Genomic DNA, 72089 nt, shown 5'->3' with positions numbered 1-72089 from the left:
GGGACATTCTCGGACGGTGGAAGGAATACTTCGAGGATCTCCTCAACCCCACCGACATGTCTTCCACTGAGGAAGCAGAGTGCGGGGGCTCAGTTGTGGACTCGTCAATTCCCCAAGCTGAGGTCACTGAGGTAGTTGAGAAGCTCCTCAGTGGCAAGGCACCGGGGGTAGATGAGATCCGCCCTGAGTACCTCAAGTCTCTGGATGTTGTGGGGCTGTCTTGGTTGACACGCCTCTGCAACATTGCATGGAGGTTGGGGACAGTGCCTCTGGACTGGCAGACTGGGGTGGTGGTCCCTCTGTTTAAGAAGGGGGACCGGAGGGTGTGTTCCAACTATAGGGGGATCACACTCCTCAGCCTCCCCGGAAAAGTCTATGCCAGGGTACTGGAGAGGAGAATTCGGCCGATAGTCAAACCTCGGATTCAGGAGGAACAATGCGGGTTTCGTCCCGGTCGTGGACCACTGGACCATCTCTATACCCTCGCCAGGTTGCTGGTGGGTTCATGGGAGTTTGCCCAACCAGTTCACATGTGTTTTGTGGATTTGGAGAAGGCTTTCGACTGTGTCCCTCGTGGTGACCTGTGGGGGGTGCTCTGGGAGTATGGGGTCCGGGGCCCTCTGTTAAGGGCTGTCCGGTCCCTATATGACCGGAGCAGGAGTTTGGTTCGCATTGCCAGCAGTAAGTCAGACTTATTCCCGGTGCATGTTGGACGCCGGCAGGGCTGCCCTTTGTCACCGGTCCTGTTCATTACTTATATGGACAGGATTTCTAGGCGCAGTATGGGCCCGGAGGGGGTCCGCTTTGGGGACCACAGGATTTCGTCTCTGCTTTCTGCAGATGATGTTGTCCTGTTGGCTTCCTCAAACCAGGACCTTCAGCGTGCACTGGGACGTTTTGCAGCCGAGTGTGAAGCGGCGGGGATGAGAATCAGCACCTCCAAGTCCGAGGCCATGGTTCTCAGTCGGAAAAGGGTGGCTTGACCCCTTCAGGTTGGTGGAGAGCTCCTGCCTCAAGTGGAGGAGTTTAAGTATCTTGGGGTCTCGTTTACGAGTGAGGGAAGGATGGAGCGGGAGATCGACAGGCGGATTGGTGTATCTTCTGCAGTGATGCGGTCGATATACCGATCTGTTGTGGTGAAGAAAGAGCTGAGCCACAAGGCGAAGCTCTCTATTTACCGGTCGATCTATGTTCCTACCCTCACCTATGGTCATGAGCTTTGGGTCATGACCGAAAGGACGAGATCCCGGATACAGGCGGCCGAAATGAGTTTCCTCCGCAGGGTGGCTGGGCGCTCCCTTAGAGATAGGGTGAGGAGCTCGGTCACTCGAGAGGAGCTCAGAGTAGAGCCGCTGCTCCTCCACATCGAGAGGAGTCAGCTGAGGTGGCTCGGGCATCTGTTTCGGATGCCTCCTGGACGCCTCCCTGGAGAGGTATTCCGTTCATGTCCAACCGGGAGGAGGCCCCGGGGAAGACCTAGGACACGCTGGAGGGACTATGTCTCTCGGCTGGCCTGGGAACGCCTCGGTATTCCCCCGAAAGAGCTGGAGGAAGTGTCTGGGGAGAGGGAAGTCTGGGCATCCCTGCTTAGACTGCTGCCCCCGCGACCCGGCCCCGGATAAGCGGTAGAAGAAGAAGAAGAAGAAGAAGAAGATTTTTCATGAGCTAGGCTTCCTTGGATAGTAGTGGCAGCACATGAACCACCCACTTGGATTCCAGCCAGCCCCACACATAAGCCTCACACTCAATAGCTCCAAGAACTCCCCTGGAGGCTGACGTGGGGCATGGCCACCAGGGTTGTCAATGGAGTACCCCCTTGGTGCACCAATCTCCAGAGCAGATGCCAGTCTTCCACCTGGGCTTGGAAAGTGACTGATGTTGAGTTTGGTGGATGCTAGTCAGGGTTTTTACAATTCTGCTTAGTGTCAAATACAGTGTATCTCTTCTCATTCCTGGGTTTCAGGAATGAAGGAAGAGGAAACTAGGAGACAGGCTTGGAACAACACCAAAATGTGCTTTTATTCTACACTTTTGCTTTTTGGTGGTTTTATTTTAAACACACACACGGAACTGTAAGAACATTCATTAATACAAATCGGCAGAGGTGTGTGATCCTTAACACTTATTTCCCTCACCTCTGCAATTCATCCACAAACTGGTGCTTTACCACAACCTATTTAGTGCCTGCCTGTTCTTCTGTCACAATTTTACTTGTGGCATCTAGTTGTTCTTCCAATGCTGTCAAAGCACTATTAGTATAATTAATGAACCTCTGCTAAATATAATAAGTATAATTAATTCCACTCAGTTTTCATTAGGCATTATCCAAGTTAAAATAGACACAGATCTTAACTTCATTTTTAGCCTTAAAATTTATTAAATATGCCTCTTATGTATACATCTACATACACATTAGAACCATATGACCCTATTTTATATTTTTTATTTTATTTGGTAGAGCACTTTCTGATCTTTGGAATCTGCTACTGCTATTCATATAGAGATATTTGGTGTTTGTGAAATGTTTGGTTTACATTACAAGTTTGGAACACTCAAGACTGTGAGCCCCACAGGGAACGGTGCTGGCTAAGTTCCTCTTCACTGTCTACACTGCAACCTGTCACCTTTCGACATTCTCTGATGACTCTTCCATCACCGGCCTGATCATGGAAGATGATGACAGGGAGTACAGAGGACCGATCCAGAACTTTGTTGACTGAGATAAATGTGAGCAAGACTATAGAACTTCTGGTGGATTTATGCAGGCACAAACACACTTCACTATCACCAGTGAACATTCAGGGAAAGGATATTGAGAGAGTAGACTCATAAGTCACTGGGTGTTCATCTAAACAACAAACTGGACTGGACAGACAATAGAGATGCAATTTAAAAGAAAGGCCAGCTCAGAATCTTTCTGCTGAGAAGACTAACGTCTTTTGGAGTGCAGGAAGCACTACTAAAGACCTTTTTTCATTCTTTGGTGCCCCCAGCCATCTTCTATAGAGTGGTCTGTTGGTGCAGCTGCATCTCTACTACAGACAGGAAGAGACTGGACAAGCTAATACGGAAGGCCTGCTCAGTGCTGGGGATTCCCCTGGACATTGTGCAGGAGATGGAAGAAAGGAGGATGGTAGCCAAGCTATCATTATTGATGAAGAATGAATTTCACCCCCTGTACTCTCAATTGTTTCTTGCTTACCTGTATTTCACCTCTATGACTTCTCCATCTGGATTGTGTTACAATTTGCTTAACTGCATTTGCATCCACAAATCATTAGTGACAGAATACTTAGACTGGAAACATGAATACAACAGGGAGACTGACTGCCAGCCAATACCCACCACACATGGTCAGGTGATGGGAGAGCAATAAACAAAAAACTTGGATAGTCAGGATCTCAAAAATTTTAGGCCGATTTCGAAACTCCCCTTTATGAGAAGTTGTCCACACTCAACTTATAGATTTTTTTAACTGACAATAATATAATGGACATTTTCCAATCAGTAGTAGTACTGAAACAGCATTGATAAGAGTCGTAAATGACATTTTAATGGGAAGAGATCCTGTTAAATGTGTTGCTTTGATGATGCTGGATTTGAATGCAGCTTTTGATACTGTTGATCACGGCATATTATTAGCATGTCTTAGAGAAGATGTTGGTAATAATGATGTGGCCTTGAAGTGGTTTGGTTCCTACCTAAGGGACAGAAAATGTTCAGTTAAGATTGGAGATTGTCTTTCTGACACTGTGGATTTTTTTGGGAGTCCCTCAGGGATCTATTCTTGGACCTACCTTGTTTTCTCTGTATTTGTTGCCTCTGGGGTCTATTCACAGATGCCACAATATTAATTACCACATCTATGCAGTCGATTTGCAATTATATTTTTCTTTGGACAAGTGTGTGGCATGGGACAGCTTCAACATATGCTTAAATGAAATGAAGGTATGGTTTGCGAGTAATTTTCTGCAATTAAATGAAAATAAAACTGAGATTATGGTTTTTAGAAACAGTCTATGGGAAATCTGTTTGTGAGTGAGGATTTTGATCCCACTGTAAATGGTTATGTTAAGAACCTGGGTGTCATTTTTGACACAGAACTTTGTTTTGACCGACAAGTAAATGGTCGTGAAATCATCCTTTTATCAATTTAGGAAGTTGTCCAAGGAAGCTTTCCAGAAAAGATTTGGAATCTGTTGTTCATGCTTTTATTTCTACAAGGTTGGACTATTGTAATGCCCTATACCTTGGTTTGAATGCATCTCTTATAGCTCGCCTTCAGTATGTTCAAAATGCTGCTGCTAGGCTTTTAACTGGCACTAAGAAGAGGGATCACATAACACCTGTGTTAATTTCTTTACAATGGCTTCCGGTGTTATATAGAATAGAATATAAGGTCCTGATCACTGTGTATAAGGCCTTGCATCGACAGGCTCCTGACTACATCAAAGCTATGTTGAGCCCATACAAAACTTCTCACTCTTTGAGAGCAGATGATCAAATGTTGTTGACTGTTCCGCGAACACGGTTGAGGAGGAGTAGAGTTTGTGCATTCTCTGTGGCAGCTCCTGTGTTATGGAACAGGCTACCGTTGTCTTTGAAATTGGCTGCCACTTTGGGTAGTTTTAAAAGACAATTAAAGGACAATTAAAGACAATTAAAGGTTTTTGCTGTATGATTGGTATGTTTTTCCCAAGATACTGTGAATGGTATTTTTGTATTTTTATTTTATTGTTAGTTTGATGTGTTTTATGATTATACTTTTTATTACTTATATATGATTTTTACTATGTAAAGCACTTTGGTCCATTGTTATGGTGTTGAAAGTGCTATACAAATAAATTTTGATTGATTGATTGATTGATTGATTGATTGATTGATTGATAAACATTCAGCTGAATTTGATCTTGATATTTGTCAAAACATTTGTGATAATTTATTCACATTCTTATCTGTTCTTTATTTTGCTCTTCCACTAGCCAACACAGGGGAAAGGAGCCTGTCAGCGGCTGTGTGTATCTGAAGGGGTGACTGACCTGTGAGCTACAGTGACCAGAGGTATTGCAGTGCTCCTCTGGCCTCTGTTGCTCTTGATGCTGAAATACACCAGCTATGTCCTGGAAGACGTCCTGGTAGGCAGGGCAAACTTCAGTAAAGCTATATTGATTCGGTGTAATCTGCTAAACTCAAAATTGAGGGGACTACCCCAAACTCTGAGTAGGAATTCCAAATTGAGGTGTCTTTATTCTTGTTTGTTTTTCCTGGCTTAAAGTAAGGAAATATGATTTGTGACCTATAGTCCAATACAGCAATACATGCACTTGATATCACAACAATATGTGCACAGAATACATTTGGCTAAATGCACACCATAAGTAATCACCATAATAATCTTATTATTTATTGAATGCAGGAAATTGCATTGCATTGATTATGGATTCCCAGTTGCTTATGGCTCATTGAAACCTGGGGAAGTAGGACCACCTCAGTCCAGATGGGCATATCAGAATTGAATTTGACAGAGTATACTACACGTTATGCACATTTGGGAAAAGGTGGCCCTCAACCAGCACCTCCCGATCACTTACTTCCAGGTATGTGGATGCCTCCTGTATCAGCACACATAGCTCAGAGCTATGCAGCCTACAAGCAAGAAAAAGGTTTGTGTCTTTCTGGGGCTGGTGGGATAATATTGAAGCTAAATTCTCTTCTCTAGAACACCATTTAGCTTCAATATTATCCCACCAGCCTACCAGCAAGAAAAAGGTTTGTGTCTTTCTGGGGCTGGTGGGATAATATTGAAGCTAAATTCTCTTCTCTAGAACACCCCACCCCTGCCCAGGACTTAGCAAGAAGGGCCAGTGCAGTGGACCAGTGAAAGCACATTGGGGAATGGGTGGCTGCATGGGCATGACATCTTGGATCAGCCTTTAGTAATAGTCTACATTTTAATATGTAACAATTCAGTGAGAACATTCTAACTCATAACAAATGTGGTTGTCTGTTTATATGGAGCTATAAGAGCTACACTTTGCTTATACAATGAAACAGAATTATCTATCTAAAATATCAGGACTGCCTTCCTTTTTTATGTAATACACATGATTATTTTGTTTCCGGGTGACTTTATAAAAAAGTAACGTTTCCGACCAGTTGAATGGTTATATATTCAAAGTGGAACCTGCTAGGGGCTTTCTGATCTCTTTTGACCAGCAGGTGCTACCAGCACACACTGTGTTGAAAGAATCATTTTTTCCCCTGATACTTTTAGGAGGAATAGTTTTAATAAAATTCTGATTAATAATAATAATAATAATAATAATAATAATAATAATAATAATAATAATAATAATAATAATAATAATAAACTTTATTTTGTATAGTTCCTTTAAAATTAGCTTCTCAAAGCGCTTGACATAAAAGATTAAATTAAAAGATACACATAATATTACAGACACTAAAACTAACCATACAAAAAATACAAAGGTAATATATAAACAAAGAAGTCACATAAAAGCTAATCTAAAAAATTACGTTTTAAGATGGGATTTAAAAACACCCAGGGATTCTGCATTCCTAATCTCTGAGGACAGGGAATTCCACAATTTGGTAGCCAAGGAAGAAAAAGCCCGATCACCCACGTGTAGGTGTGTAGGGGGTTAATAGCTCACACAAATAGCGGGGGGCCAAATTGTTCAAGGCCTTATAAGTAAGCATAAGAATTTTAAAATCAATACAGAAACTAACAGGAAGCCAGTGCAATTTTTTCAAGTTAGGTGTAATGTGCTCCCTTGCACTGGTTCTAATCATAATTCTAGCAGCAGAATTCTTTACCAACTGTAATTTACTTAGGGTAGCTTTAGGAACTCCAGCCAGCAAAGCATTACAGTAGTCAAGAAGTGGAAATACAAAAGTGTTGATGAACTTTCCAGCCACAGAGAAAGTCAACATGGGACATAATTTGGCAATGTTTCTGAGATGAAAAAAATGAATCTTTGACAGTGTTACGAACATGATGGGCAAATGTTAAATTGGCGTCAAATATCACCCCCAATTTTTTCAGTTGCACCACATTAACTTAATTGCACCACACCGACCTTAGACGCAATCACCCATCACAACAAACTGCTTACGGTCAGAAAGGTAGGACTTAAACCACTTTAATGCAGATTCCGAAACCCCAAAGATAATCTCTAAGTGGGTGATCAAAATTGCGTGATCTATAGTGTCAAAAGCGGCACTAAGATTAAGAAGAATCAATATAGAGAGACTGCCGGAATCCGAAGCCATTAACAAGTCATTAGTGACCTTAACTAATGCCGTTTCAGTGCTGTGGAGTTTACGGAATCCAGACTGAAGTGGTTCAAAGAGATCATTAGTGGAAAGATGAGAAAGTAATTAATAAGCCACTGTTTGTTCGAAAATTTTGGCAAGGAATGGAAGACTAGAGATGGTACAAAAGTTATTCGGATTATCAAGTTATTATTGTTATTGATAATTCTCAAAAGAACAGGAGAGAGGGAATCAAAAGAAGATTTAAAAAGACAAGATGGTATCGGATCAACTCTGGAAGTTGAGGCTTTATTACATAATGTTTATATTGTAATATTACATAAACCATGACTGGGAGTCATGAACAGCAAAGTTAGAAAGACAAATACCAGAAAATGCAGACATAGTTAAAGATGAGGTAGCAGAAGTATAAGTGGTAACAATGTGATTACGTATATTATCAATTTTGGTGCAAAAAAACTTACATAGGTGAGTTTAAGCTGGGACATTAAAGAGCCTGTGATTTTTTAGCAGCTTATTGAGTGAGTGAAACAGTTGTTCAGGGTTTCTCTGATTATTGACAATTAACTGAGAAAAATAAACAGATCTGGCTGACAACATTTCAGCCTTATATTCGAGTAAGCTGTCTTTCCGGGCCTGGTGATGAAAAGTTAAACCTGAAATGCGCCATCTATGCTCCATTTTCAAAAGGAACAGATCGAGATTTCAAGGGAGCCCGTGTGTCCATGCCAGACAGGAGAACGGAGTTCAGCACAGAAACGTTATCATCCAGATCAACAGATAGAGAGTCACAACTTAAAAAAGAGTCAATAAAGTTTGAAAAATCAGTGGGCTCAATAGATCTTCACTTTAGTGTTCATGACAGGTAACACCATTTGAAAAAAGGCAGGTGATCAAACAGACCTAAATCAGTAGTTGACAATTGAGTCACAAATGAACCGTTGGAAAACACAAGGTCTAAAGTGGGCCTTTGTCATGCGTAGGACAGTCCACAAGTCTAATTCAAAGCACTCTAGTATAGACAAAAAGTTGTTGTGGAGTCTTTTATGTCCATATGGATGTTGAAATAATGCAGGCGAAGAATTCTTTCAAATCTGAGGCAGAGAAAAGACAACATATCTGATAATTCAGATAAAGTCTTTATGTGACATAGGAGGCCTGTATACTGTAGCCACTGCAGTAGAAAGGGGGGCAGAAACACTCAAAACAAGGCACTCAAATGAGTCAAATTTGGGGGCAGCCACAAGATGCATGTTGACCTGTTGATTGTGTAACACAATGATACCCCCACCTCTGCCAGAAAAACACAAAAGGTCAAATAATCCATAGCCAGTAGGAGTTAGTTCATTAAAAAGAAGACCGTCAGATTCTTTGTGCTACGTCTCACTTAAACAGACAAGGTCCAGCTTTTGTTATAAGGTCAGATAAAATTATAGCTTTGTTGTTGACAGAGCACGCGTTAAACAGTGCTGATTTCAGCAGACACGGGGAGGAGATGAATCCGATGCAACCTCCCCATGCATGAGTGCTGATAAATTATTCAAATTAACCCCTGTAGGTCTAAACAGCAGTCTATGAAGTTTGCGTAAAAATCTCGGATAAGCGACAGGTTTAGATTTTGAGCATAAAAAGCTCCGCCTTAAAGAGCGATGTATGTAACACTTAGGTCGCAATATTCCAACATGACCGCAGAGAGCAGTGTACCTGAGAGCCATTCGGGGAGGGTCCACACCAACAGCAGCCTCACAGTGGTGTAAACAGTGTACGTCCTGGGCCAGGCAACAAAACAGTAAAGTCCAGTAAACAGCACTAAAAAAAGCAGTAATCCAACATGCGAAACATGAATCCACATCACGAAAAAAGATGCAAATTGTCTTCACTGGCTCATAGCCAAAAAAACTACTAAAATAAAAATAAACGGGAGAGAGGTGCGGCAGCCAAACATGCCAGCGTGCCCTTTTAACTGGAAGTTTATTTTGCAGATTTGGGCTTGATGGCGATGGAACACAGTTTAATATTGTTTAATTGTTTAATTTTTTGTTTAGTAAATATTTTCAAAACACACCGAAAATGTAAATAATATACTGTAGTTTGCCCACATATAGTTTACTGGTGTACTGACCAGTAGCACTCACTCCAAATCATGAAGTGTTTTGAGAGAGTGGTGCTGGCCCATATTCATAGCAGCATACTGGACTCATTGAACACCCTGCAGTTTGCATACCAGACCAACAGTTCCACCTTAGATGACATTGCTGCTTCCCTCCATATTTCCCTTTCTCCTCTGAATGATAAGGACACCTACATCAGGATTCTCTTTATTGTCTACAGTTCTGCCTTCAATCCTCATAAACTCACCCAAACTGTCTGCACAAGGACCACACCCCCTCACTCTGAGACTGGCTTCTGGACTTCCTGACTGGAAGACCGCAGTCCATCAGGATTGGAAATAGAACCTCAGCCACCAAACAAACATTGGCACTCCACATTGATGTGTTCTCAGTCCAATCCTCTACACATTATTCAAGCATGACTGCCTTGCATCTCACAAGGACAACATCATCCTGAAGTTTGCGGATGACACTGCAGTGATAGGAAGCGGCCTTCAGAAGTGAGGTGGCCAGTCTTGTGACATGGTGTGAGGACAATAACCCCACCCTTAACACAGACAAGACAAAGGAGATGATAGTGGACATAAGGAAGGACGATCCCAAACATAGATTGTTCACACTCCTACCTTCAGGACGGACCTCCAGACTAAGGGACTCCTTCTTTTCCTCAGCAATTAGACTCTTGAACAGGTAGCCAGAAGACATACTCTAGTTTCATCTATCACATAGATCAGCTGAACAAAATTGCTCCTCTTCGTTTTGCACATTTGGAAATATTACTGCTGTTATATCAAGTAGTTGCATCTCACTGCATACCCTGCTAAAAAAACAGCATTGCTGGTCACTAGCATAAGGTATGTTTTGTATACTGGGACCAACTTGGGAAGGTGGTATGCTGGTCCAGCATTAGGTGCTGGTTGCTGGTGTGCTGGCCAATCAGCCTGGGATGCTGGTGTGCTGGCCGACCAGCAAGGGATGCTGGTATGCTGGTCCAGCTTTAGGTGCTGGTTGCTGGTGTGCTGGCCAACCAGCCTGGGATGGTGGTATGCTGTTTCACTGACTCTGCAAGATGGTGGGCCATTCTAAAGTGACTGAAAGCCTCAGGCAGCAGGTTGTCCAGATGAAGGCCAAAGGGATGACCCTATCAGCCATAGCAAGACAAGTTGGCCGTTCCAAATCTGTGATTTCGAGAATATTGAATCTTTACAACATCACAAACTCATTCAAGTCCCCCAAGAAGGCTGGTCATCCACGGAAGACAAATACAAGAGAGGACAGGATACTGCGGTGGATCTCAATGAGCAATCGTTTCCACACTGCAGCTGGAATTGCTCACCAGTTCAGCGCTGAACAGGGTAAGGATCTGTCTCGTCATACAGTGTCTCGACGTTTAAGAACATTTGGACTGAAAGCCCACTCTGCAGTGACCAAACCTCACATTAGCAAAAAGAATCAAAAGGCTAGACAGCTTTGCTGAGGAGCATGTTGTGTGGACAGAGGAGAACTGGTACAAAGTTCACTTCAGTGATGAAAGCAAGTTTAACTTATTTGGGTCTGATGGGAAACATTACGTCCGGCGACAAACTGGAGAAAAACTGAACCCAAAGTGTGTAAAGAAGTCAGTGAAAAGTGGAGGAGGAAGTGTCATGGTTTGAGGCATGTTTTCTGCAGCAGGAGTTGGGCCACTTATACAGCTACAGTCACCGAACTGTGGAGGAGACTGGAAGAAGAGTGGACCAAAATCACACCAGAGCAGTGTGTTAGACTAGTGTTGTCCTGTGGCCGCAGATGTGCTGAAGTCATTCAGAGCCGAGGCCTGTACAATTCCTACTAATTGCTGACTGTTGTAACTTCAGAAAATTTTGTTGTAATCTTTTTCCATGCTACAGTCATTGTTGTTCTCTAATTTTGATCAGTGTGTTTTCTGCAAAATAATGGTTTTTGTTGAAATGCCTTAGTTATTTTGTGGAAAAGGTGTTCTGGTAGCATGGTATAGACAGTACAAAAACTCCTTCAACTGTTGAGCAGTGAAGATGACATTATTTCCGAATTGTTCAATTGTTTATAAATTGTTCTCTAATTTTTATCTCCAGTGTATATGTATATAAATGTCAACATTGTACACTTGTACATACAGATAAGTCTATATTTCTATATTTGCATAATCTTTCTGCTGCATAGTTTTTTTTAAACTATGTTTGTATTTATGTTTGTGCTTGATTTTTTTTTACTTTTTTACTCTTTGTTTTTTTGTAGGGGAGAGTGGGGTAAGATGACCCAGTGGGTAAGTTGACCCACCCCCTGTTTCTGGGCAACTATGCAAATTTGGTGTAATGTGACCATACATTCTGAAGGACTCCATCATTTGTAATTTTCTGTGAAGAGGAGAAGCACATGGGACAAAAGATTTTCCACAAAAACACTTATTTGCTTGTTAAAGTTGATTTTCTGCATTTCAGGTATACTCGCTGTTGTGCCAAAGCAAATTTATCTAGGTCTAAAGTTGTGTATGGTACATTTTGGTGATTTGTCAACATATAAAACCATGTGAATCATCAAGCTAAAAGTTAGCCTGAATTGCTAAGCTAGGCCATTTTTCCAAAATGGTGGCTATGGGGCAAAGTGAGCCAGATGATGTGGGGTAAATTGAACCAGTGGTTGGATCAATGAAGACACCTTTGCAGAGTTCTTGGAACATCTGGTTCAGCATACCAAGTGCTCCTCTGACCATCTCATAGTGCTACTACTTGATTTACGCAAAGAGAAAGGGGATTGTTATGCTCACAATTCCACCTCACACATCTCATCGCCTGCAGCTTCTGGACAAGAGTGTCTAATGGTCCATTCAAGACCAATTACAGCCAGCATACTGTACCACATCCCTGTATGTGTGAACGAGGCTTTAATGTCAGCAATGACACCATGGAATATCTGTTCTGGATTCAGGTCCACAGGGATTTTTCCTTACAACAGAGATATTTTCTCTGATGCAGAGTTTGAACCATCCATGGTGTCAGACAGACCAAACCCTGATGTGCTGTCTACTTCTGTAGAAGATCAACCCATGGCTTCAACCTCCACCTCTATGTAGGATCTGTCCCACTGAATGATGTGCTGAAGAAGCTTTCTAAACCTTGAAAGGCTGGACTTCAACTTTAACTGGTTTGTTTTGTGTTGTTTGAGGTAGCTTTAATAAATGACATTGTTTGGAAAGGTAAGTGTATTGTTAAATATCTTTTTTAAAAGTTTTTTTTTTGTGTATTATACTTGCATAAAATAGGACGGTCAATTTACCCCCAAATGGCTCAATTTACCCACTGACTGGGATCAACTTTCCCCTAGCCTGGGGTAAATTGAGTCACATGAACACTTTTTTTTCTGAGGATATATATTTTCAAGGATCTATGTCATAGGTGCATTCTTATATTTTCAGTTGATAGGCAACATCCCAAATTAACAGTAGATGTCTTCGTTTTACTTCTGTCTAAATTTCCCTTGCCTGGAGATCCACATAATTAAAATCTGGCTCATCTTACCCCACTCTCCCCTACTTGTTCATAGAGAAAGCGGTGCGAACAGATACATTTTGGGCGCTGCGGCATATTAAATATATGATAATTAGTCAAAGATTTTCTGCGTGAGAAATACGATGTGTGGCGGGAGAGCGTGACAAAAGACCAAAATGCGTGACTGTCACTCTCAATGCGTGACACTTGACAGCTCTGCCTTTTGTTTCTGGTTCCTACAATAAAACATGAACATTATATTTGTCAATTCTGGTGTGGTTTATGTTATACTGCTCCCTACAGGACACGCTCACGTATGCGTGTAAGCACGTGAAGACGTGACTGTGCGTGATGAGCACAAGTATTTTCAGCAATACGTGTGAGTTAGAGAACACGTTATTTAATGTAAACACAAATATGCAAAAACAAACGGAACCAGAAGTCAAATCAGCTCAAGAGGATCCACATATATACCACATTATGGCCTGGGCATGAAACTGCCCTTAAATGAACTGAATGGATATGGTTTTAATACAGTATGTGTTTGTAAAGCAATGTTAAGGTTCAGCACAGACGCATTGACGTCACTGACATCGAGAAAGAGGAGAAACTCCGCAGCAGGAGAAATAAACACCGGACTCTCTCCATCCAACGTGTTATACCAAACCAGAGAGCTCCTTGCCATCTCCTGTATTAAACGGTAAGAGAAACGAGATTATTCATCGTGAAGCATTTGATTACGTTTGTATTAAGGTTCGTAATCTTTCCGCAGAATAGGAAGAATCCAATTATCCCTGTGCAGTCAGGGTCTTAGTAGGAAGTAGAATGGAGAATGAAAACGGAAAATACTGACAGAATGTGGTGTATATAAACCCATGGTGGTGTTTATATAATTAACCCCTTATTAATAGACGGTTATCTCGATCTGGCAGTTTTAAGATTTTATCTTAATGAGTAACGGGAATGAAATGACATTTAGAAAAGTCCGGGTGGCTGTTATGTCTTATATGAGTGATTTATATATCTAAAATGAACGTTTTTAAAAACGCCAGGGAACGATTTCTCCTTTTTGTACACACACACACACACCCACCCACCCACCCACCCACACACACACACACACACACCCACCCACCCACCCACACACACACACACACACACACACACACACACACACACACACACACATATATATATATATATATATATATATATATATATATATATATATATATATATATATACATATAAAGTATTTATATATATGTATGTATATATATATATATATATATATATATATATATACATACATATATATATAAATACTTTATATATATATGTATATATATATATATAAAATAGATGTGAATCCACTGCGTTAATAATATTTTAGTAGTTTAGTTGCCACCTGCACACATAAAACCCCAAAAGGCATCTGTTGATTTAATATCTGTTGGTTCTGCTCTGCTGGAGATGATACTGAACATCAGGTTGAACATGTTCATTACTGACCCATTCTGTTTTCCCCTGTTCAGTTCTCTCTGAAGCAGTGCTAAGATGGCCACATCCTCCCCCAATCTTGAAGAAGATGAGAGTTTGAGGGGCTGTGAAGTTTTTGTGCAGAAACATAACATCCAACAGATTCTCAAAGAGTGCATTGTCAATTTATGCATCGCCAAACCCGAGCGTCCTATGAGGTTCCTACGGGAACACTTTGAAAAGCTGGAGAAGGTGCGTTCCTGAGACTCATTTCCTTTTGCAATATCCTGCCATTGATAAGAAATCAAACATGGTAAGCCAAAAAAGAACAGTGTGCTAACTTGCAAGTAATACTTCTCTTAATCCACTTTTACTCAAGATTTACATTATATATATATATATATATATATATATACACGTATATATACGTATATATACGTGTATATATATATATATATATATATATATATATATATATATATATATATATATATATATATATATATATATATAAACAAAATAATCAAGTTTAAAATCTTTACACTATATACTTTGGGCAATTAATGATGTGACAATGGTTAGTGGAACCAAAAATCATCAATCCACTCAAAGCTCGATTCCAAATCACACTTAAATCAAAGTAAAAAGTGACATTATAGGCGGTGGATGGTATCTTGGGGATCTCCTCCATGAGCTGAATCAGGTCATCAGTAAATCCCTATATAGCCTTTGGCACTACTTGGTGGCTTCAGATGCTCTGATAAATAATGCCCCCAAGGTTCTCAATTTAGGTCTGGGGAATGTGAGGGCCATTCATTCTTAATCATACAGAAACTGCACACTAAGGCCACATGAGGTCACATGCTCCAGGATGAACCCATGGTCCACTGCAAAAGCATAAGGACTGCCAAGATGTCATCCCGGTACCTAACAGTAGTGAGCAGTACCATTGACTAGTATATGGAGGTCTGTGCGACCATCCAAGGGTCTGACTAACACACCAGTAGCCTGCTGGAGGTAATTCTGTAGGTCTCTGTCAGTGCTCCTTTTGTTCTTCCTCAAGGAGCAGATACCAGTCCTGCTGCTTATTTGTTGCCTTTCTATGGCCCTGTCTGGCTTTCCTCATGTAACAGCCCATTTCCTGGTGCATGCAACATGCTCTTGAAACTGTGCTGGGAGACACACCAATCCTCCTTGTATGGATGTGCCATCCTGGATTAAAGGTACAACCTCATGCTACAGGTAGTGACATGTGACAGGTAGTGACATGAACAAACCACAAATCATTTAGCAAGGAAAAGGAGAGAGCAATATTTTGTGGCGACAACCTGCAAAAAACATTCCCATTTGGGGGGGTTGTCTTGCTGTGGCCTATAGTTTTGCAATCACTTCTACTTCCTGACTGGGATTTTTAAATTTTAGGATCTCTAACATTGTGAAGGTGATTGAAATATAATGCACATCAATTTAACAGGGATTTTTGATAATGGTAAAAGTATGCATTTAATGAGATCATGTAAACAGCATGTGCTGCATTCTGGATGTTTTACCTCTGTGGGCAGATTGAGACCTCTGTTCAAACAGTGCAGTTACATGTACATAAGATGCTTAACTAATACAATGATGGTATTGCACCATCATTTTGTGTTGTGCTGCATTGGTATATGCTTAATAATAAATATAAATATAAACATTAGGCAAGTTGTTATTGTGTTTGGGGACAGTATTCCCATGACTAACCTGAAAGTATACTGAGTAGAATCATCAATCACTGAGTAGCAGACGTCATCCCAAAGTTGGCTTTGTGCAGTCCAGTGAAGTTTTTCTACACCAATCTCTGTAAATATATTTTTTAAAGTGGCATTATGGTGTGAAACAAGAAATTCCACAAACTATTGCAATAAGGATAGAAGCATGCACTTCCTTAATATGGCACAGTAGCCTAAATTCTGTATCCTGTTGGTTGTAAAGTGGGTAGTAGAGAAAGGGTATTAAATAGTATTAAAGCAATATTACATTTGGAATGTCAGCATGCATGCTGGTAAATTCAGATTTATAAATATAAATTTATAAGCCCTTTACCATTGGAGAAAGTGTACTGCATATACAGTATGCTGGCATACTATTGGGTTTTGTTTTGTTGATAAATACATTTGCGTCACATTTTTGTTACATCATAACTTAATTTATTTTAATTGCTTTATTTAAGGAATAGAAAGAGGTATTTCTATTAAGAACCTGCATCAAATTGTGATTGTGATGACAGGTAAACCACATGGCACTCCTTTGGCCAGACATTGAATCATGGCTATTATAAAGAAAACTATCACGTGCTATTGAAGAATCTGTGTGAAACTTGTTTGTTTAATGGGTAAAGATAGCTTTCCCAATCTCATAGCCCACAAATGTGCTTCTTGGCAAAACCATATGAATGGAAGTTGACTTGGACCTGAGAAACATCCTTTGAAATAATGTGTATACAAGTTGATGTGTCTTATTTTTTGAGTATAGGTAGCTAAGTATACAGTAAAAATATATTGCAGATTAATATAGCCTGTGTACACCTAAAAGATTATGATATTAAAGTAAAGTGCATGGAATCCAGTATTCCAGTAGCTCCAGAGACACTAAAATCTTGGGCATCTCTCATTTAATGTTTCAAACATACTTTTGGTATAATACTTCAGGTGGATGGCAATGGTGTTTCTAGTTGATTGCTCAGGTGGTTGCTATAATGTTGCTACATGGTTGCTGTAGTATCCCAGATGGCTTCTAGGGTGTTGATAGCAGGTGTCTGTGGTATCCCACGTAGTTGAAGGTGTGTATAATCATGGGGAACAGAAAGTATTTTAGCTGTCTCTTTTTATTATCAGGGCCTGAATAACAATGATCTGGTCTTCACAAACTTCTAAAAGCTAAAATATAACCAAAAATAAACAAAACACAAAATATTTCAAGCCGTAATAATTAAAAAAAGTTATCCAACAATCAGCAATCAGGTCATTAAGAGAATAATTAGCAGCTGGGTATAAATCAAACGAAACATCACTTAACAACACATACAAAAACCACCCAGCAAACCACCCTAAACATCTCCATCAGTACAATTGGTACTCATTATAATTTAATAGATTATGGAAGTAAACGATTTATCCCAGGACAGATGAACCTTGCAAAATTCCTAAATTCAGTGTGAGATTAGCTGCTGTTGATATTCTATAACATCATGTGTAAACTTTGTATTAGGTGAAAATCCCATTTTTTGACACCAGCAATCATGCAACAGACAAAGGAACTAAATTTTTGACTCTACTGTATGTAATCTCTTTATATCTCTTTCTCTTTGTTCTCTGTTTCTCCATAGGAGGAAAGCAAGCAAATCTTAGCGCGACAGAAGTCTAACTCTCAATCCGATTCACATGATGATGAAGTTTCTCCTCCTCCAATAAATCCTGTGGTGAAGGCCCGCCGCAGGAGAGGGGGAGTCAGTGCAGAGGTGTACACAGAGGAGGATGCAGTGAGCTATGTTAGGAAGGTAAGACACGCACATTAGCACAAATTAAACAATTGGGTAGTTGATCGATTACTCACAATACTTTGCAAAACATTGATTGATTATCCCTGTGCCCATTGGCTTTGTTTTCTGTGCAGTTGCAAATGTAACTTCCTGCTAAGATAAAATTCCAGCAACAGATGCAAATGCAAAGGCTTCAGGCCTGTCCATTCTTTACAACATGGTTTCGCGGATGGACAATATGTAGCAACATATTTACTAAATAAAATGAAATAAAATAAAATGCAAGAAAATGCAGAAAGGATGTTATTTTGATGAGGAATTGAGGAAACTGAAAACGGTGGACATGAAAATGGAGAAAAACGATCGACACTGTACAAAGGTGATTGCGTAGACCAAGCACATCATACAGGGAAACTGCTTGTTTAAAATTTTGTCTAAGGTGTTACACAGCCACAAGATGGCATGGCCAAGCTAATACACTTTTAGCTGTTTTTCATCCTCTTTCATAAAATTCATACGAGTTATTAAAGATCTCATAAGTTAAAATTACCTGTACCAAATCATCAGACATTTACAGGTACATCTCAATAAACTAGAATGTTGTGGTAAAGTTTGTTTGTTTCAATAATTCAATTCAAATAGTAAAACTCATATATTATGTAAATTCCGTACACACAGACTGAAAAAGTTTAAGTCTTTTGTACTTTTAATTTTGATGATTTTGGCTCACATTTAACAAAAACACACCAATTCATCTAAAAAAAAAAATAGAATATGGTGACATGCCAATAAGCTAATCAACTCAAAACACCTGCAAAGGTTTCCTGAGACATCAAAATGGTCTCTCAATTTGGTTCACTAGGCTACACAATCAACCGAGAGCCACAGCTTTGAGAGTCTTGTCAAGCAAAATCGATTCAAGAATTTGGGTGAACTTCACAAGGAATAGACTGAGGCTGGGGTCAAGAGCCACCACAGACATGTCAAGGAATTTGGCTACAGATGTCGTATTCCTCTTGTTAAGCCACTCCTGAACCACAGCTTTTTAAAGATGATGATTTCATTTTCCAGCAGGATTTGCCACCTGCCTACACTGCCAAAAGCCCCAGAGGTTGGTTAAATGACCATGGTGTTGGTGTGCTTGACTGGCCAACAAACTCACCAGACCTGAACCCCATAGAGAATCTATGGTGTATTGTCAAGAGGAAAATGAGAAACAAGAGACCAAAAAATGCAAATGAGCTGAAGGCCACTGTAAAAGAAACCTGGGCTTTCATACCACCTCAGCAGTGATACAGACTGATCACCTCCATGCCACACCGAATTGAGGCAGTGATGAAACCAAATGGAGCCCCTACCAAGTATTGAGTACATATACAGTAAATGAACATACTTTCCAGAAGGCCAACAATTCAGTAAAAAAAATGTTTTTATTGGTCTTATGAAGTACTCTAAATTATTGAAAAAGTGAATTGGTGGGTTTTTAATAAATGTGAGCCAAAATCATCACAATTAAAAGAATTAAAGACTTCATGCAGTTTCAGAGTCTCTATGTTTTCAGCAATTTACTCACATGAAAGAAAATATATACCTGTGCATTTCAGAAAATTTGAATGTCAGGTAAACATTATTTTTTTTTCCTGCAATTTAATTCAAACATTAAAACATTCACATATTTTAGATTTATTACACATGCACTGAAATATTTCAAGTTTCTCATTTAATTTAGATAATTTTGGCTCACAACTCATGAAAATAAAAAAAATCCAGTATCAAAATATTAGAATATTTTATAAGATAATCAAATAATTATTTATAAAATAGAAAAGTCTAACTTCTCAAAGTCTATTAATTTATGCATTTACTATCTTTTGCAAAAATTACTGCGTCAATGCAGCAAGAATGGATGGAGGTGATAAGCCTGTGGCACTCCTGTAGTGTGCAGTGGAAGCCCAGGCTGCTTTGATAGCGGCTTTCAGCTCATCTGTATTGCGGTGTCTGCTGTCTCTCATCTTCCTCTTGGCAATTCCCCATAGGTTCTCTATAGTGTTCAGGTTAGTTCAAGCACAGTAATACCACAGTCAGCAACCCAGTTCCGAGTAGGTTTGGCACTGTCGGCAGGGGCCGAGTCCTGCTGGAAAAGGAAACCAGCATCTCCATAAAGCCTGTCAGCAGATGGAAGCATGAAGTGCTGTAAAATCTCCTAGACTACTAAGATGTCTGCACTGGCTTTGGACTTAATAAAACACAGTGTACCAAGACCTTCAGATGACATGGCACCCCAAATCATCACCATCTTTGGATAATTCACACTGGACTTCAAGCATGTTGGATTATGTGGCTCTCCTGATTGTGGAACCTTGATTTTCTGATCAAAAATTTACTTTCATCTGAAAAGAGTACTTTGGACTACTGAGTATTACTCCAGTTATTCTTCTTAGCCCAAGTAAGACCCTTCTGATATTGTCTCTGGTTCAGGAGTGGCTTGATGCTTGGAATGCTACACTAGCCCATTTCCTGGACATGTCTGTGTGTGGTGGCTCTCAATGCACTGACTCCAGCCTCAAGCAACTCCTTGTTAAGCTCCCCCATGTTCTTGATTCTGCTCTCTTCTTCTCAATCTTCTCAAGGCTATGGTCATCCCTGTTGTTTGTGCACCTTTTCCTAAAGCACTTTCCCCTACCAGTCAACTTTCCATGAATGTGCTTTGATACAGCACAATGACAGACTTGGTAAGATCTGTGAAGTCCATGGCAATGTGGACTTGTATGGTAGAAGCTGATGGGTTGATTTATGCCTAGATCTCCAGTAGTTTTGGAGGAGTGTTCTCTCATGAGGAACTTTTTGGCACATGTTTTCTGATGTTTGCACATTGAGAGGTCATTGAATCTTGTTGAGGTTTCAGGCTTTTAACAGTTTTCTTTATATATTTCTTGAAAAGACTGCCACTTGATAGAGTTTTGGTTCTCTCTAAACCTCTTTGACAGCACAGTGGTTAACTATTACGTAGGCGGCACCTACCTTAATGATGAATTGCTTCGATTGGTCAGGAAGTTTTCAAATGGGGCTGTGGTGAACTCTGAGCTGGTTGTGCTCTTGGATTGTGGCTGCATTTCTTACTGTTGCTTGCTCAGTGAGGTGAATAAGGCTGTGGTAGAGTTTAAACCCCAGCAGATGATTTAATTTTACAGACCGCAGGAATTACAGAAGTTTCTTGACAGTAGTTGGAACTGTTCACTCCTTGAGATCTATGATATTACCTTTTTTATAACCCCCAGGGCCGATTATGTACCCCAGAAACAAGACTTTAAAGATATGAAATTTACACTTTTCCTGTTTGACAAAAAGCTGGTTGTTCATGAGAGGGAAGATAGATCTCAATGGACATGATTGTCCTTGTATAGTGAATAAACTACAATGTCTTTAGTGTAAGCGATTACAAACATTAAAGTGACCAGAAGTAGTGCTAAAGGATGCCTTATGGATAAAGTCATAAGCAGTCCAGTTTCATGAAAATCCTAGCATTGAGAAGCTATTCCTGTGCTAATGGAAACAGGGTAGTGGGTCTCAATACCTGACTATGAATTAAGCCCACAGTTTTTCTCCAAGAAGTAGAATCCACAAGTGATGACCACCCCTTTTTTCCATTAAGAAGAAGCAAGGTGAAATGATAAATGACACAGAGCAGAAGTCATTGAATCTGAGGGAGGGAAGGAGAATATAAACCGAGTGTCATCAACATAGCAGTGGTAAGAGAAGCCATGTGGGGTAATAACCAAGGGAGAACATACAGTTCTGGCCAAAAGTTTTCAGAATGACACAAATATAAATTTTCAAAAAGTCTACTGATAAGCTGCATAGAACAGCATTTTCCTACGATTCTGACAATTGGGTCATCTATTCCTTAGTTTTAGTGTTCTACTTCACTTGATATAACCTATTCTTGATGATATATTATAATTGCAATTTCTGGGACTTATTATTTTATCTTTGAATACTCTCCAAAGGTCACTGAAGGGAATCAGAGTAGTTAGGGGAGGCAGAGCCCTCCCCCACTTACAAGTAATCATGATGTGGCACAGACAGCTCTGGTACTGCCTTTCTGAACATAGCACTTCTCATACCTCTCTATGCTGCTTCAGGACACAATCACAATTTTAATTTCCTAAAACTAGGAAACATCCAATTTGTCCCCAAAATGAGTGCCAGCAGGTATAATGAATAATAATGGGGATGTGGTAGCCTAGTGGTTAAGGTGTTGGGCTACCAATCGGAAGGTTGTGAGTTTGATTCCTATGTCCACCCAGTTGCTACTGCTGGGCCCCTGAGCAAGGCCCTTAACCCTCTGGAGTCGATAAACGCGGATACGTGTTTTGTAGCATAATCTCTTGATAAGGCCAAACTTAAATTACACTTTCAGTTTTGATCGTACAGATAAGAGCAATATGTCAATCAAATCTGTAAAGGGTCTACTTTTATTTGTATACACACATAATAACAACAAAACACTGTGCTTTTGTAGAATAAAGAAAATAAACAGAGTGCGTTCTCTGCCATCTCGGTCTCGATCACCACTCTTCACAGACACATAAATAAAAAACCCGAATCTCAGCGAATACCTGCCTCAAAGACAAGATAAATGTATGCATAGAAAGCTTGAAATGTCTACTTTTAAATAAACAAATTCAAGTCAAAAACAAATAATCTATTTTTATTTAATCTGTAAGAAAGTAAGGAGTGGTCCGGTGTCTCCAGTTTCACCTAATTATAGCTAATGTGTTCCCGCCTCCCTCTGAGTACGCTGTTCATATGGAAATGAACTGAGGTGATTCAGGTAACCATGTACACGCCCCCGAGAAATGGCATAAAAGGTCAATCTTCATCATAGAATTACTTACTATTTTATATCTAAATTTGGATGTTTCCCAACAGGCAGACTAAAATCAGCTTTTCAATATAAAGTAAAGTTGGTAATATGAAATATATCCTTATCGGCCAATTATATTTTTGAACGTTGTACAAAGCGCATATTTAACTATAAATAATGATATATAATGATGATATATATAGCCTATATAATGATATAATGAATATCTATAATGCTATAGGCCGAAATTGTTCACCAAGCTATTTCTACACTTCTTGGACATTGCTGCCACCAATGCTTTTATTGTACACAAAGAGCTTTATGGCACCATGAGCCACAAGGAGTTTATGGAAGAACTAATTGCAGAAGTGTTCAATTCTACAGTATGTGACGGTAGGTTAGTAGGTTAGTGGGTTTCTACAAACCTTACACCCTTTTTTATCTTGTACTCTTCCTGTTGACACTTTTTTACACAGTTTTTCCCTGATTGTGTCTTCTGTGTTAAAACTAACTTCTAAAGTTAGTTTGTGTGATAGTTAAATATTCTAAATAAACTACAAACAAAAAATATACACATTTATTTTATCCTCACATTCTTTCTTGTAACTCCTCTCTCAGTCAAACACCTGCCTGAAAAGCTCATTATGCAGCTCATTAATGAATCACACCAATATTCATGATAGTTGACGCCTACTCGTATATGCCCTTTACAAACAAAAAGTGTCTTAGAAAATTTTAATCAATATATTGTTTTCTGTGAGCAAGTAAACAAGATGATTTCACATAATTTTGAAGCAAAACTCTAGCCTACAAGTTCCAGTTCTCAAAAGTCCTGTGAACCAATGTTCTGTATGTGTTTTATGGCCTTATTCAAGTGATTTAAAATGTTCCATTTTTCACTAACCAAGCATAAACATTGTTTTCTCAAAAACACAATCTTGTACATACATGCTGCTCACATATTATTGTAGTCCAGTTTGTGCTGATTACAGCAATATTAGACTTTAGCCATTTATATCTGTATAAGCAACTGAAAAAAGCACAAATGTCAGGGTATGACAAAACTTCTCCAGGCCCTAAAAATACCCTTAGACCTCATAGGGTTAACCCTCAATTGCTCAGTTTTATAAAAGTGAGATAAAATGTAAATCGCTCTGGATAAGGACATCTGCTAAATGCTGTAAATGTAATAAAAGTGAAAGGTCAGATCATTAGAAAAGCACAAGGAACCTAAATGGATATAAATTATGGGTTCACAAATGGATAATGTGTGAAAATATTTTTTTTTTACCCAGATTGATGGATCTAAAGAAAATAACAATGAATAAGTTGATTGGAACAGCAATAACCATACCTCATTCATTGACATCATAGAGCCTGAATCAGCAGCTCTACAATGTTGACTTGCATTGTGTATTTTCTTATGAATCTTATTTTGAAACCCAATTGGCATTGAGACATTATCTCAAAGCAGCTTTACAGAACATAGAAAGAACAAAATAAAATAAAAAAGAACAAAAAAGAACAAATTAAAGATTAATATAATCCAAAGTTCAAGATCAATATTAGATATATGTAAGTGTGTTTGTATTTATCCCTAGTAAGCAAATCTGAGGTGACTCAGGAAGCAGTGGCAAGAAGAAACTCCCTTGAATTGAAGGAAGAGATCTTAAGAGGAAGCAGACTCAAAGGGAAACCCATCCTCATATGGGTGACATTGGAGGGTATGATTATAAATATACAGTCTGACAAATGTTGTAATAAAGCAAAAGACCACATGCAGTTGGCATGTCCTCTTTAGTATAGCAGAGTCTAACTGGAGCTGGTGGATCTCTAGATGCCTCAGGATTCTCACAGATTCGACCTCTTTTCAGTGGAGGTCCAAAATCTTCATTGACCGGAAGACAATTTTAGCTGGTACAATTTCTGGATGCCTCGGGATGGGTAGAAAGAGAAAAGCAGTGGAGAGGGATTAACATAGCTGCTGTTCATAATATTATCAAGTACTAGATGATAATGTTCATTTTGTCTGATGTAATAGAGCACAGTATTATGGGATGTATTATGTGTACACCTGACTAAAGAGATGAGTTTTTAATCTACATTTAAACTGGGAAAGTGTTTGAGCCCAGAACACTATCAGGAAGACTATTCCAAAGTTTGGGAGCTAAATACGAAAACACTCTACCACCTTTAGTAGATTTAGATATTCTGGGAACTACCAGAAGTCCTGAGTTTTGTGATGTCAGAAAGCGTGATAGATTGTAGCGTGTTAGAAGACTAGTTAGATACATGGGAGCTAAACCATTAAGAGCCTTGTACATACAGTAAGTAGCAGCAGTTTGTAATCAATTTTAAGCTTAACAGGTAGCCAGTGTAGAAATGATAAAATTGGGGTTATATAAATATGTAAATGTTTTAAACAAAGCACATTTTGTATATAAATAAAAGGCTATGAACTAATTTTGAGTTTAGTTGAAAAGTCTGCATTTGCTGTTAAGAATGATAAACCAGCACATTCAATTCAATTCAAGTTTATTTGTATAGCGCTTTTTACAATGGGCTTCGTCTCAAAGCAGCTTTACAGAACATAAACATAGAACAGAAGTTAAACATAAGGATAAAAATGAATTAATATAGTAAAAAATTAAGATATATATAGTTCACAGTGTGTATGTATGTATGTATGTATGTATGTATTATAACCTCTCTGATCAAACTTAACTCAAAGCTAGCTATATATCTGAATTGGGGGGGGGGGGGGGGGTTTCACAGTGATGATCCAGACCACTCATTAAAATAAGGCAGCCAGAAAACGATCTCTTTGCTTATAGTTATTTATATGAACTCTCATTTACTTTTCCCTCATTGCATATGATACCACAGTACACATTACAATGTGACACAAGTCATTGAACAACATATCTTAGAAATTCCAACTGTAAAACAAAACCAGTCTTATCTAGGGTAGATGTCCAGTTTTAAAGAGGCTCACAACACTGAAGACAAAAGCAAAAGGGTTCTTGCAAGGAATTGTTAAGCTTATCCGTATTGTGTTGTCTTCTGAGTGCTTTACGGCATATCTATCACCACCTCCTCAAATAAGGTAGCTGCATTCTCCAGTCACCGTTTTAATCCATTGTCCATGTTAAACTTTTAAGTATGCAATGGGGGTGACACAAGAGGCCCTTCTATAAATACAAAATTAACTCAATTACAAGTTTGCATTCATTAAGAGTACACTACAAACAGTGCCAGAGATATAACAGTCATTCATATAAAGTCAAAACATTGCAGTAAATATACTCACAATGGCAATAGAAACAACTGTTTCCCATTAAGAGGCCTTTCACTGAAGCCAACACAAACCCTGATAAACCTAGACTCGGGTGGAAGCCATTTTCTTTTCCTTTACTAGTCTATCCCCTTATAAACATTCAACATCAAGGTTGCCCCCTATAGGAAAGGAATAGAACAACTAGTAATAGGCTAGACCTGTTACATACCCCTCCCGTCAGAAAAAGTTGGGATATACCCATGGTAGCTTTTCAAATTCTGTACGTGATAAGTGTCCCTATTTTCAGGATCATCAAGAAATGATACTGCGTAATTTACAGGGCCCAAACACTTCTCAATTTTGGCTGGACCTTTCCATTTAGCAGAAAGTTTTGCCATAAAACCTTCCTCTGACTTGGACGATGGGTGAGCACGGACCCAAACTACATCACCTACTTGGAAGTGTGTCGATTTTCTTTTCTGATTGTAATAATGTTTTTGTTTAGTCTGAGCTTTTCCTACATTCTCCCTTACCAATTGGATCAAGTTTTGCTGTCTTTCTAATACTTCATAGGTAGAGCTGCTTGGGTCAGGTGGATAACGGATGGCCCTTTCCAGAGGCCCCTTTAGTTTCCTTCCTAGGGCCACCTCGGCAGGTGTAAACCCAGTACTTTCATGCCATGCCGTGTTAATTGCAAATCTGAACTCCGTCAACCATCTGTCCCATTGTCTGTGGTGCTCTTCCACATAAGAAGCGATCATAGTTTTAATGGTATGATTAATCCTTTCAGTGAGGTTGGTTTGTGGGTGGTATGCAGTTGTTAATTTTTGGACCACTCCCCATTGTTTGCACACTAGGTTTATTAGTTGCGATGTAAACTGTGCTCCACGGTCGGATACAAGGTAAGCCAGAGTTCCCCATCTAGTAAAAATTTCTTCAACTAAGATACGAACTATTGATGGTGCTTTAGCTGTACGTAAGGGAAATAACTCAACCCACTTTGAACAGTAGTCTACCACTACTACCATTACTAGTTGTTCTATTCCTTTACTAGAGGGGGCAACCTTGATGTTGAATGTTTATAAGGGGATAGACTAGTAAAGGAATAGAACAACTAGTAAAAGGCTAGGCCTGTTACAGTATGTGTTTATTTATTTATCCTCAATGAGCAAGTCTGAGGTGACTCAGGCAGCAGTGGCAAGGAAAAACTCCCTTAAATTGGTAAGGAAGAAACCTTGAGAGGAACCGGACTCAAAGTGGAACTCATCCTCATATGGGTGGAACTGGGGGTGAGATTACAAATATACAGTCAAACAAATGTTGAATTGGTGTAAAGATCACATGGAGTTCAGATCTCCTATTGGTATCATAGAGTACAACTGGAGCTGGTAGATCTGTAGATGTCTGACTAAAGAGGTGAGTTTTTAATCTGCCTTTGAACCGGGAAAGTGTGTCTGAGCCCCAAACACTATCAAGAAGATTATTCCAGTTTGGGAGCTAAATAAGAAAATGCTCTACCACCTTTAGTAGACTTAGATATTCTGGGAACTACCAGAAGCCCTGAGTTTTGTGATCTCAGAGGGCGTGAAGGATTGTAACGTGTTAGAAGGCTAGTTAGATACATGGGAGCTAAACCATTAAGAGCCTTGTACGTAAGTAGCAGCAGTTTGTAATCAATTCTAAACTTAACAGGTAGCCAGTGTAGAGATGATAAAATTGGGGTTATATGGTCATACTTTCTTGTCCTAGTGAGAACTCTGGCAGCTGCATTTTGGACTAACTGTATTAGTAACCCCAATCCTAACCCTAGCCTATTTATTAAAGATGCAGGGCAACCACCTAGTAATGCATTACAATAGTCCAGTCTAGAGGTCATGAAGGCATGAACTAGCGTCTCAGCATCAGATACAGACAGGATGTTTCTCAGCTTTGCAATATTTCTAAGGTGGAAGAAGGCTGTTTTTGTAGTATGGGCGATATGATTTTCAAAAGACAGGCTGCTGTCTAGTATAACACCCAGGTCTTTTACTGTTTAGTGAAAGTTAAACAACAGACAATTACAACTCATCCAGTCTTTTATCTCTCTAAGCCAGTGGTCCCCAACCCCCGGGCCGCGGACCGGTACTGGTCCGTGGACCAAATGGTACCGGGCCGCCCATGGAACATTAAATTATTTCCATTTTATTTACTGTGGTGTATTTCTCTCAGGTTTGTGCGACTTTCCATGGATGAGAGGTTAACCGGGAGCTGAGAGACGTCACCTAAAGCCACACCAATACCGCGCATGCGTAAAATATCATGCTATCGGGCCGGGTTTAGGTGACGTCTGGAACTGAGCGGCTGCAAGCGGCAGTGGCGTTGTAGCTTTGGTGGTGTGTATCGCTCTTCTCTCTGTTCACCGGTACTTTGTCATGTTTAACAGTGCTTGGTGTACGTGTATATTGTGTTTGCTCAAAATTAACCCACAAATTATCAAAAATGAGTATGAAACAGACGTCGTTAGAAAGTTAGAAATAATGCCGGTGTTCTGGATTAAAGTCATGGTGGAATACCCTGAGATTGTCACCACAGCACTAAAATCCCTATTGCCAATTCCGACATGCTACATTCTGACAAAACAACGGAATAAACTGGACATAAGCAACACACTTCGGGTGTCATTGTCTCCTATTACCCCAGATGGAACCGTCTCGTTGCAAAGAAACAAGCTCATGGTTCTCATTGATTTAGCGTTGTAGTGAGTTAAAAAGCAGCGGGCCCCAGTAAAATGATCAAACATTGACCGGTCCGCGGCGAAAAAAAGGTTGGGGACCACTGCTCTAAGGCATTTAGTTAATTTGGACACTTTTGCTATTTCATCTGGTTTTGATGATATATATAACGGTGTATCGTCAGCATAGCAGTGGAAACTAATCCCATGTCTTCTAATGATGTTCCCTAATGGAAGCATGTATATCGAGAAAAGCAGAGGTCCTAGAACTGATCCTTGAGGGACCCCTTGATTAACTGATAATAAACTGGAGGATTCACCATTTAATTCTACAAAGTGGTATCGGTCTGACAGATAGGATCTAAACCAACTTAAAGCCTGTCCATGAATACCTGTGTAATTTTGTAAGCGATCTAGAAGCATGTTGTGGTATATAGTGGCACTAAGGTCAAGTAAAACTAATAGTGACATACAGTCTTGGTCCGAAGCTAAGAACAAGTCATTTGTAACTTTAACAAGTGCTGTTTCTGTGCTATGATGGGGCCTGAAACCTGACTGAAACTCTTCGAGGATATTGTTCTCCTGTAAGAAGGAGCTCAGTTGAACAGACACAACCTTTTCTAATATTTTAGACATAAATGGAAGATGTGAAATAGGTCTGTAATTTGATAGTACATTTGGATCTAAATTAGGTTTCTTAATGAGTGGCCTAATGACTGCCAACTTGAAAGACTTAGGGACACAACCTAAAGATAATGAGGAGTTAATGATATTAAGAAGAGGCTCACCAGCTTTATGTAACACTTCTTTCAGTAATTTAGTTGGAATGGGGTGTAGTGAGCAAGTTGTTGATTTAGATGTGGTAACAGGTTTGTCTAACTCTTCCTGTCCTCTACTTGTAAAGCACTGTAGTTGTGTGTCTAGAGCCTTAAGTGAGACTGGGTCACTAGTTGCCCTCATATGTTGAGCGTCACCTATTTTATTCCTGATACTTTCGATTTTATTAGTGAAGAATCTCATAAAGTCCTCACTACTGAAATGTGATGGAATAGTGTGTTCAGATTTCTGTTTTTTTTTTGTTAAACTAGACACTGTGCTAAAAAAAACCCTGGGATTGTTCTGGTTATTTTCTATGAGTTTGCTCAGGTGCTCAGCCCTGGCAGCTTTTAGAGCCTGTCTATAGCTGGACATACTGTCCTTATACGCAATTCTAAAAAATTCTAATTTAGTTTTTCTCCATTTCTGCTCGAGGTTACGGGTCTCCCTCTTGAGGGTGTGAGTATGACTATTATACCACGGTGCAAGCGTTTTATCTCTAACCTTCTTTAATCGGATTGGGGCAAAAGTGTCTAATCTGCTAGTGAATATAGCGCCTATGTTGTTAGTCATTACATCTAGGTCGTTTGTGTTTAAGGGTACAGTTAGAAGTCCAGACAGTTCAGGCAGGTTATTTGTGATTCTGTCTTTGGTGGTCGAAATAATAGTTCTACCGAGTCGATAACGTGGGGAGGCATAGTTAGTCTGTTCTAAAGGTAGTGTGTACATTATGAGATAATGGTCTGTGATGTCATCACTTTGAGATATGATATCTATATCAGTGACATCTATTCTGTGTGATATTATTAAATTTAGTGTGTGATTACGACGATGAGTTGCTTTAGTGATGTTTTGTTTGAGCCCAAGTGAGTTTAGTAAGTCCATAAATGTGAGTCCTAAAGTGTCGTTTGTATCGTTAACGTGAATGTTAAAGTCTCCTACAATTAGTGCTTTATCAGAGTTAACCAATAAGTCTGAAAGAAAATCTGTAAATTCTCTAAGAAAATCGGTGTAGGGCCCTGGGGGTCTGTACACGGTCGCTAGAGCAAGAGACATCAGGGATCTCTTCGTGTGCATGTGCGATAGTGTAACCTTAAGGACAAGCACTTCAAAAGAATTAAATCTATACTGTGATCTCTGGGTAACAGTAAGGTAATCACTAAAGATAGTGGCGACACCACCTCCACGACCAGTCTGACGAGGCTCATGCTTATAAATATATCCTGATGGCGTAGACTCATTTAGGCCGATGTATTCATTTGGTTTAATCCAAGTTTCGGTAAGGCAGAGTGCAGTAAGGCTATTTTCTGAGATGATTTCATTTACAATAAGTGCTTTGGGTGTAAGCGATCTAATGTTCAGAAGCCCAAACTTTAGGAACTGTTTTTGTTTGTTTCTATGGCATTTTTCTGGTCTAATTACAGTAAGGTTATTTCGAGAACTTCTCACGTATTTACTTTTTGATCTCACTGCTCGGGTAACAGACACAGTTTCTATAGGGTGAACTATGTGTGCATTTGTGTCAATGTGTTGAGGTGAAGGATGACTATTGAAATTTAATTTTAAGGAGTAGTTTACCAGTCAGAAGGTGTGCAGCGCCCTGGATATGTGGTCTGAGAGGATCTCCGCTCCAACTCTGCTGGGGTGCAGGCCGTCAGCACGGAACAGCCTAGGACGCTCCCAGAAAACATTCCAGTTATCAATAAAGACTAGATTCTGAGTCTGACACCATGACTGAAGCCATTCATTTAAAGCAAAAAGTCTACTGAACCTTTCAATTCCTCACTGGTATGTTGGAAGCGGTCCGGACACAATGATCCTCGCCGTGGGCGCTGTGGTGCGAACCGTCTCCACCAGGGTGTTGAAGTCCCTCTTCAGGATCTCCGACTGCCTCAGGCTGGTGTCGTTCGAGCCAGCATGAAGAACCACAGCTCCGGTGTTTCTGCTCACGACCTTAGGTACCTGTGCAGTGACATCAAGAACACGAGCACCAGGCAAGTAGTGAGTCCGAGCCTTACCTTTCGACATAGTAGCATGGACATGGCAGACGATGGAGTCTCCGATGATCACGGTGTCGCGGTCCGTCTCGTGAAGGGGGGCGAAGTGGTTCTGAGTGGGGATCTCAAAGACTGGCGGTGGTGGAGGGGGAGAGGTCCTCGATCGGGGCCCGGTACGCGTCCTTCGCTGCTGCACCCAGGATCCGCGGTGCCCCGGCGCTGGAGTGAACAGCGCCTGGCTAGGCCATTTCTTGGGTGCGTTGGGCCTGGATAGAGAAACACACGGAGTAGAGGTGGAGGGAGTGGTAATTACATCCCGGGAGTTTACCTGAGACAGGTGAGCAACCGGCCGGGGAGCTTCCAGCGCGGCTTTCCGCTCCTGCAGCTCGGCCTGCTTCACCTGTAGGTCGCGGATATGCTTCTTCATGGCCTCCAGCTCCAGTTCCACCGATTGTAGCTCGAAGGTGTCCTCACCTGCACTCGAAGGCAGAGACGTAACTGACATGATGTTGTAGAGTAAGAACAGAGATAATTGGTGTGAAAGGGTATACTAGTGGTAGCCGGGCTAACAGGCCGGTTATGCGTGATGCTAACCAGCTAGCAGCGGGCGCTGGGAGAGCAAATAAATAAAGAGATCAAAGGTAAGTAATTAAAGTACATGCACGAGATAAATCTACTTTTAAGATTCTATTGCCAGGATAAATAACAACTCAGGATAGATTGAGATTGAATGAAGATACTCAGGCAGGCAAACAAATGCAACGCGGCAAATAATTCAAACACTGCATTTATATGACGCTACAATCTAACCGCAACATGACCATACGTGCCTACCCGGTGGCTAAGGCTATCGTCGAGCCCCCACTGTCATCGTTAATGCAGGTTCAGTGGCCCCCAGTTCAGTATGGCATAACACAAAACCAGCAATCTAACCGCAACACGACCATACGCGCCTACCCGGTGGCTAAGGCTATCGGCAAGCCCCCACTGTTGTCGTTAATGCAGGTTCAGTGGCCCCGGTTCAGTATGGCATAACACAAAACCAGCAATCTAACCGCAACACAACCATACGTGCCTACCCGGTGGCTAAGGCTATCGGCGAGCCCCCACTATCGTCGTTAATGCAGGTTCAGTGGCCCCCGGTTCCGTATGGCATAACACAAAACCAGCAATCTAACCGCAACACAACCATACGTGCCTACCCGGTGGCTAAGGCTATCGGCGAGCCCCCACTGTCGTCGTTAATGCAGGTTCAGTGGCCCCTGGTTCAGTATGGCATAACACAAAACCAGCAATTGGCATAGTGCTGCCGACACTCTGGAGCTACAGTTCATTGAGGGAAACATGAATGCCAACATTTACTGTGACATACTGAAGCAGAACATGATCCCCTCATTTTGGAGACTGCCCTGCAGGCAGTATTCCAACATGATAACGACCCCAAAACACACCTCCAAGATGACCACTGCCTTGTTAAAGAAGCTGAGGGTAAAGGTAATGGACTGGCCAAGCATGTCTCCAGACCTAAACCCTATTGAGCATCTGTGGGGCATCATCAAAGGGAATGTGGAGAAGTGCAAGATCTCTAACATCCACCATCTCTGTGATGTCATCATGGAGAAGTGGAATAGGACTCCAGTTGGCAACCTGTGATGCTCTGAGTTCCAAAAGAGTAATTAAATCCAAAAGGGAAATCCAGAAATGTTACTGTAGAGAAAAGGAGAGATTAATGGAGACCAGGTGATTCAGAATGTAATAAAGTATTTAGCATTTGCAACACAAAGTGAATCACAAGGGAGACAAGGAGGTATATCAGCAGAGTAATCAGAGAGCTGAACAGGTATAACAAGAAAGATTAGGCAAGGTAAACAACAGTAAGAGTTTTTGTTGTCCTCTGGTGGTCAAAAACTGACAGATAGTACTGTCAGGTCCCATGGCTCTCTGGAGGAGGGCTTGGTGGAAGAGAAGGTTAGATCTGCAGAGTTGGGGTGGCAGGCACCACTGGAGGGATTCCTCCTACCTTATCTTGAATCAGCAGCAGCATATGACTATTACCTTTATGCAGATTGTACAAGCAAGTCTCCTTAATCTCCCAGCAGCAGCACCAGCAGCACCATGGCAGATCTATCTGGCATGACCAAAACAACCTACATTCCATTCCTATTAATAAAATCTCTTTAACTTTACTACAACAGTTACCATAACTGAAATTAATTTGGCAGCAACTACAAAACAAGAGAAACCATATCTTGATCATGGCTTGATTGAGCAACAAATTTCTCAAACTTGAGAATACTGATTAAGATGGCGCCCATAGAAGCTCCAAAAATGTTCATGCCATTTGAGCATTAGGAGGCGGGTTTGGTGATGTAACAACATTTACTTCTGAGTTGGCAGCCATATTGGAGGTAGCACTTCAAGGGTATCAGCCATTTTGTTTGCTTATCTGTGCTATTTAAGCATGCTGCTGACACGCTCTCCCTTCTCATTAGTCATCCTACCTTTGTTAACATTCCTGTTTTGCCTGGTTTCTACTTTGCTTGTTCCTGGTTTTCTGACTATGCCCATCCTGTGATATTTCTGTATGGTTTGGCCCTGCCTGTTCTCCTGTTGCTGATTCAGCCTGCTTTCTCTCTGCTTGCTTGGTTTACTCCTGCATGTTCCTGTTATTGTGTCTGGCGGCCCTGCATTTCTCTGTTTCCATATAATTTGGATTATTGGACTGTTTTTGACATTGTTTACTGCTTATCCTTCATTGCCCTGTTTACTCATGATTTGGAACATTGGACTGTCGGATATGTTGACCTCTGCCTACCCTGCATCTTGCCTGTATTCATTAAAGACTCCTAATTTTAACTTGTGTCTACGTTTTGAATTGGGTACTCCCCTGTCACCCCTGCCAGTACGATCTGCCCGGGAATGGACCCAGGAGAGCATCCATGCCCTCCTCGAGACCCTGTCTTAAACCTCTGCCGAACATGAGCGTAGCCTCCAAGACCTCGCCATGGTAACACAGGAACTAGTATGGCATCTCAGTCTGCCCTATTCTGCCCCAGCCCCACAGACCTAAGTGCACTGGATGTCAAGCATGGTGGAGGAGAGGTGATAATTTGGGCTTGCTTTGTTTAAGTTATAGAAACAACAATGAACTCCAGAAATCCATTGTGTTGTTGTCACCTGAAGGTATTAGTTTGTTATAGCATTTGGTCCTAATTAGAAACAGAATTAAAGTAGGGTATTTTTGAGCTTGATTCTAAAATCTTTCTGCTCAATCTTTATGCAGTCATCATTTTAAATTGTGTTGCTTGTGAAAATTGCTTGCTCATTCATATATTATATTGTTTTGAGCTTTCTCTTATGGTTTAAATATGTTTTGTTGCATTTATATGTTATGTAGTAGTAATTTGTCTAGATGGGTATACAATTTAAATTTGGTTTCTTTGTACCCAGGTTATCCCAAAGGACTACAAGACAATGACAGCGTTGGCTAAGGCCATTTCTAAAAATGTGCTGTTTGTCCATTTGGATGACAATGAGCGGAGGTAAGATCTTATAATTTTATGAAATTGTATCTATTAATGTGTATAATAGCTCAACCTGCACATCATCCTTCCCCTTGCCAGAGGAAACCCTTACCCAATTTCTGAACACTTTAGGTATGATCAGCTACTTCCTGGTTCAAGAACATTTAAACCACACTCACTCATTAGTGCGAAGTAATATCATTTGAGCTGCATACTGAGCCTTTGTATTCCTAAGTCAATTTCATTTCAATTTAACTTATTTGTATATTGCTTTTAACAGTTGCAACTCAAAGCAGCTTTACATAAGCATAATGTAACATTTACAGACAGATAGGCTTGCCTCCCCCGGTCCAAAGACATGCATGGTAGGTTGATTGGCATCTCTGGAAAAATTGTCCGTAGTGTGTGATTGCGTGAGTGAATGAGAGTGTGTGTGTGCCCTGCGATGGGTTGGCACTCCGTCCAGGGTGTATCCTGCCTTGATGCCCGATGACGCCTGAGATAGGCACAGGCTCCCCGTGACCCGAGGTAGTTCGGATAAAGCGGTAGAAAATGAATGAATGAATGAATGAATGAATGAATAATAATAATACATTTTAAGCCTTTCAAGTCACTCAAGGTCAAATAAAATAAATAAATTATAAATAACAGTATATAACAGTAAACAACAATTAACAAGAAACAGTTACCTAACATTAAGCATGTATGAGATTCAAGTGCATCCTAAGATAAGCGCTACTGAACAAATGGGTTTTGAGTCGTGTTTTGAATGTGATGATAGAGCCTGTGTTATGGATGTTTTCCGGGAGTGAATTCCACAGACAAGGAGCAGTACGACTAAAGGCTCTACCACCCATAGTACTTAAATGGGCAGGAGATGTAGCCTAGATGAGGAAGAACGGAGAGTACAGGAGAGAGTGTGGACCTGTATGAGATCTGAGATGTAAGGTGGAGCAAGATTATGAAGAGCTTTGAAGGTGAAGAGAACAACCTTAAAATCAATAGGGAGCCAGTGGAGTTGTTGAAGGGAGAGAATAATGTGATGCATGATGGGAGTTTGTGATATGATAGAGGAACCATCAATGTAAAGTGAGAGATAATATCACTTTGCATTGATGGACAGGGTACTTGGACAGAGTAGATTTTGAACCTATAAGGAGAACCTCAGTTTGTTACTGTTAAGCTTGAGAAAGTTGGGGGAAACCCAAGCGTTAATTTCATTTAAGCGGTTGGTTAGACAGGAGGCCGGGAAAGCAGAGTCACGTTTTGTGGACATATAAAGTTGTGTATTTACTGCATTCCAATGCATTTCCTAAAAAGATGACCTAAGGGGATAAGAAAGATTAAGAATAAAAGAGGGCCCAAGACAGAACCTTGGGGACACCACTATTGACAGGGAATGGCTGAAAATTTAATTGAACAAACTGAGTACATATGGAATAAAAACACTGTCAATAATAATCTTACGTAATTCAAAGCATTTGTGTGTAAATTTTAATTTAGTTGTGCGTAATTTAAAACTATTGTACGTAATTATGTTTTTTGTGGAGTTGGATCCCAAAATCTACGGCCACAACAGTTTACAGATACGAGATTTTGTGTGTTTGTTCAAATTCAACTCCAAAATGTACTTCTATGACAGTTACACACACAACGCTTGTTTTCACAACACCTCTTTTTCACACACGAAAATGGTCTGCGAAGATACGAGTTAACTAACGGGTTAATACGATAGTGTGAGGAACCGTATCAAAGGCTGCACTCAAATCTAAGAGGACAAGAATTGTTAAGAGTCCAGCATCAGCAGCCATCAGTTTCCATACTGTGTTACAGTCAAAAATATTCAAACAGATTATTGTTCCTAAGGTGAGCATGAATCTGTGTGGCAACTGATTTTTCCAGAATTTTGGCAATAAAAGGGAGATTTGATATTGGACGGAAATTACTAAGATTACTGGGATCAGCACCATTTTTTTTAAAGAATTGGAGTTATTGCAGCTGTTTTTAAAAGAAGATGGAACAAGGCCAGAAATGAGAGAGAGGTGAATAATGTGAGTGATAAGAGAAGAGAGACCAGGTAGACAGGCTTTTACCAGGTGAGATGGTAAAGGATCATGCTGACATGTGGAGGATTTAGATTTACGGACAAGATTTAAAGATTTCAGATTCATTGGGAAGCCTAAAGGAAAAGAAAACAGTGAGAGGAGAAACAACAGGCACAATGTGAAAATGGCTGTAAGAGATATTAGATGGAGAAGCTAACTGCTGATAAATAATATTAATTTTGTCACTGAATGAAGTCATTTAAGCATTACATTGACAGTGCAATACATTTGATGGGTAAATGTATCTGAGGATTTTAGAATATTGTTAATTGTGAAAAATAAGGATTTTGTGCCACCTTCAACAGACTTAATTAGTTTATTCTAGTGAACAGATCTAGCTGTAGTCAGAGCATCCTTATACAGATTGATATTTTCATTATGCATGTTTTTGTGTACAGTTAGCCCAGTTCTTTTAGAAAGGTGCTCCAGATGGTGGCCCCTTGCTTTGATCTGACAGAACTCAGGTGTACACAAACATGCAGAGTGGGTAAAAGTGACGGTGCAGGATTTTAAATGTGCAAAACTGTCCAAGAGGTTATGTAACTCATAGTTCTAAGATCATTATTAGTGGCTAAATGATCAGGGCACAGGAGATTACTGATTTCAGCGTTGGAGATGAGAGAATTTATGTTTTTTAAATTTCTGAAGGACATGGTACATTGATGAGAGGATTTAGAAAATGGAATATTAACAGAAAAGGACATTAATATGTGGTCTGAGATAGGTAACTCTCATAATATTCGAGCAACAATCAAGGTCCAGAGTGTGTCTTTATGAGTGTTGGGAATCCAAAACTATCTAGGCAAGATATAAAGTCCCTTGTGAACATATCTCACAGTGAGTACACCCCTAACATTTTTGTAAATATTTTATTATATCTTTTCATGTGACATCACTGAAGAAATAAAACTTTGCTACAATGTAGTGACTGTACAGCTTGTATAACAGTGTACATTTGCTGTCCCCTCAAAATAACTCAACACATAGCCATTAATGTCTAAATCGCTAGGCACAAAACTGAGTACACCCCTATGTGAAAATGTGTATATTGGGCCCTCTTGGGCAAGGAGTTCACCAGAGCATTACAGGTTGCCACTGGAGTCCTCTACCACTCCTCCATGATGACATCACAGAGCTGGTGGATGTTAGAGACCTTGCATTCCTTCACCATCTGTTTGAGTTTGCCTCACAGATGCTCAATAGATTTTAGGTCTGGAGACCTGCTTGATCAGTCCATCACCTTTACCCACAGCTTCCTCAACAAGGTAGAGGTCATCTTGGAGGTGTGTTTGGGGTCATTATCATGTTGGAATACTGACCTGCAGCTCAGTCTCCGAAGGGAAGGGATCATGTTCTGCTTCAGTATGTCACAGTACATGTTGGCATTCATGGTTCCATCAATGAACTGTAGCTCCCCAGTGCTGGCAGCACTCATGCAGCTCCAGACCATGACACTCCCACCACATTGCTTGACTGTAGGCAGAACACTTGTCTTTGTAATTCTCACCTGGTTGCCGCCACACACGCTTGACACCATCTGAACCAAATAAGTTTATCTTGATCTCATCAGACCACAGGACATGTTTCCAATAATCCATGTCCTTAGTCTGCTTGTCTTTAGCAAACTGTTTGTGGGCTTACTTCTGCATCATCTTTAGAAGATGCTTCCTTCTGGGATGACAGCCATGCAGACAAATTTGATGCAATGTGCGGCGTATGGTCTGAGCACTAACAGGCTGACCCCACACCCCTTCAACCTCTGCAGCAATACTGGCAGCACTCATAAGTCTTTTTCCCAAATACAAGCTCTGGATATGACGCTGACCATATGCAATCAACTTCTTTGGTCCACTATGGCGAGGTCTGTTCTGATTGTAAAACCTGTCCTGTTATGTCGCTGTATGGTTTTGACCACCGTGCTGCAGCTCAGTTTCAGGATCTTGGCAGTATTATAGCTTACACCATCTTTATTTAGAGCAACAATTCTTTTTTGTAGAGCCTTAGAGAGTTCATTGCCATGAGGCCATGTTGAACTTCCAGTGACCAGTATGAGAGAGTGAGAGCGATAAACTAAATTTAACACACCTGCTCCCCATTCACACCTGAGACCTTGTAACACTAACGAGTCACATGACACCAGGGAGAGAAAATGGCTGATTGGCCCCAATTTGGACATTTTCACTTAGTGGTGTACTCACTATTGTGGCCAGCGGTTTAGACATTAATGGGGACAGCAAATTTACAATATTGTACAAGCTGTACACTCACTAATTTACACATGAGTGTTAAAATCCCCCAAAAGTATGATATTAGGGGAAAGAGTACACAGAGAGGTTAAAAATGCAGAAAGATCATTTAAGAACTGAATCAGATATGAACAACAATTGCTCACAAAAACACAGAAAACAAGACAGGCATATATAAGGCAACCAATCAAGGAACACAAGGAAAAAGTTAGCTGGTGGGAACATGGGACAAGAAAGGGTGCCCACATAAAATAGGGTGAGCAATGAAAAAACACCTGCCAGCCCCCCTTCTGGTGTTCTGGCAAATAACTGTACGAGCTCCTGAAACAGAATAATTGTGAAATTTAAAAATTAAATTACTACTTATCTATAAACTCTGTCTCTAATATCTGCACCTAACTAGCAAGCCTGCAGAGATGGTAGCAATGAAAATCTCCCTGAGATGATATGAGGAAAACATCTTGAACGCAACAAGGGTGACAGTGGACAGTAAATAATGGAAATGCAAATACTTTTATTTTTAAAACAGTTCATTGTCACGGGAAATTGTGCAACCAATAGCTTCTGATGAACTAATAGGTCAGGGTAATGAGATAAAATGTAAGTCGCTCTGGATAAGGGTGTCTGCTAAATGCTGTAAATGTTAATGTAAATGTACTATTCGAACAAGTCAATGGAGGATGCTATTTCCACTGCTCTGAGTCCTAGGTATCTGCCAATCCATGTGCAGATGGATTATGGAATTCCTAACTAATAGACCATAGTCTGGTAAGTTGGGCACTCACATGTCCTCAACCCTCATCTTGAACACAAGGGTCCCAAAAGATTGCATGCTGACCCCATTGCTCTACTCCTTGTTCACCATTATTGTATCCCCCTGCATAACTCTTAACATCTTTATCAAGTATGCAGATGATACCAATGCAGTTGGTCAGATGAATCGGCATACAGAGAGGAAATACAAAACCTGTTGGCATGGTGTTCCATTAACAAATTCACCCTCAATGCCACAAAGACAAAAAAGCTTGTTGTGGACTCTCTGAAATCTAATAGAACAAGAAACACCTCTATCTACTGTACATCACCAGGACTGAAGTAGAGCGTGTCTCCAGCTTTAATTTCCTGGGCATCTACATCTCTGAGGGTCTGTCTTGGCATCATAACATTTCAACTCTGGTTAGTAAGGTACAACAATGTCTTTACTTCCTGAGAAGACTCAAAAAAGCTCAAGACTCAAAAAAGAGATTCTGACCAACTTTTTCTGCTGTATGCATCCTCACAAATTTCTTCACAGTGTGGTACGGCAACTCTACAATGTGTGAAAAGAAATCACTGCAAAGGGTGGTGAAAATTGCTCAACACACCATTGGCCCTTGTGAAAATTTCTCAACGCACTTCCTGCCATTGAGTCTCTTCACCACAGAAGATTCTTTGCACAGAGTACACAATATCATCAAGGACTCCTTCCCCTAGTGAACTCTACACTGGTACTGTTAGGACCCTGATGTCTCACTTATACTTCATTATCTGTAATCATATTAAATTTCTGCTTCACCTTGTGTATTCCGTGGCATCTTTTTCTACAAATTATAATTGAATATAATTGTACATATATTGCTTACCCGAGTTTACATCCATTTATGTATATTATCTGTACATGCACTGTATATTTCTTGGTTACTGTAGTGCAGGGGTGGGCAAACTTTTTGACTCACGGGCCACAATGGTTTCTAAAATTTGACAGAGGGGCCGGGCGAGAATAGGAGATTGGTGTGTTTAGATGAACTAATATAAATTAAATGTAAAAACCATTACACAAAAAGATTTGGGCTTTAACAGGCAGAAAAACACCATTGTGCTTAGTTTATTGTAAAAATTGTTTTACAAATTTATTACTTTAATAACGTAGTAATAAACTCCCATTCAGTTTCAGTGGGAACAGTGTAGTTGGTCTGCTTTTTTTGCAAGTGCATCAATGTCTGGCGTTATATTTGTTGTGCCAATTCTCAAGATAGATCTGAGGTGTTGGTAAGTTAACTTGGACCTGTGACGGGCTTTGTTGATGTTCATGATGCTGAATGTCTGTTCACACACATAGGTTGAGCCAAACAACGTCAGCATCTTCTGTGCCATCCCCCGGAGGTTTGGAAACGTGGCTTCGTTACAGTAAGTGAAGCATAAAGGTCATTCAGTTTAAGAGAGTTGAACTTCTCCTTCAATACAGCGTCAGACTGAAGATCTATCAGTTCCAACTGCAGCTCCTGTGGTGCTGTTTCAGGGTCTTGTGACAGGGGACAGGACACCAGCTGAAGTGACTTTTCAATTTTTTCAAAGTCACAGAAATGACTGCAGAATTCTCCGTGCAGGTCGTCCAGTGATTTGCTGTATTTCTGCGCGTTTTGGGTCACTTCTTTCTGCATGGCTAGTGTGGGGAAATGAGTGTAAGATTTGCATGAAATTTGTCTGAAGAAAAGTCAGCTTGGATTTGAAGGCCCTATCATTTGTGTACATGTCATGCACAAATTGATCTTTCCCCTGTAGCTTGGTGTTCAGCTTATTCATGTGCGAAAGTATGTCCACAGCAAACGCAAAGTCACAACGGCAGTTCTTGTCGCTTAGCTCGGGAAATCCGTCGGATCTCCCCATTAACTCCAAAAATGCAGTGATCTCCTCCATCAGCTCCCACACTCTTTGAAACTCTTTGCCCAAACTTAGCCAGCGCACATGAGAGTGGTAAAGTAAGTCCTGGTGTTCTGCATCGGTTTCTTCCAGGAACGCAATAAACTGACGATGCTGAAGTCCCCTTGTTCGTATAAAGTTAACAAGTTTTACGACTGGATTCATGACATGAATTAGCTGCAATATAGACTTACACAGAACTTCCTGATGAATGCTGCAGTGAAGGAAAATAACATCCTGATCAGGATTTTCCTCTTTTACATTTTTCCTGCAGTCTTTTTACTAGCCCAACGTTTTTCCCAGTTAAATTTGGTGATCCATCCGTGGTGACATTGGGAAGTTTGCTCCAAGTTAGCTTCATTCTCTCGATGACAGCAGACTCCTGGTTATACAAGTCCTCTCCCCTCGTTTTTCCTTTCATGGACTCCATTGTCAAAAATTCCTCTGTGATCTCAAAACTGTCGCTAATCCCTTGGATAAAAATTAGGAGCTGAGCAGTGTCTTTTATATCGTTACTTTCATCCGGTGCTAGTGAATAAAACTTAAATGACTCAGACTTTTTGTTTAATTTGCTGGCTATATCTTCGTCAATCAATTTCACACGGCGAGTCAGTTCTGTGTGATAAACTGATTTGTTCAAATTTGCCTTTGCTCTCCGGACACAAGAGACCTGCTGTCTCAACCATGCATTCTTTTAAAAATTCACCTTCAGAGAAAGGCTTACTGGCCTTTGCTAATTTGAATGCCAGCAAAAAACTTGCCTGAGTACTTGACTCTTGAATCGCAGTTTGTCTGTGAAAAAGGTTTTGCTGAGTCTGTAAGTTAGCCATCAATCTCTGAGCTATAGCCACCCGTTCTTGTGGAGACTGTTTACTAGCGTAGTTAGCATGTTTTGTGGCAAAATGATGGCTTATGTTGTATTATTTAAAAACTGCTACAGTTTCTTGGCATATCAGACATACAGCTGTTGACCGGACTTCAGTGAAAAAATATTTTGTTGTCCACTCTTTATTGAACACTCGGCACTCACTGTCTACTTTTCTTTTCTTCGGTCCGCTCATTTTTATTGAAGGGCTGAAAGTGCAAAGCGACAAAATAAAGTAGAGATTAACCGTAATGCATCACACTCAAGGGTCAATGTCTTTGGGGTGCGCCATCTGCTGGGGAAAGATGGGAATTACAGCTAGGTAAAATGATTGTGGTGTCTTTATAATAAAATTTAATTTAATAATATAATTCAATTCAATTCAAGTTTATTTGTATAGTTCTTTTTACAATTGACATTGTCTCAAAGCAGCTTTACAGAACATAAACATAGAACAAAGGGTTATTATAAGAATAATATAAAGATAATAGAAAACAAAATTCAAGATTAATGTTAGATAGATTTAGTTCACAATGTGTATGTATATATCCCCAATGAGCAAGTCTGAGGGGACTCAGGCAGCAGTGGCAAGGAAAAACTCCCTTAGATGGTAAGGAAGTAACCTTGAGAGGAACCAGGCTCAAGAGGAACCCATCCTCATATGGGTAACACTGGAGGGTGTGATTATAAATATACAGTCTAACAAATGTTGTATAGATGCAAAAGATCACATGGAGTTCACATCTTTTTAGTATAGCAGAATCTAAGTGTAGCTGGTAGATCTCTGGATGTCTCAGGTGTCACTGGGTCGGCCTCATCTCAGTGGTCCAAAACCTTCATCGCACAAGATTGCACAATATAACGTGGACAAGTTCGGCGGGCCAGATTAAAAAGCCCAACGGGCCGTTTATGGCCCGCGGGCCATAGTTTGCCCATGTCTGCTCTAGTGCATACAATGCACATAATGCACACATTTGCACAACATATAGAATTATTTTTTTTTTTTAGACATATTGCACTTTGTCAATACAACTGGTACATATTCCTATTTTAACCTACTATTCTTTTGCACATACTACCTGCCATAACTTTACTTATTGTCGTACATACACTGAAATATTTATCTACACTTGTTCCTTTGCACATTTTTCTACTACAGTAATCCCTCGCCACTTCACAGTTCAAGTTTCGTGGCCTCAGTGCATCGCTGATTTTTCAAAAATATTCATCGAAAAATAAAATTAAAAACGGTTTCCAAGATTGCCAGACAAAGAGAGAAACTCTCTCAGAGGCTTTGTGCATACCCACGGGCACTCAGACAAGGCACATGATTGGCTCTCCCAGCTTCTTCCCTTGTTGTATCTCGCTACTCTCGTTCACGCTGTTAACTGTGTTTCGAGTATTGTGTTCGAAATTAACTTTTTTTTAAGCCCTTACAATGCCTCCTAAGTGCCGTGCCCTTGCAAAAGATTCCTCCAGTGAGCCCAAGAGGAAGAGGAAAATGATGACCATCAGTGAAAAGGTCAAACTTAGGGCCAATCCTACTTCGCGGATTTTTACCTATCGCGAGGGTTTCCGGTCCCCATTAACCGCAATAAAGGGATCACTGTATTGCACCTCTGGTAGATCTTTGCAGCCCGCAATATGACTTGCCTAAATACAAAATAGTGGTTCAGAATGAATTGAACAAAATGATAGGGATAGAAGTAAAAATATTCTTTGTCACATAGTCCCATAATGCTTAAATAGTTAGATGATATAGGAATCTATAGTAACAATTGCCTATGGCATTATGGATGATGTTAGGGTAGTCATAAAGTCTCCGAGTCAATAAAATAACCTAGAAATGTGGAATCTAGTTTACATGGACATATGCATCTCAAAGACTACATCAGTGGTCTCAGATTGTCTCAAATGGTATAGAAGGAGGAAAGTGCTGACTATCCATTACTACTTATTGCAGTGTATTTGCACCCTCTGTTTAGAACACTCTTATTAGTCATTGGAATATGTTACACCTTTTTAAGTTGCCAGGCCAAGGGTGCAGATGGTGGTATATCACCTGCTAAGTCAATATCAGGAAGTGGTGGTATATAGTAGCTGTGCATCAGACTGCACAGAGATGAAATTTTTTGATGATGTTGTTCTAGAGTGGTGATCACTAAACTGACACACCTAAGACTAGTTGTGTTCCCTTTATAAGATCAATGTTTTCAAATTTTATATGCTTTATTCTGCTTTCAGTTCATATGATTTATATTTCTATAGTATTCCATAGTGGGGTAGAGAGAAAGAAGAAAGATAAAAAAAAAACAGTTGTATTATCTGTTTCCGGAAAGGTCTTGTTAACATCTAGCATTCACAAACACAAAATAAGCTCACATGTCCTTTTAACCTAACCCTATTGTGATCTCTGAGCAGCACACTGCTAAGAATAACACACAAACACCACACATGCTCAGACATTGCAGCACTGCGATTTAAAGATTTTTCCATATTTTCACATAGTAACAAAAGAAGAGGGAAGGTTACAAGAATGTTGGAATAACTACTACCTGTTGATATGATTTTGTTAAATGAATAAAATATTTCATCTCACATACAGTAGGTGTTCAACCTGATCCTGTACTCAGTGGTGTTCAACGATATTTTATTTTCTTATGTTATAATACTGATATAATAAATACAAATGTAAAAAAAAATACATTATCAACTTTCCAGTGTTTCAATGTTTCTATTTATCAATTTATATTTCATAATAAGTTTCCTTCAATGAGACACCTTCTGTGGTAAATCATTTGAATGATTTTGCAGATCTACCTGTACACATAAACATTTATAAAGTTATCAAATCAATCAATCAAGTGACAGCCGCACAATGCATATACTCATTCTAATGCAGGTAAAATTTTTTAGTTAATGTTCACATAAAAACATCAGAATGGGAAAAATGTGATCTCTGTAACTATGGTTCCTGATCACTGTGGCTGAACATCCTATTTGTGGCCCCAACCCCCCCCCCCCCCCCCCCATTACATGCTCTTCAAAACAGTAAAACAGGACATTTCATTCAGTAGTTGTGTGAGGAGTGCATTTTGATGCATGTCACAATGTCGCAGAGATCAGGTCTTTATTTAATCCTAATATTTTCTGTGAATATCACCTAGCTGCTGACTGTATCTGCAGTAAGTTGTATCTGTGTAAGTTTTACATTGCACTGCTGCCAAAATGATTAGCTGATTAGGATACTGTGTGAATGTGCAGGTGTACAGGTGTCCTTAATATAGTGGATGGAATGTTTATATTTGAGATAATTATACTTAACTATATTTACTACAACACATACTACAAAAAATTACTTCCTTCATGGTCACTCCTGTCTCAGTGTGTGTGTGTGTGTGTGTGTGTGTGTGTGTGTGTGTGTGTGTGTGTGTGTGTGTGTGTGTGTGTGTGTGTTATGACTCAGCCTGGACTTTGGCCACATGCAGTTGTTTTGTTTACGTTTCTCGTCACGTGTCTGCCCCGCCTTCGTCTGCTCCTCCCTGTCACCACACCTGCTCCTCATTGTGTCATCATTGTCCTTTGTATTGTGTGCCGCGTTGCAGATGGCGGCGCGGAATCTACTGTTGTCTTGTCTTGTCTTGAGTCTGTGTCACATTTAGTGTTTCCTTTGTTATTAAACCCTGTTTTGTTTTGCTATCCTGCGTTTGGGTCCGATTCCTGCCCGTGTCATGACAGTGTGTGTGTGTGTGTGTGTGTGCGTGTGTGTGTGTTTTTTCCAGATGTTTAGGTATAAAGGGGAAAATCCGTGTGTTTTTGTTAAATGTATGTTGTAATTGTGTGTTAAATTCTCTCTGTGTGATTATTTGGTGTGTCATTCTGAGATGCGTTTGTGTATTGTGGTGGGACATCTAGATATAGGATATCACTAATGACTGTATTTTTCTCCTTTTCAGTGACATATTTGATGCCATGTTCCCTGTTACACACATTGCTGGAGAAACAGTCATTCAACAAGGTTTGTAGAAAAAATGTTACACATACCTAGGTGTTTTCATCTTAGCCTTCCATATCAGTATCAGTATCATTCAGTATCTCATTGGGTAGTGTGGAGAATTTTTCTCTAAATTACAAATAAAACCTAAAGTGTGTATTTGGTGTGTATTTGGTTTTTCTTTATATATTTACCCATTCTTTGTAACAGTGATTGACAGTATGAAAGACAAAGGTGATAAAAGACAGAATTAGACAAAATAGAGGGAGAACACGAGAGAGATGAATGGGAATGTATTGAAGAGAATAACTGGATTTTAAGAAGAAAAGGTACAGAGGGTGTGCATTCAATAGAATGAACTAATGATTGGCCTATTTGAAAATGCTTATTCATTTCTATGAAACACGTACTATGAAGTCCAGAAGTGTCCTGTGATAGATCTAAATCTTGCAGTCAACTCCAGAATTTGCTTTCTTTATACTAATAAAAATGCATGTGATATTTTAGATGTGCATTATGTATAGTTTCACATAATCCAGAACATATCGCAACATTCCTCATTTTCCCTGGGATTGATGAATCGGGCCACCTTACATTGTTCATAAACGTGGAGAAATACATTTTTACGAGTGCATGGGAGTAGGATCCCAACACTGAGTGGGGTTATCTGTGTATTTTTCAAGGTGAGCATTGGGAGAAGGAGCCAAAGGATAGGTCATCACAATTTTGGTGCTAGTCTATCGCAGTGCAGCAGGCAGCTACATGATTTTGGTATTCATTTTGTTGTTGTTGCTTTCCAAATATTCGGCCTTGAGCCACAATTGCCTGTTGCCAGTTGCAAGTATAGTGTCAAGCAACAGAGAAAGTGATAGTTAGGTCAATGTGTTTATTAAGAACAATTTCTGGTAAATGCAAACAAATCCAAATCACAATATCAAAGGAAAATTCAGGAACAGGCCATGGATATGGCAATGTACACATATGTTATCAATTTACATGACAGAATCACAAATGAAGGCCAACTTGGGTCAAAACCAAAACTAGCAAACATGAACAAAATCTTGGTATGTCATATGATAAACAGAGCATTCTCTTAAAGGGTACCATGCATACTGCCTGTATGTGCTTATCATAATATAATTCTCTCTCTTTCGTTCTGTCTCAGGTGATGAAGGGGACAACTTTTACGTAATTGACCAAGGAGAAGTTGATGTAAGTTAACAATTCACTGGAGCTCAGTTAAATATAGACATTTGAATGTTTATTGTCATCCCTGTTCTGGGTCATTGTTTTTAAACATATGTACTGTGTGCTCAGTATAGAAAAATAGCCTGTTATTACCAATGAGAGCTTGGACCCAAGTGCAGAACACAGACGTAGAGCCAGATGGTTAAACTTGAATTTATAGAAGGATACATTGAAGCAGACATGGGTGGTAAGTAGTAATATTTGATGCAACTGTCAAGGCCAGCACTTAGACTCAGGTCAGCAGAGTGCAATGTAGACACACTGCCCATGAGTCATAGGGAAGCTTAAGCAAAGACAGGAGCAGCAGAGTGTGTCTGACTAGTGTATCTGTCAAGGCTGGGGCTTGATTTCAGATCAATTACATAGGACATGAGATAATAAGACATGTTTGTGATTCACAGGGTAGGTGAGGCAGGGCTGGGCTAAGAACAGAAGCAGAGTAAAAACTTTATGGTGGCCTTAGCATTGATCCTGCACTGGTAGATGAAAAAGTCTGGCAAGTTTGGTTCTATTGTTTAATAAAAAAAAAAGGGAAGCATTTATGTTCACGGACTCAGGCAAGTTAGCACCACAACCAGGAACACACACTAACACACACACAGGAATTGATTTAGCTAATTTAGCTTTAGCAACTTCTAAAGGTTTCTGCATACTGTACCACATCACACACTTGTAAGAAACTACAATATTGTAGATATTGTACAACTTTTAAGCAACTATCTAGTAACTTACCAGGAATGAATGAGTAGTTCATCCTTAGAACTACTTCTTCCTATTAGTTAATTATGTTAACATAATTAGTTTACTGTTAATAAATTAGTCAATACTGAGTCTTAAGCAGAGTCTACAGTGCTCCTGAAGAAATACAAGTCTATGGAAGCCCTATACTGTATATGGAAGAAGCTTTGCTTCTTTTAATTCCCAACTCATAAAGTCAAAACTGTGTCATGTACCGACTTGAACTGGTCTTGATAGAAAAAGAGACTGTGTGTGTAGACTGTGTGCATGTGTGTGTACATGCTTGTAGTGTGTGTAGTTTGAAACATAAGCATACAGACAGTTACATCTATACCCATATACTGTACACACAGGCATTGAATTGTGACCAGCTAATACTAAAATAGGTATTCGTAAAATTTAATTTACTACAGAAGTACACACATTAAAGTGTACTCAAGGAATCTTAAATCTATATCCAGTAAGACATTAAAGAAGAGCACATCAGGCTAAGATAAATATTAGATTACGTATAAAGCTAGTTGATCTCAGACTAAATTTTCATACATGATGCATTTGAAATGCATTTGAAGTACATTTGAATCTGTTGTGCTTTATTTAAAAAAAAAACACACTTATTGTAAAATTATTAGTGGGGAAAACAGTTGCAAAAAAATCACTTGGCAATAAAAAAAAAAAAAAAAATATATATATATATATATATATATATATATATATATATATATATATATATATATATATATATATAATTTTTTTATTGTTATTTTTTCTAATTCTTTGTTTTTCACCAGGTATATGTGAATGGTGAATGGGTGACCAGTATTGGAGAAGGTGGCAGTTTTGGGGAGCTAGCTCTGATATATGGAACTCCACGTGCTGCCACTGTTAAGGCTAAGACTGATCTCAAGCTTTGGGGTATAGACCGTGACAGCTACCGGCGTATTCTTATGGTACATCATTACACACATTGTACATTTCAAATTATGACTAACACTCAAAATTTCCACTCAAATGGCCTAGGGCACTCTTAAAATAAATCAAATATTTCATTCTCAGGCAATCATAACCAAACAGTGAGGAAGGCTGGATTAAGAGTATTGTTTTTACAATTAGGCATTTTTGTATAATCTAATTCCATTGCACCTTATAAAACAGGATTACCTGTTAATTAATTGGGATTCTTTTTTATTTGCTACTTGAAAGATGAGTGAAACAATCATTCAAAAAACACTAAATGTAAAATAAAGCCCAAAGACCACATCAACCATCACATAAACGTTGCAAAGTCTGGCTGACTATCCAAGTGTATCAAGTTTGGTACAGTATCTATCATCTTAGGTATTCTGTACTGTTTTAGTTTGATTTATGAATATTATCATATTGCACATTGTCTGCATTTTGAATCATTTTTAACACTAGTTCTCCTGTCAGTATCTAAATAGCTTGAGGGACTGTCTAAAATTCCTTTGCTTTTATTAAAATACCATTATTTTTTTAATTTTAGGCCACTTGATGACCACCAAACTAATTGTATCTAATGACCAACGAATATAATCAGTGGCTCTTCTCTCTCCAGGGCAGTACACTGAGAAAGAGGAAGATGTATGAAGAGTTCTTGAGTAAGGTGTCAATCCTTGGTGAGCAGTGCTCATGAGAAACAGAACACACATTCAATTATGTAGGACCATTTTCTCATAGTAATATCTGGAAAAAATAATAAAATTAAAAATAAACTATGCAAATTAGTTGGTACCCTTTCATTAAAGAAAGAAAAACCCACAATGGTCAGTGAAATAACTTGAAACTGAAAAAAGTAATAATAAATAAACATTTTGACAATTTTGAAAATTTGAATTATGATTCAGCATTCATAGATTCATCTAATGAAACTGGCCTTGACAAAAATGATCGTTTCCATAGAAACGATCATTTCACCATGGGGACAAGTAAAGTGTGTCCTGTATCATGGTTTGCACATGCTAAACATGGACAAAAGAAAGCTAAGGATAGAGTTGTCTCGGGAGCTTAGAAGGAAACTTATAGACAAGCATGTTAAAGATAAAGGCTATATGACCATCTCCAAGCAGCTTGGTGTTCTTATAGCTACAGTTCCACATATTGTTAGAAGTGGACGTGGAGCAAGAGGAAATTTGATGACAAATTGATGAAACAGATTAATACGAATGGTGACCAAAGAGCCCAGGTGAGATTAGAGGTGTACTACAAGGTCAATATACATCAGAGATCGCATTATCCTTCACTGTTAGAGCCAAAGTAGACTTAATGAAAGATGACTGAGATGAACTCTACTGTTGAAAGCAAATCATAAAAAAGGGAGACTGGAATTTGCCAAAATGCATACTGACAATCCACAAAGCTTTTTGGCAAGTAACAGCTCTATGTTCACATATGCAAAAATTAAGCATACAAATAAAAGAACACTGTTCCAACTGTGAAACATGAAGGAGGTTCAGTTATGTTCTGGGGCTTCTTTGCTGCATCCGGCACAGGGTGTCTTGAATCTGTGCAGAATACAATGAAATCTGAAGACTATCAAGGCACTCTGAAGCAAAATGTGCTGTGTCCAAAAGCTTGGTCTCAGTCACAGGTCATGGGTCCTTCAACAGTATAATGATGAAAACACAGCTAAAAGATTAGATTAGATTAGATTAAACTTTATTGTCATTACACAAGTACATGTACAAAGCAACAAAATTTAGTGTGGCATCTAACCAAAAGTGCAATAAACAGCAAGAGCAAGATGTACCGTATTTATATTTTGAGTGCAGTATTTACAGTATGAACAGGATAATATACGGATGAATATGCTATGTACAAGATATACAGGTTGGGTGTTATACACATGATATACATGGGGTTATATATTATATATACAAATACTGTATACAGGTGCTATCGACATAATATACAGGCGGTGGAAGGGTTGTGGGGTTGGGGGTTTTTGGGGGGAGTTCAGTAAGCAAACAGATGAGCTCAACTATGACAGTTTCCTTTGGACATTCTCAATGGCTGGAAGTAAAGTTCTTCCTCAGGGTGATTTTTACTACCCGTTGCATGGCTTTGCGGTCTGCAGCTGTGCAGTTCCCATACCAGATTGTGACAAAGCTGGTCATGATGCACTTAATCGTACAGAGAAAAAAGTTCACAAGGATGAGTGGTCCAGGACAGGTCCTCTGAGATGTGGATCCCCAGGAACTTGAAACTAGAGACAAGTTCAACCTTGGCTGTAAAAACACCCAAGAATGGCTAAGAACAAAACATTGGACTTTTCTGAAGTGGGTTTCTATGACCCCTGGCCTACTGAACATCTGTGGAAAGAGTTGAAATATGCAGTCTGGAGAATTCACCCTTCAAACCTGAGACAGCTGAAGCAGTTTGCTCATGAGGAGTGGGCCAAAAACCTGTTTGACAGGTGCAGAAGTCTTATTGAGAGTTACAGAAATCACTTGATTGCATTGATTGCCTCAACATGTTTCCAATATAATACATTTATTTTTTAAATAAACTATCGAAACTGGTACAAGGAGAACCAGGGGATGACTTCTGTTGTGCCACAATTCAAAAGCAGTGTAAATTTTTGGTATATTTGTATTTATTATTATTATTATTATTATTATTATTATTATTATTATTATTATTATTATTATTATTATTTTTGCAGTTTCAAGTTATTTCAGTAGTTACTTACTTCTGTGGGTTTTCTTTCTTTAATCGAATGGTAAATCGAATGGTACCAACAATTTTGTCCACATGTGTGTTATGTAATGTAGCCTTTCTTTACCACTATTTATTCAAAGTCTCACAAAGTCATCCATAGTCATTACCAAAATAGAGCTGTCTCACTAGTTATCTGAATTAACAATTAACTGAATTTGAACAGACAATTTACTGTTGAGGTTATTAAGAAGACATGAGGTTACTCATTGTAGGCCCTCTGGTATTCAAGAGTCCACACACACACACACACACACACACACACACACACACACACACACACACACACACACACACACACACACACACACACACACACACACACTCTCTTTGTTAACTGGGATCACATTATGCCTCAAGCTATTAAGCATTTCACCCGTGTGTGTGATTTATAGCAAAAATTGCAGCTCACAGATCCACACCACTTAATTCCAATAAATGATATTTTTTATTACAGAGAGCAATGTAGTATTAAAAATTAATTTAATTTAAAGTTTTAGAAGTTTGAAAAGAGTATATCTTTCTCATGTTTTTTTCATGCACTATTTTAGAATCTCTAGAGAAGTGGGAAAGACTGACAGTGGCTGATGCTTTGGAGCCTGTACAGTTTGAAGATGGTGAAAAAATTGTGGTACAAGGAGAACCAGGGGATGACTTCTTCATCATCACAGAGGTGTGTGTGTGTATCTCAATTAAACAGATCACATTGCCCTCATAGAATTGTACTTTATTTTTACTTCTTATTTGTTATTTATTACCTTTTCTGAGCAGACAGCTTGAGATTCATGACTGATCTTGTGATGTGATCACTGTTTTCTTTTGCTTTTAAAATGTATATTTGAGGATATAACGTACTTTTTAATGTAAAGCACAATTTTTGTTTTTGTGATATCGTTTCATATATTAATATTGCTTGCCTCCATTTTCTTCTATTTTGTGTAGTATTAAAAACATGTTTTAATTTACATATTGTTCAGTAAGAATTAAAAGAGTCATCACTTGCTTGCTTAATGAATGCTACCATGGTTGCACATTTTTCCACCACCTCAAATCCTTACACACTGTAAATACACTACAACACTAAAACTTTGTTTAAAAGTCTGGTGGTATTCTCCATCCTGTCTCTCACTTCTCAGACACATGTTTTGAAACATATTTAATGTGTTACTTGAAAGTTTAGCACTATGCCATGGTATGGTAAAGGGACTCATTGTGAGTAACAATAAATTGTTATTTACTTATTTATTTAATTCATTATGTAAATTATTATGTGAGTAGTACTACAGATAAGCATCTCTTTTACTTTGTTTGTTTCCTCAATCCTCTTATGTTATAAAATAATTCTGGAGCCTTGCTCATAGAAGAAGCTATAGGCATTATGCAAAATTAAAGCAGCCATTCCTCTGGCAGTCCCCAGTGAGCAGGTGTAGAAACCTCACTTGTAGCCCATATGAATGATCTGCAGGGTTTTCCTAAAAATTCAAAATCACATACACAAACACACAAAAGAAAACACCTTTGTGAAAGTATACCACTTAAACACTGTGTACATCTTAACACATGAAACTGAGTACCAGCCTTGTGCTCACAGCATTGCAATGTCAAATGCATGTTGATTTAACAAATTCAAATTCTGGCCCTTTGTTTAAGAAATTGATTATGATTTTATATATATATATATATATATATATATATATATATATATATATATATATATATATATATATATATATATAAAATATTGTTATAATATATAATTATAATATAATCTTTTGCAGGTAGTACCTGATAGGTCCCTGTTAGTCGGCATAGTAGGTAGAGTGCATAGTGGCGATCTGTTAGAAGGTCTGGAGGAATGCTTGATGTTCTCATCGCTGACATCATTGCTAATCTTTGAGAGAAGGTTAGGGGTATCTTGGCAGGTGTCAGGGAGAAGGAACTGCCAATGAAAATAGAGCTTCTTAAGAGCCACTAGTTCTGCAGTGGCTACGTGTAGGTTTTCTTTCAGCTCATGGGTCACTGCCTGCGGCTTGTCTCCAAAAGATGCTTAATTAATTGGTCCACCATAATGGTGGTGTGGGGTGGATTTGTGTTCATGCCCACAGTCTCCAGTGTAGCTACAGAACACAGACACACCCGAGACAGGGATTATGAAATACTGAAGCATGTGCAGGGCTAGGTGCAAACTCTACCTTTAGGCAGGGGGACATACCACACTCTCAGACATCTGCTACTTGTCAAAGTGCAACTCAACCTCAAAACACTGCAACAAACTAGAATTGAGAGGACTCCAACTGTCCAGACAACCTTCTGAGACTTTGATGCCCTGGTGTATTCCTCCATGAGCAGATCATCTGTCCAAAATAGGCACTGAGATTTGGCATCCTTATGGATTAGGTTGTTTATGTCTGTAGGTATGGCCCAGCAGCAGATTAATACACTCTGCACAGTGCAACTGTTGCAAATATTTAATGCAAATATTGCCAATATTTAATGCAAGTTCCACAAGACTCCTGAAGGTGTGCTGTGGTATTTGGGCCAAGGCTTTAGCAGTAGGTTGATTAAGTCCTGTAAGTTGCAAGGAGCTGTCCATATACTGTAAAATAACTCATGATTCATGTCCAGTTCCAATGCGCATATGCCCATTCTAGGTGCTTTCACTGGTGAGCAAGGGTCAGCCTGGGCTCTCTGACTGGTCTGCCCATGTGCATCATTGAGTCTTGGGCACGCATGACCCTGTAACTGGTTCACCGGTTGCCCTTCAATGGACAATTTTTGTAGGTAGTGTCCACTGGGACATTCTATAAAACCTCCTGCATTTCTCATGCTCTGACCCGGTTTTCTAGCCATCACAATTTTGTTCTTGTCAAAGCGATTCTGCTTCTTATGCTTCTAACACATTTAGAACTTTGACAACTGACTGTGTACTTGTATCCTACCACTTGACAGGATTGATGCTGTTTACTACGTTAGCATAGCACTAATAATAATAAGTATTGGGACAGTTCTACTTAATTAGCTGTCAGACTGAGAGCCAACTAATGGTATCAAAGTTTAGTGGGAGGTTTTTACTTGATCAGGAAACCAGTAACTGGGGCACTCAGACTCATGTACACAAGATAGATTTTATGACATCCCGAAACATATTCTTTACTATATATACATTACTTCTTGATTTGTGTTTACATAGTGCACATTATCTCCACACACAGCCTATAATCTGGCAACACATAACCATGAGGTCTATGTGGTGGTATGTACTGTAACAGTACAGCACAATACAACCCATGTTGCAAAATATTCTTCCAACACTTTGCAATACAATTCTTCCACCAAGGTTAAACTTCCAAAACATCTTTTGAAGAAGCCTCTATGAAGAATGAAAAGACATGGTCAGTATATGTCTGTATGCATTAACTGTGCAGACATCAGCTAAAAACTGTATTGATTAATATAAAGTTTCAACCACATCTTCTTTATATCTGGTTGTCTATATCTGGTTGTGTGTGTATATATGGAAAAATATTTGGTTTTAGATTTAGCATATTCTTGGAGCAGCTACAGTGTATCTGTGTGTTATTATTATATAGAATATTAGACAATTTCAGCATATAGCATATATTTCTCACTGATGCAGTAAAAGATGAGTTCATATTTAATAAATAGTGTGTGAAATTTTCTTTGTCTGTATAAAAAGCAGGGTCTAAACTTTAAAATGCACCTCTCTCTTTCTGTCTCCCACTTTCCGTAGGGGACAGCGTCTGTCCTGCAGCGCAGATCTGACAATGAGGAGTATGTAGAGGTGGGCCGCCTTGGACCCTCTGACTACTTTGGTGAGTTCCTAAAAAGTCACCACTATGACCAGAACAGATTTGTGGTTCATGACACATGCTTCACAGAGACACATTCTAACACAACCTTTCTAAAAGAGTTGCAGCTGTTGCAGTATCAAAGAGTGCAACAAGCATATGTAGGTATGTTTAGTATATTGTTCAACAAGCATACTTAGGTGTTTACAGTAAAGTAATACTATTTCATTATTGGGAAGTATTAGAAGGGGAATTGAGATTATTTTGCTTTTGCTATGTACAGTAGTTCCCTACAGTATTAGAAATGCAATTCAATTCTGAAATGAAGAGATACATACTGTATAGGACACTAGATCAGAATTTCATTTTTCTAGATTTTGAACAATTTAGAGAATAAAGCCCACCTATTTTTCAGCTAATCAGAAATATTGCAAGATGTGTTTGACAGATGTTTCTTGTTGACCAACTATGCACTGTTAACAAAAGGATTGTTTTTAAGGACTAGTGCCCAACCTTTTTCAGAAAGGGCTGTGTGGGTGTAGGTTTTCATTTCAAAATAGCAGAAGCACTTGTGAAGCCAACATCGACTGGCACTAAAATAAATTCCTCGCATGTGAAAACATGCCTGGCAATAAAGCTGATTCTGATTCTGATTCTGACTGATTAAATAGGTGGAATCAGGTGTGGCTCCTGCTTTATTGGAATGAAAACCAGTACCCACAATGACTCGTTGCAGATAAGAACAATGGTTTGAATATCTACACTTAGCGTCCTGAATTTCATTTGTGAAAACTGCATTTGTTGTTAAAAAGGAGATCTACATTATGGGAGAAACAAATTTAATGAATAACATCTTGGTGCCAGATACCACAAGGCACCTTCAGAGATCTTATAAAGTCCATGCCTGTCCAGAATGCTCTTGCACTGGTTTGAGCTATTTTCGTGGCATACAGAAGACTCAAATAACATAAGATTTTGTTAATCATCATTCAGTATCAGGCATTTTATAAAAGGAAAAATGAATATTACTCATTCAGTGTTTCTTTTCTCAGGGGAGATAGCACTGCTCTTGAACAGGCCACGTGCAGCCACTGTGGTGGCCAGAGGTCCATTGAAGTGTGTAAAGCTGGATAGGCCACGCTTTGAGCGTGTTTTAGGGCCCTGCTCTGAAATTTTGAAGAGAAACATCCAGAGATACAACAGCTTCATCTCCCTCACTGTCTGAGCCACAGTACACAAGGCCGCCAGGCTTTCTTTCTTTGTGCATTTATTATTTCACTTCTACTCATGCCATGAGGACCTATTAATTATGAGCCATGAAGAGGTGGATCAGTATGTAGGTGTACATTTTACATTTTGCTGCATGCAATTTCAGTGAAGAGAGCAATTTTAAGAGCAAACTCCACATGATGTGTAAATGAATTGGTCTGTGTGTGTTTGTCTGAATCCTGAGTTATTCAGTAGTAATATTCTCTTAAGAAAATCCCCAACATTTATGGGAGCTAAGTATAAATCTCATAACCATTCCCTTCATTTTACAAGTAAGATATGCTTTTTTCTTGTTTGTTCTTTGTTGTACAATAGCATTAATTTGATGAGACATTTTAAAATCAATAAAGACTCACCTCTGAATATCTATAGATTTGTCTTTGACTTTTCTATCTTTTGACATGCTGATTAAGGGTTTGATAAACAAACAGATGAAGGGTGAAGTACAGTACCACCCACATAAACACAACACAGCATGAGATGAGGAAACACTCAAGCCATTCATGCTCAAGCTCCATTCAATGTGTTAGAAGCAGAAAAAGTAAGCAAGTGTAAAAATTTGAGCGAGTTTCACAAGGGCCAAATTGTGATGGCTAGACAACTGGATCAAAAACATCTCCGAAAATGCAGCTCTTTTGGGGTGTTTCCGATCTGCAGTGGTCAGTATCTTTTAAAAGTGGTCCAAGAAAGGAAGAGTGGTGAACCAGCAACAGGGTCATGGGTGGCCAAGGCTCATTGATGTATGTGGGGATCAAAGCCGGGCTCTGTGTTCTGATCCAACAGACAAGCTACTGTAGTTCAAAGAATACTCAGTGCATTGCAGTTTGTTGTGTAAGGGGCTGCGTAGCTGCAGACCAGTCAGAGTGCCCATGCAGAGTGCCCATGCAGAGGGACCCCTGTCCACTGCCAAAAGCACCAATATTGGGCACGTGAGCATCATACCTGGACCACAGAGCAAAGGAATAGGTGACCTGGTCTGATGAATCATCACGTGGATGGCATGTGTGTCGCTCACCTGGAAAACCAGGATGCACTATGGGAAGAAAGAAAGCTGGTGGAGGAAATGTTCTGCTGGGAAACCTTGGGTCCTGCAATCCATGTGGACGTTACTTTTTTACTACCTAAGCATTGTTGCAGACCATGTACACCCTTTCATGGAAACAATATTCTCTGATGGCTGTGGCCATCAGCGCAATATTAGGAAGGCTGTCATCCATGTTATATCAATGTTATGCATGATCTATGATCTAAATGTACAGAAAAGAGTTGGAGAGTGCTTACAATTATAAAATCTATGCAGACATTCAATTTCATTTATGATCACAGTTTTCAGACATGATTACATTATGAAAACATTAAAATGCTTAAATGTATTAAAACATTAAGATGCATTTAAACAGTACTGATACCAGTCTGAGAAACTAGCAAAACAAATACACAAAGAAAGGCCTGGACAATTAAACTTAAACACTTAAACATGTATTTAGACCACAGAATTTTTATTTTTATTTTTATTTTGTATTTTTATGTGGCTAATACAACACCACTGTGCCTTCGGACAGATAGTCCTTCTTCTTCTTCTTCCTCTTCTTCTTCTTCTTCTTCTTCACTTTTTCGGCGCGTAACTTGTCCCGCAGCTTTTGTTCTAGACCCATGAATGAGGTGTCAAATCGACCGGCTCATTGAGGAGAGCTGTGCTATGTCTTTTATAAGCGATTGGAATTCCAGAATTCCCAGTATGGAAGCTCAAAGGGGTGTTTTTTCCCCATAGACGTGAATGGGGAATTCTGAAAATCTCTCTGTAGATATGCTAACATCCAAAAGAGGGCAGCATATCTACAGAGAGATTTTCAGAATTCCCCATTCACGTCTATGGGGAATTGGGAATTCTGAAAATCTCTCTGTAGATATGCTAACATCCAAAAGAGGGCAGCAGGCACTAGTGAATCTGTCAGATCACAAAACGTTGGAAGTAAAGATCTAGTAAAGGTCTTTAAAGCTTGTTGCTATATTTCACAGTTGTTAGAATTGGTGAGCTTCCAGTTTTATTTCATATATATATCGTGGGATCACCCCCTATTTTCATGATTTTCGTTTGATTCGTTAGGCCCTGGACTACAAATCTGATGCCTCAGTGTAGTTTTATAAGCCTCCTAGGAGAAGTGAGAGCAGAAACAAAGGACAGAAGTGAACTGTTTACAGTTTTCGGTCAGAAACGTAATATTTGTGAAGCGAACGTTTTGGATTAAAGCGTTTTGGATTAAAAGGCTTACATATTCCAGTTCCTTAGACTCTTGGGGATTTTTTACAAGCATTTGTTTGGAAAATACTACCCCAGTGAAGAAAGGGAAGCGTTTAAAGGTAAGTAAACCAACTGGACTAGCGCTGCCTAGTTCAGGTGACTATCAACTTGGATTAAATTAGTATGATGGCTATAAATCCTATATAACCGTGTATTTAGAAGATTTAATGCTTAAAAGCTACAACGAAGTTGATGCAGCCTCATCCCCTAGTGGTGTGCTATGACTTTTATAAGCGATCCGACCAACGATGTTCGCACAGCGGACGAAAAAGCGGCCAAAAAAGTCCCATAGAAATGAATGGGAAATTTAAAATTCAAGCAAAATCAAAAATTTATTCACAACATGGACATGTCATATATCAAAACACTCAGCACAATGAGGGGAACTGACGTCACGTGTAGCCCCGCCCCCAAAATTAGCGAAATAAAAACTTTAGCACAACATGGACATGTGACATATCAAAACACTCAGCACGATGAGGGGAACTTGGCACGTACAAGCACATTCACATTTTCTTTAGGAAATGTACCGTTCTAGTTTCACCTACTCTGCACACACGATTCAAGTGTGTGGCTGCGGCTCAATTAATGTTGAACTCCATGAAGTAGGGGATTGCTGCAAAAATGCTGATTACCGATGTAATTTTCCATGAATCTGCTATATTAACAATTAAAATATTACTTATCTAGTTAACGTTAGCTTGTCTACAATAGCTTGTTGCATAGTGCACCGCAACTAACACGCCAAAGCCGTTTGTTGTTTTTATACATAGAGCATTACATACCCTGGTCACCGGAGGATTTATATGTTTCTAGCAATTAGACTGATCGTTAACACCTTGACAAAATCACAGAATTAATTCGTGGGCGAAAATTTAAGACGTAAATGTTATAGTGAACACATGCTTCTTCATGACGGTTTTGTAATGAACACCGTAATAGTTAGGACCGATGATGAGTAGCGATTGTGCTTCATGACTGTATTTGCAGACTTTGACATTTCATAATATATGTACATTAAGGAAAATATTTCGTTTTTACACTGTGTTCTGTAGTTCTCTAATAAAAGGGTATTTCATGCTATTCTGTATCACATATTGTAATAAGTCTGTCCGTGTTTTTGCCCTGTTTCTGTCTGCTGTCTTGTCCTGCTCTTAATTGTTGGCCCCGCCCACTTATTTGTTACCATGGACACTACTTGCACTCAGTCTCTTCCCCAGGTGTTTTGTCTTTGTCTCTGATTGTCTCTGCTTTGTGATTGGTTCCTGTTTACTACATTTACTCTGTTTGTTCACTTCCCTGGTGTTGGTCGTTGTTGGTGTGTTCATGGTCCCGTTTTGTTCTGTGTTGCCTGCCTGTTCAGTGTTGCCTGCCTGTTCATTTGTGTTTTGTTTGTTCATTAAAACTTTAAACTGCATTTGGATCCTCACTCGCCTTTGACTCACCGTGTCTCATAGTGACACATATAGTCGTGCCATCTCCTCCTGTGCTCCCGTTGTGGACAATGTGACTGTAAGGCAGTGCTGATTATACTGTATTATTATTTTGTTTTAATACATTTTGAATTACGTTTGGATTTTACTATATGTATATAGCCTAAATAACACTGTTGGATTTAATCTTCATGATAATGTGGATATAAGGTATGAAATGGAGTGAAAATTAAATGTCATTAATTCTTATAATCGTTCTTCTCACATTTATTTTCTACTTCAGTTCACAACCTCACCATCTGTGTCGCCAATTCCCTTTGTCTCCAGAATGTGCGTACGCACAGCTCAAAGTTTGCTTAAAGGTATGAGGAAGATGGCAGCATGGTCCAATTAACCCTGGTGGGTCAGATGATGTGTTGGTGGAAGTTTGGCTGTACATGCTTGAGATTGGCACTGTTGGCAGTACACACTTGAGGTTGGCACAAGCGTCATTATGTAGTGTTTGTTGTGAGGTGAGAGCCTCATATAGGCCTCGCAATGCAGTGTTCTTGTCCACCTGAAGTGGAATATAAACCCCACTCACACAATGACCAAGCTAAACTCCTGATGAAGGTAGAAAGGGTGACATTTAATGGTTAGGAGCTCCAAGTTTGGTGAGCATGAGTGTGAGCAATGCTTACATCACCTCTAGTCTTCCCCGACTCCATTCTCCTGTCCATATGGTGTATCGAGAAGAATTTTACCAGCTGGATTGCATGGTCCGGCACTGCTTGGTTCTGCTAGGTCTCAGTGAAGCAGAGGAGGTTGCCGTTCCGAATGTCCCTCTGGAATATTATCCTGGCTCTGAGGTCATAGAGTTTGTTTTCCAGAAACTAGAAGTTGGCTAATGGGATACTAGGCAGGGGAGCCCAGTGTGCTTGTGCTCTCAGCTTGTTTCTGACGCCAGCTTGTTTCCCTTGTGGTCGCCATTTCACCTCATGCCCTTTGTTGTTCCTCAAGATCTCGCTCGGCCAGCTTGAGTCCGGATTTAAAAACAGCATTTGGTTTGTTGTTCGTGTGCACCAATAGAAATAAGAGTGGCTTTGTCACATTTAATAATGGCCTTGGAGAAGAAATGTAGCTGTATGGGCTAGAAAAAAAGCAAAAAATGTACAAAAACAAAGTGCATGTGGAGAATTATAAACATATTCCATTCCGACACCATATTGGTTTGTATGTGACCCATCACACCTGCACATGACACAAATCACGTCACACTTCAGTTACCCCAATGCTGGACATACAGTAGCAGATGGAGCCAAGTACGTGTCGTGACGTGACATATGGTTAAGTATGGTGACCCCTACTCAGAATTCGTTCTCTGCATTTTGACCCATCCAAAGTGCACACACACACCATGAACACACACCCAGTGGGCAGCCATTTATGCTGTGGCACCCGGGGAGCAGTTGGGGGGTTCGGTGCCTTGCTCAAGGGCACCTCAGTCGTGGCCGGCCCGAGACTCGAACCCACAACCTTCAGATTACGAGTCAGACTCGACTTGCCCAAAAGTACGAAGATGTCCGTGGCAGAGGCTCGAAACTCAATGTCTCAACATCCACGCACCAGCATCAGCAAGGAAGTTGGTAGCCAGAAAGACCAACCAACCCCAACCCTTATACATTCATGGCTGTACTGTACCTGGAAGAATATTTTAAATGGTTGGATGGAAAAATAAGTCATTGCGCATGTGCTGTAAGCTATGCGCACCCAAATACCACAAGCTAATGGCTTACAAAAACTCGCCGTCTAATTTAAAAAAGCATATTGAGGTAAGCAAAATTTTATCAATCAATTATTAACAAATTTGAAATTCGACTTTAGCCAAATGTTATCTGAGCTTAAATTATAGCTATATTTGTAAGTTAATTGTGCAAAGCTATGGTTTTTGCTATTATCAGTCGATTATTGACAATATTGTAGTGTCCTAGTAACCTACTAATAATGATAAATTTGCAATGTTTGCTGTTGCAAACTTGGGTACATGCCAATGGTTTGCTTGCTACCAGTAGGCTATGATTCAACATTGCAAAGTAGTTTGGTGGCTCTGTGTGAGATTTGAAATACAATTTTAACCAAATGTTATCTGAGCTTATACTGTATTGTTACTATATGCAATATTTGTAAGTTAATTGTGCAAAGCTATAATCTACAGCTGGTTGATAAGTTATGTATTAAGGATAGTCATGATCCTGTCTGCATGTTCTCCCCGTGCCTTGGGGGTTTCCTCCGGGTACTCCGGTTTCCTCCCCTGGTCCAAAGACATGCATGGTAGGTTGATTGGCATCTCTGGAAAATTTTCCATAGTGTGTGAATGTGTGAGTGAATGAGAGTGTGTGTGCCCTGTGATGGGTTGGCACTCCGTCCAGGGTGTATCCTGCCTCGATGCACGATGACGCCTGAGATGACCCGAGAAGTTTGGATAAGCGGTAGAAAATGAATGAATGAATGATCCTCTCTGTGTATGAGAGTGCACGTGCCTGTATGGGACCCTTTGGGTCCTTGTAAAGAGGTAATAGGCCCAACTATTAGCCAAACGCTGTTTAAAATTATTTTACTGCTAATTTTCAGTCATGCCAGCAGCTGCTTGTGGTCCTAAAACAGCTTTAAAGGGATAGTTCACCCAAAAAGAAAAATGTCACAATTTTCTCATCCTCATGTTGTTTTAAATCTGTATGAATTTCTTTATTCTGATGAACTTCTTTTCCTCCTTGAAGAATACCAGCCCTCTTGTAATGACCCAGCAGTTGGATGTGTATGTGGGGTACCCAGGAGACACAGTAGAGGTACTGAAGTCCTTCCAAACTGTGTGCCAGCTATCACCTAAGCTTAATACGGCACTCCCTGCCTCAGCAGCCTGTGAAAGACAGTTTAGTGTTGCAGGGCTGATCTTCGGGCCAAGAAGAGCATGCATTGACTCAAAGAACTTTGAGAACTAGCTGCTTTTGTGGCTGGACAAAGCCTATTGCTAACTCTTTGTCGCATGTTCTATGCTTAACTGATGTTGATTACCCTGTTGTTGTTTAAGTACAATGTGTTTGTTTCAATAATGGTTATTGATGACATGCCTCTGAAGTTTGACTTTTTGCACCATTACAATACTTATAGCCAAATAGTCATATCTTCCGCTCCATGAAACACAGCTCAGTAGTACACATACAGTATATGGTTCTTTAATGTATTTGCATCGTATAAAATGCGTTCTTTTTCAAGTTGCTTATACAGTATGCGACTGAAACAGGTAGCCTTGTGCATCCCAAATTTTTCAAGATTATCATTTTAATATAACATTATAGTCATTATGGCCTTTAGAAATATGTTTTTTGAGGAGGTGGGGTAGTGCACAATAGGCCCCTGTGGCACAGCCTAAGCTTTTGTCCTTAATGGCATTTTTTCCTTTTGGCATTACCTTTACTTTTATACTTTTAAAGAAGTTTAAAAAGCTTGAGATAATACTTCAACTTCTACAGTCTATTTAAACTCTAGTATCTATACTTCTACCTGATTAATGCATGTGAATACTTTTGACATCACTGCTCATGTTGTATTTGTCCCATGTTTGCTGTAAGTCTCACTGAAGTTTGCTTTTGTTATTTAAAGCTGTGCTTTATTGATTCTGCATTTGGGTCTGATTCTGATCATGATTACCATGGAGATCTGTGTTCTATCCCTGCTTCATTCCTAATCATTACAGAAACTCACAAGCCTGCTTTATAAGGATGGCAGAAAGGTGAAAGCACATGTCTTGTTTTCTTTTAGTGTATGCTTGTAACTTTAAATATCAGTAAAACAGATTGAAAGTTCTTATTTTAAAAAGACATACTGTAGTATATGAGATTTTATATATTAAGAGTCTATATATTGAGTAATTATGTAAATATTGTCAGGATGTGTACTGAGCATGATTTGCCTGTTGAATGTTCTTTTTGAGCAACCAAACCGACATCCCAGGGTGATTCATGGCTGAAAGTCAGTCCATATTCACACCATCAACCTGTTTAAAAGCGCATTTGCTGAGTGGGTGTAGGTGTACCTGTCAGAACCATTTGACAGGTGGTGAAAAAGGTTCCATCTGTGCAGAATTTCACCAGCAGTTGATAGAAATGTGAAAGATCATGATAATCTGGTCAATCATTCAGAACATCAATGGGACCTAATAAAAATGAGAGTTCCTTCAGTAAATATCTTATAAATAAACAATTCTTGACACCTGTTATTTTACAACTAATTAAAAGGTTGACCAAATTTGATGAATAAAAAGTGACGACTTAAATACAACTTACTTGAAAAATGAAAAACAAGCATAGTTGTAATGGACAAGGGAAATATGATTCACGGTTAAATATTTGCTAAGAATCACACATGTAAACAGTGCAAACATTGGTATAATTCAGTTCAAATTAATTTAGTATTGTTACAAAGATAGATTGTTGATATAATTATGGTTGTCCAGCACCCAAACGCATGATAAAGGGTGACGGGGTAAAAAGATAGTGAGGAAAAAAAAATCTTTGGAGAATTTTGCACTATATAATGAAGTTAAAGTTTCAGATTATGTTAATTTGATTGAAATAAAACAATCACATTGAGTCAAGACCCTGAAACAGCATTTACAGGTTTTAACAAATGTAAGTGAACAAATATTGTAGATTTCAGTACACCATCCACTCTGCTACCAGCAGAATATTTATCTTCATGCTCTCTTTTCTTTACTAAGAAACAAGCAATATTCTTGTATATTCTTGGGGTTCAGTAAAGTGTACTGAAACAGTACATTAAAATAAATTAAAGACCACTTTTAATTTATATATATATATATATATATATATATATATATATATATATATATATATATATATATATATATATATATAGTGAAACTGTCAGAGTTTTAGTTAAATGTATTGGATTAGATTCTGGACACATTAAATCAATGCATGCAGGGGAATATTTATAAACATGACAGGAAATAACAGATTATCATTTACATATACTACATATAAATAGAACAAAGAATACAGGAATTACCTGCTAACATATGTAGATCACAAAGAGATTACTTTAAAGCAAAATGAAAAAGAAAAAACCTTAGGACAAACAAAAAAATAGAGAAAAGTAAGAAAAGCCTGTCTGTGTCCACATGACAGATTGCTGGTATAATTTGTGACTTCTCTATCACTAAGGATGGGAGGGGCATTGCAGGTATTGCTATATAAATATGACCTGCACAGTACTGGAGTTCAGATGCTTTTTCACTGTCCTACAATACCTTCCAGAATATTAGATGAAATAAATTACATAATTTGTCTGTTTAATTTTAATTTCACTTATTGCTACAAATCATACAATGGAACTTTTTAAACTGTCTATTCTGGCATTTGCCCTATATGCACAATTGCAGACTGGTATGTCAAGTGAGGACATGGATATCTGGTCCCTGATGAACGGGCAGGTAAGCATATTCTCTACTTTACATCTCAAATAGGCAAGTAGAAGCCACAGCTAATTTTCAGTCATTTGTAAGGTTACAATAGTAGCACTTGCATTTTCAGGGTGAGCCAGCAGAAAGCGATTTCACTCTGCGCATTGATGACCTGCTGAAGCACTCAAAATCACAGCAGTTTCATGGTTTAATGGGCCGAAGCTTAGGTAAAACTCATTTACCTTTTAATGACCAGCTTACTCTGAATTCCAAAGAACTATGATTTGGACATTTCAGTTATTATATTGATTGAAGAATGAGCACATTTTTGAATATGTACACCTACCAAAAATAAAATGAAGTATTCTGGACACACTGCCCCAAAACAGGTTATAAATATGTACTGAATTTGATTTGCTTTCCTCAGAAATATCTCAACCCCTGCAACTTGGTCAGAAAAGTAAGCTAAATTACACCTTTGCCAAATATTCTTAAGCTGTTACTCTGTGTAGTGTATCCAGTTCACATCCCGCTTTTCACATTGTCATTTAATTTTTTATTGCCAGGAAACAATGGTGAGATGTTTGTTGGACTAATGGGGAAGAGATCTTCACAGGGAGGTAAGAATTTTACACATAAATATGATGAATACAGTCACCTTGGATAAGCAATAATTCACTTAGATGGCTTTTAAAGTCTTTTCTTAATCGTTTTTTAATTAATTTTTCCAGTATGTACATCAGTTTACTAATGTGTGTTATCTCTTCTGACAGATTTTGAAGAAGTACCAGACAAGCCACAGTAATGCTATTATGCAAAATGACTGGCTTTGCCTCGCTATCACTGTAATGTGCTACTATCTAATTTATATTAAAAATAAAATTTGAAAACCATTTTACTTGTGACACCTTTTATTTTTGTCACAAAATTCAATGAAAACTATAAATGAAATAAATGTAAGCCGCTCTAGATAAGTGTCTGCCAAATTTGTCTCATTTCACTGTGTACTGCAACAGCTATATATGGTTTAAATTGCAATAAAAGCTTATTGACTTGAAATGCTGTAAATGTAATAATCAATGTCTTAATAAAATGCTTTATTTAAGTCTTTGCAGAGTAGTTTTATTTATTTTCAAAAATATGGTTTAATATATTAATTTACATAATAAAAATATAAACAGGAAAACACTTCTGGTTACTTACAGTATATATATATGAATACACACATGTAAACACACACACACACACAAACACACTACATGTGCTATATTGGTATTTGCACAACTAACTTTTTTTAGGATCTTCCTTGCATAATCTGACATGAAGAACCCATGCTGTCACACAGTCCATTATAGAATTCTTATATGCTTAAACTTTCTCCAACTATATAATACATATATTACATATACATTTAGATTATGATATACTTTCACTGTTCCTCTGGTGTAAACACACTCTGCATTAACAAAGTAATGATTCACATCAGGGCAAGCTGTTTTTTCAGATTCATATTTAAAGATCCAGAAATGTATTGTAAATTTTTTAATTGTAAATTTTTTATATTTCATAAAGTATAAGTTAGCTTATCTAGGCTATCAATTATTTCATTACATTTTATAAGCCATTGTTATTTTTTTAATTCTAAGGTACAATTATATTTCATCAGAAGATTTCAGCTAAGAACCATAATCAGTCATAGCATCACAAAAATCTTTGTGGTGGTTGAGTGATTTGACTCTCTGAAAAAAAAACACTACTCTCCCAGTACTACCACATACTGTTGGCCAAAAAAAGAGATCTCGTTGAAAAACATTTTTTTTACTAGGTGGATTAGGTGGATTTAACAGCTTTCAAAAGTTCTGCTAAGAATTTTTTATTAGCATACTTAAATATTTTAAATAGTAAGGACATTTGGTTTATTCAGTCTGAATTATTTGGAGAATATTCTTCTTTTTTAAAACATCGACAATCTTTCAATTTCACATCATACTGTAACTTGATGAGGTCACTTTACTGTCAAAATCCAAGCACAATAGTTTACTACTGAACATAAGAATGTGATCTTAAGATGGATTGAGGCTTCAAAAATAATCTGTACTGACAATGGAAACAACAGCAAGTACATGTTTGTTAACAGAACAAGCATATTCGTATGTATAATTATATTTAAATTGATTTGTAAAATTATATATATATAATATATTTATAATAATATATTATTATAAAATTTGTTAAATTATAATTGTCCTTGGTTCTATATATACACATATTATTGGTGACTAGGTTAATTACTTAGAGACGAGCTTGCATACCTTTTTAGAATACCATGCATCTAAATCTTACTGTAAACTTCAATAACACTCATTAGTATACATTATTAAATTACTGGTTCTGTATTTACATGAGCATTCTATTCATTTCTCAATTCCAGTATGAGATACAACAAAATTGGGACAGAAGAGTCATATCACCTTTCATTTCTTGAAATGTATATATAGATTTGTTAAACAGCTTAGATCATACAACATTTTGTAGACTTTTTCAAGTGATCAGAAATACTGGAACATGTGGCATCAAACAGGGTTGTTCAAAGAATACAGCAACAGCTGATGAAAGAAACACTGTGGAATCTGTGGAAAAAACAACAATCAGTGACAACAGCAAAAACCTCCACAAGGCAGACAATATACTGTTCAAAGACTTGGAGAGCATAAATAAAGAGGTAATACAATGAGGTAGGCTGGAACATGTTCACTAATGTTTATTGGTGATGGAACATATGATGGTAGCAGCAAAATAAATCGAAACAATCTGTTTGCCAACATACTTTGCCAGCATTATTCAGCAAGATAATCACCCAAAAAGTGGCCAAAAACGGGAGAAGTGAGAATGTTCAAACGGGAGAATGTTTTAAACAGGCCAAGTCAATCACTCAACCTGAGCATGCATTTCACTTTGTGAAGAGGAAACAGAGGTAGAAACCCCCCCCCCCCCCCACCACCACCACCACCAAAAAAAAAACAAAAAACAAATAATAACTGAAAGAAGCTATGGTGCAATACTGGAAAAGGATCACAAAAGAAGAATGCAAAGATTTAGTAATGTCAGTGGTCCCCGAGTTGATGCAGTTGCAAGCAAGGTATATGCAACCAAATATTAAGTGTCATTTAAGATGATATGCTCCAAAGTACCAGAAATTAGTTTGGACATCCACCAAAATTGCAACATTTAACAAAATGTTCAACATACATTCATAGATATAAGCATCAGGAAATTTTAATGTATTGTCCCATATTCATCTTTTGATCTCAAGTCGTCTTTGGATCGGATGACAGTCGCAGGGCATCATACACACATGTATTTACATAGTCAATGACACCTTTGGGCACCATTGTTGGAAAGATGCAGGAGAATTGGCATTAAAAGAAATCAAAGCAGACAGACAGAAAAAAAAGCAGAATTCAAAGAAAGTGAGTAATGATATGCAATTATTATTATTGCAAAGCATCATTATTGTTATTCTGCATACTTATTATTATTCTTCCGGTCACTTTTTCGGCACGTAACTTGTCCCGCAGCTTTTGTCCTAGACCCATAAATGAGGTGTCAAATCGGTCGGCTCATTGAGGAGAGGTGTGCTATGACTTTTATAAATGATCTGAATTCTGGAATTCCTGATACAGAAGCTCAAAGGGGCTTTTTTCCCCCATAGACTTGTATGGGGAATTCTTAAAATTCTTCTGTTCTCTCTGTAGATGTAAAGGTGACTCTCAAAACATGTAACTATCAACTCCACACTATCAATCCAATGATTCCACAAGTATTGGCCCCCAGTCAATACACTTTTGTCCAAAAGTATTGGCACCCCACTGGGTATTTACGTGACGTCATGTGTGGCCCCGCCCCCAAAAAACTGTTCTATGCAGTATAATAAGTAGAATTCCATAATGACTGCAGTTTTGACATGAAATGTCAAAACACTTAGTAGCCACTTTTGTCCAAAAATATTGGCACCCCACTGGGTATTCACGTGACGTCACACTCAGCCCAATGAGGGGAAGTGCCTCACGCGTGTTTTGGTCACGTCACGTGACATCACGTCACGTGTAGCCCCGCCCCCACAATAAGCAAGATCAAAAAGTTGGACACAACATGGACATGTCCTATATCAAAACACTCAGCACGATGAGGGGAACTTGCCACGTGCTAGCACCATTCACATTTTCTTCAGGAAATGTACCATTCTAGTTTTATTGTCTAGTATTATTGTTGTTGTTCTTGTTGTTGTCAATATTATTAATGATTATTAAGCAAAATGTGATTACTAATTGTAATAGTAATTGGGTTGTGTTTATAAAAAGCAGCACTTTTAACTGATATTTTGTTTAGTTAAGCAAGCAAAGACTGAAGATTAAATTAAATACATAACATAGTATGTATTGTATTAAAGAATTTTAATTCATGAGCAACACCATTATATCGAAAGTTCAGTCTGCTTCAGCCCTAGTCTGGCAAATATCTGCAAAAGGCAATAGTTAATCCAAAACTAGCATTCTGGCAGTGCTGTACTGTATGGGCCATTGAAAAGAGAGAAAAGAAAACCAGACACATCCCCATAACATAGAATTTATAGTACAGATTAAAAAACAAAGCTAAAAATATCAATTACAATATTTAAGTATAAAACTTCAATAAAATTGATAATTCTATTAAAAATTCAAATGAATTTTCTTTTAAAATTTCCAAATCTATTCAAATCTTACCATACAAGCAGGTCAAGAATTATTGGTAGACTTGATAAAACAAAATAATAATAATAATTCACATGTGTATGCATGTTTGTTCTTATAGAGAATGGCCCCTTATAACATTCCCATCTCTTAATAATCTGTATAGTTTAGAAATGTATTATACTAGAAAAACATTCAAAAAATATCTTAAATTAAAGAAAAATAGCGATTTATTGTCTAATTTGACATGATTTTAATATTTTTGTAATGGTTAATTGATTTTTTTTTTTCAAATTAATGGTAATATTAATTACTGTTACAAACTAATCTTAAATAATTAGACTTACCTCTACAGTATAATGTTGGCTTTGATTG

The 72089-nt window shown here is 38.9% G+C and overlaps 2 protein-coding genes across 5 annotated transcripts; both read left to right on the top strand.

The window, feature by feature from the left end:
- The first annotated feature begins 13254 nt into the window (after positions 1-13254).
- Positions 13255-58155, top strand: prkar1b (protein kinase, cAMP-dependent, regulatory, type I, beta). 3 transcript variants are annotated; one of them, XM_027171675.2, is made up of 11 exons: positions 13255-13613; positions 14449-14644; positions 17757-17927; positions 35027-35118; positions 46952-47013; positions 48155-48201; positions 49767-49925; positions 50552-50612; positions 53262-53383; positions 56462-56543; positions 57572-58154. In XM_027171675.2, exons 2-11 carry the CDS (start codon positions 14471-14473, stop codon positions 57742-57744), a joined length of 1143 nt encoding a protein of 380 aa, XP_027027476.1. In that variant the 5' UTR covers positions 13255-13613; positions 14449-14470; the 3' UTR covers positions 57745-58154. The 3 variants fall into 3 exon arrangements, with proteins under 3 accessions (XP_027027476.1, XP_047657238.1, XP_047657237.1); XM_047801282.1 differs by lacking the exon at positions 13255-13613 and having other exon boundaries at positions 14461-14644; positions 57572-58155; XM_047801281.1 differs by lacking the exon at positions 13255-13613 and having other exon boundaries at positions 14591-14705; positions 57572-58155.
- Positions 58156-65093: 6938 nt separating this feature from the next.
- On the top strand, positions 65094-68030 carry tac4 (tachykinin precursor 4). 2 transcript variants are annotated; one of them, XM_047801135.1, is made up of 6 exons: positions 65094-65292; positions 66964-67014; positions 67115-67211; positions 67412-67444; positions 67551-67604; positions 67758-68030. In XM_047801135.1, exons 2-6 carry the CDS (start codon positions 66970-66972, stop codon positions 67787-67789), a joined length of 261 nt encoding a protein of 86 aa, XP_047657091.1. In that variant the 5' UTR covers positions 65094-65292; positions 66964-66969; the 3' UTR covers positions 67790-68030. The 2 variants fall into 2 exon arrangements, with proteins under 2 accessions (XP_047657091.1, XP_047657090.1); XM_047801134.1 differs by lacking the exon at positions 65094-65292 and having other exon boundaries at positions 66751-67014.
- The last annotated feature ends 4059 nt before the right edge of the window (positions 68031-72089 follow it).

Source organism: Tachysurus fulvidraco, chromosome 15 (assembly GCF_022655615.1).
Source record: "Tachysurus fulvidraco isolate hzauxx_2018 chromosome 15, HZAU_PFXX_2.0, whole genome shotgun sequence".
Lineage (NCBI taxonomy): Eukaryota > Metazoa > Chordata > Actinopteri > Siluriformes > Bagridae > Tachysurus > Tachysurus fulvidraco.
Note: the sequence above shows the minus strand (reverse complement) of the source record. Positions and strands in the feature narration are given on the sequence as shown.

Excerpts from the sequence above, each read along its gene's own strand:
- prkar1b (XM_047801282.1), top strand. The coding sequence starts at position 14,471 with ATGGCCACATCCTCCCCCAATCTTGAAGAAGATGAGAGTTTGAGGGGC. Across the intron at positions 17,928-35,026 it reads CAGTGAGCTATGTTAGGAAG|GTTATCCCAAAGGACTACAA; the intron begins GTAAGACACGCA and ends CTTTGTACCCAG. Across the intron at positions 56,544-57,571 it reads TGGACCCTCTGACTACTTTG|GGGAGATAGCACTGCTCTTG; the intron begins GTGAGTTCCTAA and ends TTCTTTTCTCAG.
- tac4 (XM_047801134.1), top strand. The coding sequence starts at position 66,910 with ATGGAACTTTTTAAACTGTCTATTCTGGCATTTGCCCTATATGCACAA. Across the intron at positions 67,015-67,114 it reads GGTCCCTGATGAACGGGCAG|GGTGAGCCAGCAGAAAGCGA; the intron begins GTAAGCATATTC and ends TTGCATTTTCAG. Across the intron at positions 67,445-67,550 it reads CCTGCAACTTGGTCAGAAAA|GAAACAATGGTGAGATGTTT; the intron begins GTAAGCTAAATT and ends TTTTATTGCCAG.